General features: G+C 43.9%; 2 protein-coding genes across 2 annotated transcripts; both read right to left on the bottom strand.

Moving 5' to 3' along the window:
* Nucleotides 1-6,490: 6,490 nt before the first annotated feature.
* Nucleotides 6,491-20,875, bottom strand: FOXD2 (forkhead box D2). The gene is made up of 2 exons (XM_089518654.1): nt 19,134-20,875; nt 6,491-6,519 (listed from the first exon to the last, which is right to left on the bottom strand). Exon 1 carries the CDS (start codon nt 20,633-20,635, stop codon nt 19,262-19,264), a length of 1,374 nt encoding a protein of 457 aa, XP_089374780.1. The 5' UTR covers nt 20,636-20,875; the 3' UTR covers nt 6,491-6,519; nt 19,134-19,261.
* A 44,407-nt stretch (nt 20,876-65,282) lies between these two features.
* On the bottom strand, nt 65,283-66,542 carry FOXE3 (forkhead box E3). The gene has a single exon (XM_089518653.1). It carries the CDS (start codon nt 66,540-66,542, stop codon nt 65,283-65,285), a length of 1,260 nt encoding a protein of 419 aa, XP_089374779.1.
* Between the last annotated feature and the right edge of the window lie 5,547 nt (nt 66,543-72,089).

Genomic DNA, 72,089 nt, shown 5'->3' with positions numbered 1-72,089 from the left:
GTGAAGACCAGCCACAAACATCTATCAGAAAACATTTAAACCTGAGCCCTGGGAAAAACAAAGAAACTGTACCAGAAAAGAGCTGGAATTTAGAGAAGAAATGCAAGAGAACTGCAACCCAATCTCTATTCCTGCTTCTATTAGTGAGGGGAAAAAAGAAGCACCTCTTTCATTCTACTCTCATGGAATGAATGGAGGAGGGGCTGGTTCCCAGAATCTCACATACAAGAATCCTTGCATATGGACCTCAAGTTTTGTATACATAGCTGACCACTGAGGTGGAGGTAAGGCATGCCTGAACCACGGTTCCATTTATCCTCCACCAGGCCCCATGGAAAAGGCAAGCCAGAATGTTCCCCTTCCTCTCATCTCTGTCATATATTAGCTGAACACACAGAACTTACTTAAAAGAATCATGCCATTTGTCCAGAGAGTCCAGGATTGCTTAAGAGAGGACTGGCAATAGCTCTCCAGAATTATACTGGTACATGGGTTTTCTCCACCCCTGGAGCTTGAAGATGACGATATCAGAGATTATACTGGAGTGTAGCACCTGCTGTACCATGGAATAAGGGTCCCTTCCAAGGAAACCCAAGAGAAGTGGAAGGGAGGGTCAGCTGAGGCATAGTTCTAAGGTACAGTTTGACAAAGGTTGTCAACCTGACATTCATAAAACCCCTAAAATTCATAAAACCTAAAAACATAAAATGTTTTCTCCACTCCCTGTGTTTTATGCAAAAATTTCTTTGAATTTCTGAGAATAGAATGACAACCTGTTGCTGGCCTGAATTTATTTGGATAGTCCCAAGTAGGTAGACCTGGTGAATCAACCGTTGCATAGTAAAACAACATGGATGTAAATTCCTTTGAGTTACTAGGTCTATTCTATTGGAAACTACAATAGGATTCACACCTGTGTGTCCCTACTCTTATCAAGGTCTGACTTCAATATATTCTATGCAGGAGGTAAGCAGTTCTTCCTTTTCTTCACATCTCGGATGGTAGTCCATAGAGACGATGGTGTGTCTCGTGCCCCCCCCCCCCCCAAATTCTTATTCCAAAACCACAATAACTTTTCCCTACAGAGTTATGCGGGGGGTCTCTCCCGACCTAACAGCAATTCTGCAAAGATTCCTGAGAATTGTAGTTAGGTGAGAGCAAGTTCAACAGAGAACTGTGCTAAGGAACTTTGGTTGCATCAGCACTGCAGAAATAATCCAGTTCGACGCCACTTTGTCATGGCTCAATCCTATGGAATTCTGGGGACTGTAGTCTTGTGAGACATTTAGCCTTCTCTGTCAAACTTCTGGGGCCACAACAAACTACAATTCCCACGATCCCATAGCATTGAGTCTAAAAACTGGGAGGATGGCTTTAGAGAGGAGCGGAGATGGAAGAGTCGCGTTGGATTCTGTGCCTTCGCCTTCGGGACTTTTACACTACCAGCGTTTCTTCAAGGGTTCATCTGCGCTCTGAAAATAGTGCAGTTTAATACCGCTTTCAGGGTTGTATGGAATCCTGGGGTGTGTAGTTTTGCAAGGTATTTAGCCTTCTCTGCCAAATAGTGTTGGTGCAAAACTACAACTCCCTGGACGCTGTAAGATGGAGCCGTGGCAGCTAAAGTGGTATCAAACGGCATTATTCTACGGTGCAGATGCATCCTTCCTTGGCCCGTTTTTTTCCCCAAGATTCCACCTCATTTTCCAGATTCCGTTTGGTCCCCATTTCTAAAGTTGGGAGCAGTTTAGCACCTGGAGGGAGAAGGGGAAATGAGTACATTTTCTCCCCAAGAAGAACTCAGTGCCCCCATGGACTTTTTCTTTGGCTCCTCAGATTTCAAGCTTTTTTAGTGAGCAAGACATTGAAGAGCGTTCACAACCAGAACTCTTATATTTGCTATGTTTTCTTTCCTTAGGTCACTTTGCCGGTTCCTTTCCTCAGGATGTCTTCATTCCACACACACCCAGCTAGGAGTAAGTTCCTGTGAACTCAGTTGGGTTATGTGCAAAACTGCACCACCTATAAATTTACTCGAAAGTAATGTAGACAATTGGAGATCTCTGAATAACGACTGCATCATAAGATCGCCTTAAACTGAATTTCTTTCAGGCTGCATCTTCAATCACTTTAACTGCCGTGTGAATCTATAAGACAGAGTCTCAGCGCACCTGAGCCATAGCACCTTGTAGGATCCCCCCCCCCTCAATTTGCCAAGGGATTTATTAAGACATGTACCAGCATATTGGGAAATGTCCCACTTTTTTCCTCCAGAAATAAAATGTCCAGGGATTTGCACTCTGACCTGCCTGGGAGACACTCAGAAGAAGAGATTTGAAGAAGGGAGGGAGGGAGGAAGGGGAGCTGCTTTCTCTCTCTCTCTCTGGGTCCATCATCTTTGGAAAGGAGGCTTTCCACTCGGATGGCTGCCTCTGATTTGGGTCCCACATCATATGACCAAGGCAAGGGAGGAGGGAAGGGTCACGCGACTGAGATTTACTTTTATATTCTCAGAGGGCAGTTCTGGCCCTTAAACCAGCCCATTGCCTAATCTGAGAGCGAAACCCCTTGATGTTTTAGGAGAGGTCGTCAAGGGGAGGGGAAAAAATCCCTTCAAAAGTCAGTCGTTGTTAAAGGATAAGGATGATATCACTCACAAGTCTATGGCCTATGCCAGAGCAATTAGCTGGATCTCAACTTGCTTGGAGGAAACCGTTGTAAGGGTCCTCCTTACATGCTACACAGTGACAGCTTTATGATTCCTCTGTAACCGCCTATGGGGTCCTAAACTGCAAATCCCATATACCCTAAAGAAACCAGATCCCATCTGATCTTGGAAGCTAAGTAGGGTCAGTTTTGGTTAGTATTTGGATGGGAGACCATCAATGAATACCAAGCGTTGTAGGCTATATTTCAGAGGAAGGAACTGGCAAAACCACCTCTGAGGATTCCTTCCCTAAGAAAAACCCTGTCAAACTCATGCGATGGCCATAAATCAACAAATGACTTGAAGGCACATGCTGCAGATCCAAGGATTCCATAGGATGCTGCCATGACTTTTAAAGTGGGATCATAACACTGTTACTTTGTAATGTGAAAGGACCCTAAGAGCAGCCCAATGGTTTGTAGGTTCAGCTTGCTCTACATGGATAGCCAAAGTGGGGAGTGCAGGTGAACACTTCTGCTATTATCCGTTCACCCCAAAGTCTGTTCATTCCTACCAAAAGAGATTCCCCATTTGCCTAAAATCGTTGGGACATCTTTGAGAGAGATGTGAGAGAAATCTGTTGGTTGGTCCCAACTGGAGTGGACCAGTTGACTCAGTTCATAGAATCATAGCATCATAGAATCGTAGAGATGGAAGAGACCACAAGAGCTATCCAGTCCAACTTCATGCCATGCAGGAACTCAAAATCAAAGCATACCTTACAGATGGCCATCCAGCCTCTGTTTAAAGACCTCCAAGGAAGGAGACTTACCTTTGTTGAAAGGTGAGTCAACATGTAGGTAAACCCAGCTGATTTAATGGATATGCTCTAGTCAAGACTAACCATGATTTAGGCCACAAAATGCTCAAGGGTAGTAGTTCTTTCCCAATTGGTGTGGAGAGAAATTCCCCATGGGTGCCTTTCAAAAGCAATGTGCAGCCTAGGCGTCTGAAGTTCAGTCAGAGGGTCAGTGGAAAAGTGTGGTCCAGCTCATGGCAAGGTGACATGGGCTAAAACCCCATCAAAGCATCTCACTTTCAGTGAAGTGAGTTGGCTACCAGATATAGAGTCGCGGGTATATGTCGCATAGTTATTCTAAAGATGGCTGCATCTGGAATCAAGGTGAGATGCCTATTCGAGCCCCACGACTTCTAAATGCTCATAAAGTAAAGAGAAGAAACAAGATGCTTCTGTTTCAGGGTCGGTTCCCAGAGACAAAGGAAGCCTCTGTGACTAACATCGCTGCAAGAATGAAGGACACCAGTGTGGTGGACTGGTCTGAGCACTGGATTAGGATGCTGGGGGACCAAGATTTGAATCCCTGACATGGAATATCACACTCTCTCAGTGTCTGAAGAAATGCTGACCCCCCCCCCCCAAAAAAAAAAAAAGCCTAAGGTAAGCTTAACATAAAGAGAAGTCACGCTACAGAACTGTCAAACTTGGATTCCACTTTTCCTGCCATGGTTCCATCCGATGGTGATGGTGGTGGGTCTTCAAATCAACGACAACGCCAACCTATAGGGATACAAATGGCTCCCGTTTGCAGTGTAGGGAGGAGCATTTGGAATTCTCTCATCCCTGGTAGCTAAAAGGGGAACCGTGGCGGGATAACTGTGAAGTGCGGAAGGGCCTTTGCCTCCATCTGCCTTCCCCAGCGAACAGTGAAGGGTGAGTCCGGCCGCTTTAACAACAGCCTGGTAGAAAGTCTGGTGCCACACCAGAAGTTTCTATGCTTAGGAAAGGCACTTAGTCTACCCTACAGACTGTTGCATGTTGGGAATTTTGGAAACATTATCTGGAGAAGCAGCTATAGATTGTAAGCACGACTGAGCCCCCAAGAAGGCACCCCTTAGATGAAGTGTGTGTATTTATTTATTTATTTATTTATTTATTTATTTCAAGGATTTTTCCCACAAAGAGAAAGACATTTTTCCCTCTTCTCCCACCCCAAAGTTTGGGCCAGGGGGCGCAGACATGGGGAGGAAAGCGTTCTCTGGAGTTGGGCTGGATTGGGTCTCTCCCCCCCCCCCCCGCCCTTTCAGTCCATGGATTTTGGAGTGCCAAGAACAATTTCTCCTATAGCAAGAATAATAATTTCTTGGTACAAACACCCAGAGTAATTTCTCTTATACTCCAGCCGGTGACTGTAAACTCATTTTTACCCCGGTCTGTGGGAGGTTTGCCCCCAGTAAGTAGGGGGGCTGGACCCCAGCCTTGTCTTCCCTTGCATTATCTTGGAGATGGATGAAACAAGTTAATAACAGTGGCCGCTCCCTGTGTCTGCCTCTTTCTTAGGGGTGGGTGGCCAAGGGCAGCCTCATTAGGCCATGGAGATTTAAAAGGGTCTCCTGGGAATCTGAGTCCCGGTTGTAACGGAGGAGTGTAGAAATGGACTGCTCTATAGATAGTTAAGTATATAGCTAAGTCCCGACCCGGTACAGCTAGTGCAGACTCTTGCTCTTTTTGAAACCAGTCTTCCTATTCTAAAACTGTTTCCAAGCTCCGATTGAAGCTGTTATTGTTGTTGTGTGCCTTCAAATCATATTTAATATAAATATCGGAGGGGCACAACAGGATAATTATTGGTCAGAGTCGTGTTTCGTTTTTTTAAAAAAATGAGATTATTTTGGTCTGAATCCGAGAGCTGGCAAAGATGAAGACGTCTTTTCTTTTTTCTTTTTTTAATGTATTAAATAAATCCACCCTGAACTCTACCAGGACCTATTAACCAGCTGAGTGGATCTTCTGTGTTTTGGAGCAGTATACCTGTTGGGAAATGTAGTTCTTTCTTGATACCTCTCAGATGCTGGGAGGAATAAAATAAAAGGGACATTATGGACTTGAAGCTCTACTCGCTGGTTTAGCAGAAAGTCGGGCTTCCCGGTTGGAAACATGATCCTGGGACGGAGGGTCCCTTATTGGGCTCCAGCAGGACTTTTCTCCTGTTGCTTGGATCAAGGTACGAAGCAGAATAATTTCCCCTAGTTCTTGCTTTAAAAGTTTGAGCTGTCTTAAATGGAGTGGGAGGGAGAAGAAAGGTGAAGGGTTCTTAAGACGGAGAAAATAATAATAATAATAATAATAATAATAATAATAATAATAATAATGGCTTGCAATTTAAAAAAGAGAAAACAGACAAAGAAAGGGGAGGGGTAGTTAAGACGGAGAAACAACAACAACAACAACAACAATAATAAGGGCTTACAATTAAAAAAAGAAAGAAAACAGGCAAAGGGGAGACGTGTAAAGAGCAGTGTCTTTCTCCGTTCTTTAACGACGCTTTCTCTCCTCCTTACTTTAGTTAAGAAAGAGTCTCGAGTTCCTCCTTAAATGCCTTTGTTTTCTGCGACTTTTACAGAGACAAGTGTGATTTTTGGGAACTATTTTATTATATTTTTTTCCGTACAACCATCTAGATTTAGTATCTTTGGCGTTAATAAGCGAACGGATGCTTTGCCAAAACAAACCCGGTACAATCAGAAAGTGGAACAAAGGAGTGGTAAACGGTGATATTTATTGGAGAGAGACGTGTATTTGGGGGGGGGGACTCTTATAAGATGGAGAGGCCAACATCAACTAACTCCTACTAACCCCATTCTGTTTTGAAGAAAGTTTTGGCCTTGCTATAGGAAAGGGAGGGAGGAAGCGCCTCCGTGGCTAAATCATTTGGTCGATATTTTTGGTCCCTTGAGGTCACCAAAGGCGATCACGAGCCATTAGATTCTGCATTTGAATTAAGCTGGGAGATCAAAGGCTCCATTACATACCAGGCTTCCTCTTGGCACCTGTTGCTACAGCGACACAAAAGCCCCTTAAAAAAAGCAAAACAAAAAAGAATGAACAGTAAAAGTGCACAGCGAGTCTAAGCCACCGGTGAAGGTGGCCGAAATCCAGCCGCTAAATCCCACTAGAGTAGACCCATAGGACTGGTGGGATTGGCACAATTTGAGGTTGACCAGTCAGCCTTTGATTCAATGGGTCTCCTCTAGGCTTCTATCTTCCAGGCCGAGAGGAGAGAGAGAGAGAGACTGCATCCACACTGCAGAAATAACCTGGTTTGGCACCGCTTTCACTCTTTTCTGGCTCAAGACTACTCCAACTCCCAGAATTTCATAGCCTAGAGCCAGAGAAGACTTAAAGCGGTGCCAAACCGGGTTATTTCTCCAGTGTGGATGCAAGCCAGAGACAACCACTACAGGAGCTAGAGTATATAAATAAACAGCTAAACTGTCCATCTTTGAAGGGCTCTCTTCGGTGAACTTGTCAGTTTTTCACCCTTCTGGGCGCATGGAATTACCCAGACCCCCAATTAAAGAAAACAGAGACAACCTTTAAATATAATAATAAATACGAAGCATACTTGAATCTGGAGTAAAGGAATAAGGGCTCCTAGCCAAATAGCTTGTCGGAAGGGTGATTTTGTTTAGGGTGACCAGAGGTCCTCCTTTTCCAGGGCAGGTCTTACATTTTCTCCAGGAGGAATTCCAAAATACCCTCCATTTTAAGCGTGATTAAGAAGCATGAGTTTGCATTTCTATGAAGGTGTTTTGAGCTTTTCTTTGGGCATGGCCTCCATTTTTCTGGAAAGTCCTACATCTTGCCGCGCCTTGTCCTCCTTGCCGTGAGGACATCGGATCACCCAGGTTTAGATTTATCCCCAACAAGCCAAGCACAACCGCCCAGTGATGGCCTTGCAATCGAGGCGTTTGGGCTGCCTTCTCCCAAGTACGGAAGACCTGTGTGTTTAGACCCTACTACTCCATCTACCCATCTACTCCAGAAGGATTGCCACAAACTGAAAAGCCGGGTTTTTTAGGAGTAGAGGAGTTGACAAGCCTAACAGAGTACTTGGTACAGGCAAATCTGGGCTGTTCTTTGTTTTCTTTTGAAGGATCCAGATCCTGCGATCCAGTTGATCCCTGGCGTAGAATAGACAGCCGCTATTGATCCAAGATGTCTTGCGATTTTTGCCTAAGACAAGCCTTCTGGAGTTTGGTGTGACCTTCCAGAGAAATCCATCTCCAAGTGAAGCCCTGATCCAGAGGACTCTCGAAATAAGGGTTCCGAGTCGGCGACCTTCGTCAACCTAATGGCCACCATCCTCACCCCATATCCGATGGTCCAGGGCGGCTAAGCCCAAGGGAAAGTTGGCGCCATTTTAATACGACCTAACTTCGAAAATGAACGTCGGTAATCAAATCTGCAAGTCCCCAATCCAGCTCAAGCTTAACCCAGGAGAGAAGCATTGCTATTGAAGCGTCTTTTGTTCCAAGCTAGGTTTTGTGGAACCCAACAGAGTGACCTCTCGGGCGCTTTGGTCCTTCCAGGGCAGGCCAGCCAGAGGAGAAAGCCAAGAAAGGTGGATCAGTTTGACAACAACGATTCAGGAAAGGGAGATGAGGAGTTATCTCCCTCCATCCTTCCAGATGACAGAGCCTTATATTTCTTTTCTTTTCAAAAAATTCTGCCTTAATGGCAGAATATTACTTGTTTAATAGAATTTTCAATATTTAACAAACTATTTAACAAACTATGAAACAGAATGTTTAATATATACTAGTGAAAGCCAACCTGGTATAGTGATTTCAGAGTCGGACTACGATGAAGGTTTAACTCACCACTCGACCATAAAAAAAACCACTGGGTGATTTTGGGTGAGTCACATACTCTCAGCCCCAGAAAACCCCGTGATAGCTTAGCCTTAGTCGTAGTTGCCAGTCCCAACTAGAGTGGACCCATTTTATTCAGTTGCCAAATCAACATTCTTGTCTACAGCAGGATTCCCCTCTATGAGGAATTAGCAATTCGACTCGACCCTTATTGAAAGTCACCTTTATCTACCGAGGTTCCAAGCCAAAGGGATATATATTCTTTAATTTAAACCTGACTGGGACCTTACTGGGAAGTATGTCTCGTAGGTTAGAGTTATTGCTAAATTTCCCAGGAAGAAGGCCATATAGTTCACTCATTTTCCATTTGTCTTAGTATGGTGGGGAGGGGGATGAGAAGGTCCTGGGATAAATAAATATTAGCACATCCCCTCTAGATCCAATCGGGCTCCACTTGTCCTGGGTGGCTTGCAACCTGTCCTGGGTGGCTTGCAATTTGATCGCCATTTGATTTAACACAGGATTCAATCCACTGAAGCCATTGGCCCCATTGAGGGCCTTCCTGCTGTTATAACCAGCCTATAGATTACTCTCCCCAAAGAGGGGAAAGGAGACTTTTTGGCCTAAACAAGATTTTAGGACACCCAGAAGAAGCTAGAGTAGAAAGGGATCTGCAACTATCAAATACATCACATTTGGAGATGCCTTCTTAGTCTCTTCCTACTAATTTCTTAGCTTAGTCATGCTTTCCTCCGAAGATATGCCAACCACAAATCATCGCTTGGACCCAAACGTATGGGAAATCACTACTTTTTAGACCCCCCCCCCCTCCAGTAAAGAGGACGGATTTAGAGTTGCACACGTTCAGAGTTGCCAGACATGTCAAGTCATAAAAACATTTTTCCGGAGCAAAGTCCTCACGTGAATCAAAAACTGACCAAACCGAAGTGCTGCTGCTTTCAAGTCGACTCAGACCTATGGCGACTCTAATAAACTCGGCAAGAATTATTTAGAGGTTCGCTATGGCTTCCCTTTGAGGCTGAGAGAGTGTGGCTTGCCCAGGAACAGCCAATGAGTTTCCAGGGCTGACCAGGGATTCGAACCTGCGACCCCTCGAGTCTCAGTCCAGCACTGAGACCACTACACCAGGCCTTCGCCTCTGTGTTGCTGTTATCCCCCATTGAACGCATAAGAGGACAAAAACTCTACCAAACTCCAATCCAGAGAACCAACGTTGAATGTATCTTCTTCTAACACCGTGCTGACTATTTAATGCACAAACACAATATATGCTGCTATCACGACATGGGGCATATTTCTGCTCTCTTGGACCTGTTGGATGAAATCCCAGGGGTCTCACCCTGCAAACCAGCCTAAACAACCCAACCCTGGCTCAAAGAATCCTTTCCCACCAGCCTTGGAGGACCTTGGAGGACCCAAAGGGTTCGGGAGGCGATGATACCCAGGCTTCCTGCCATTTTACCTCCCCTCTCTTCAAAATGAATGAATGAATGAATGAATAAACCGGGGTCCCGATCCCTAGAGCTCTCAGCCTCCAGCTTCTCTCTTCTTTCCTCCCGCGGGGCCAGCACAACATTGGCACCCGTTTTCCTCCGGCTTCAAGAAGAAGAAGAAGCCCTGGGAAAAGTTCCACTGGGAAAACTTCCCAGCCAAGCCCTCCCCAGCCAAGCTCTCCTTTGTGTTGCCCTAATTCAACCAATTTCCCCTCCTCTCCCTGCTCAGCCTCCCAGATCGAGCTAAAACGGGCCCTCTATTATTATCCTCCTGGAGGGACCAGCTCCCCGCAACCACCAATTCATTCATCACGCAGCTTCGCAAACTTCTTTTTCTCTTTTGGGACAACAGCCCAGGTTTTTATAAAGTACTCTAATTGGGCCGCAATCTCTCTCTCTCTCTCTGTCACACACACACACACACAAGCTCCTACTTGAGCCTTCAGGTACCTGCAGAGCAAAAGGAAGGGAGAAATTAGATTTTTTTATACATATATTTCAATTTTTTTGTTTTTAAAAAGAAACCATCTGGGACCATATCCGGAATTTTAGTATTTACTGTAGTTGTCGTTGTGTGCCTTCAAGTCGTTTCCGACTCGAAGGAAGTAGAGTGTCTTTCTGTCAGTAAAGTCTCAACGGTGCTACAAGATCTCTCTAAATCCTTTGAGGTTGAGAGAGTGTTGCTTTCTCAAGGCGAGTTACTATGGCAGAGCAGGACCACCCCCCTGGCTCTCTGGTTTTACTAGAGGAACGGAGAAAGTGGGTGGTCGCTCCCTTCCTCAAACCTTGGGACTTTTCTGAACTAAGATCTTTCCTTATCAGCCCATAAGTGAAACTGAAGTAAGTTTGAACCGGATCATTCCTCCTTGCACTTAACAAAACTGCTGTTGAAGATGAAATGACACTCCAGTTTGCTGAAGCCGAGTTTCGGTATGGCCTTGGCCACTTTAGGAGAGACTATTGATCTTGTCCCACTGATCCATCCTCACTACTCCTCCCTGCAACACCACATAAGCTTTCTCCTCCCGCTTGTACACTCCGTGGAGCCTATCCATAGCATTTCATTATTTAAAAAAGAAGACACCATCATCCCCAAAGGCTCTCTATGAACTAATCGAAATGAAAGAAAAGTCAAAAGTGTGAAGAGAGTGGCAAAATATTTGTGGCAGCATGCACCTACACGCTGTAGTAAACATACACTGGGACCTTGTCGCACCTTTGAGACTAACTGTGCAAAAGAGCACATACTACAAGATCCCTTTGCATGCTGATATTCCAGACTAACACGGCTATGTCTTTGAATATAGTAAACATATTTATTGTACGTATGTGCGGGTACAATAAATTACTGAATACAATTATAAAAATTATAAGCTATATAATTGAAGTTAGATAACTGTGCGTGTGACTTTTATTTAAGAATTTTTTATATGAGGAAATTAAACCCACCACAAATTTCACGATATAAGGGCATGTATCTGTCTATAGACACACACACCCACGCTAGACACAGACATACACACTCTGTGTGTGTGTGTGTGTGTGTGTGTGTGTGTGTCCCCAACAACCGAGTCTTCAGACAAGTCAGAAGAAAGAGCCCCTCTTTGCAAAGTTTGCTGTTGTTCGGATCAACATAACGTTTAAAGCAAAACGTGTGTGTGTGTGTGGGGGGGGGGGTCGTTTGCTCACTAATAAGGAGCCCTCCCCTTCCCTATTAAAAATGTTTTTAAATTGCCATTGTTTCCAAGCATCTCTTCAAGGGAAAGGGAGTTACTGATAAGAAGGGAAACAAATCTCTCTTTCAGGCCCCGATCGTGGAGGAGTCTCGAGGCAGTGACTTTTTCCGGCGAGGCGAAAATCGCTCCTCTAATTAAGGCCTTAAATCTCCCGTGAAGAGGTCGGAGCATCGAGGCGGAACAAGGGCTTGCCACGACTGGCCCGCACCGCATTTAAAGCCCCTACACCAAAGTCATGCTCCAAATATCTTCTTTTTTCCCCTTTCCCCTCCTCTCTCTCTCCCTCTCTCTTTTCGCGGTTCTGGTTAGAAAACAACAACTGCCACAGTCCAAGGCAGAAGCGGCTGCGATCCTGACCCTGCCTAATTCCCAAATCACTTTCAAAGGCGCCCTCGGGGCTTCTGGGGGGGGGGCAGCCCTAATGGGAACCAGAAGAGGCCCGAAGATGAGCCGCTTCGGGAAGAGAAGGGCTCGATTGTGAAGGAGAGGGAAGGCCGGGCCAAAAGAAAGCATCCCTTCCTTGCAAATCTTGCTCACACTCTCACGCCTTTATTTTCCTCTCCCCATGCCGGGATTAAAGGAAAAGATACAAGCTGCATCCACACTGGAGAAATAACCCGGTTTGACACCGTTTTAACTCTTTCTTGTCAAAGTCCCATTGAACGTAGTGGGGCTCGCTTCCGAGGCAACAGGCACAAGCGCTCCTCTAGACTGAGTGACAGCGGTGCAAAGAAAGTGATCCCAATCAGGATCCACTTCCATTTGGCTTCTTTCTGGGGCAGGGAAACCAAAATCGGACTAATTTTGGTTGAAGGGGATCAGTGCTTCCCAACAGATAAAAGAGATAGCAACTAGATTTATTTGGTCGGAACTCTAGCGCATCCTTCGTCAACCCGGCATCCTCCGGATCTTTAGACTACAGCCTTTATCAAAAGTAGGTCTAATGGGGACTGTAGCAGAAAACACCCGGAGGGCCCCGGGTTAGGGAAAGTTACTCCATCGAATGGAGAAACTGTAAAGGTTTTTTTTTCTTCGTTCACTTTCTCCCACGAGGGTTGGAAGAAGGAAAAAGCTCAACACAAAAGGGCGCAGGAAAAATACCATTTCCCAACCCCCCCCCATCAGTTCTCACAAGACCCTGTCTTCCTACAACACCTTCTCATTAGACACAATTTTACACCCACCCCCCCCCCCCCACGCACACTTTTCCGGGAGATTACATTATCATGCATCTCCTCCTTTAATCCAGCCCTTGGGAAAGAAAGAAAGAGTTTTGCGGGGGGGGGGGGGCAGTCTGAAAAGAAATTGTTCCTTTCTGTCTGCCTGTCCCAAAGGAAGACTAGGCTCAGAGACCTGAGCTGTCTTCTTTGTGAAGAGACAACGATGCAGATACAGGGGGGTAAAATGAGGGCATTGCCCCTCCATGAAATTTTCCTTCACCTTTCAAATTTTTAGCACTGCAGAGACACTAAAAATTGTTCACATCTTGATCTCTTCCGTTTGGTCTGTCTGCATTCCCTTGGTAACCTTTTTGCCTGGCCCTTTCCTTTGGAGGCCTAAATTGTACCTCTCAAGATGCTCAAGTGACGTTGTAAAGTACAATAACATCCCAAATCCACAAAACAATGATACCTTTACCCTTGGGCAACCAAAATGCACAAAATAGATGTGGACGCTTTCGAAGCTTCACTGGCTTCTTCATCAGACCAAAGGTGTTTAAAAATCATACAGGGGAAAGGGAGGGAAAAGGTGATGATGTTAGTCATAGGCCTGCATTTTTAAAGTTTTTAAGTTACTGCGAGGCTAGAAATGTGGGACTGAAAGAAAATATAATGGGGGTTATCTGGGGGGCGGGAGGAAACTTATTCTCTGGAGGAGGGGAAGATGACCTACCCAGTGACATTAAACTGGCGACAATTAAAGGGGCGGGGGGGGGGAGAGAAAATAAAACTCGTTACATGAAAGTCCAGAAAACCTCCCCCCCCCTTAGAAATGCCTCTTTACCCCCAGTCAAAATGGTTAATGACCTCCCCCCTCGGGAAAAGGGCAAGTTCCAGATGTCCTTCCACTTTAAATCAGAAATGCAGGAGAAAAGAAGAAACAAACAAGGCCGGAAAGTTTCCCCACACGATCCTTTTCTCTGGAGGCTAAAGTTGCATTCCCAAGGCGGAAATATATCCGTTTTGACACCGCTTTAACTGCCATGGGTCAAGGCTAAGGAATTCAGGGAATGGTAGTTTGTTGTGGTACCTTGGTTACACAACAAACTACCATTCCTTGAATTCCATAGCCTTGACCCATGGCAGTTAAAGCGGTGTCAAAACGGATATATTTCTGCAGTCGGGATGCGGCCCTGAGCTAGCACCTCAAAAAGTGAAAGAAGGCTCTTGGGGTGCGCTAAGAACCCACTAAAATCTGTTCGGTGACAGATCGATCTTCTTCTGCCTGAGGACAACTAAACGAAAGACCACGATATGCACGCAACCAAAACTAGCTCACAAACCTGGGTTACCTAGCTCACCAAACCATTCACTTCTAGGAAATACGAATTCAGGACTTGAGAAAAACCGAGGAACCAACTGAAAAGCCTCTCCACCTTGAAGCCACATTCCTCAGGAGGGTCACCAAGGAAAGCCCAGCCCCCTTGGCATTGCCTCCAAAAGAATAGGAAGGGAGAGGTGGGCTCTCCTCGGCGTGTAGGCCACCCTGGGAGGGCCCTGGGCAGTCCTCAGCCACCTTCCTCTGCCATTCTGCTTTGCCACTGAGGCTCCCATCTGGAATAAGCTCCCTATGCCCCATAACCTTTCAACCCCCCCCCCCGAAGTCCTAGTCTTGGCCCTGTCTCCCATTTTGAGCTAGCCACCTATTTCAGTTTCATTCCCCCCCCCCCAAAAAAAAAAACCCTGCCCCTTACAGCACTTCTTACTCAGATCCCCGCAGAAATCAGCAGACCTGCTTTACAGCCCCGTCGAACAAAGATGAAACAGAGGGAACGCTTCTATTCCAGAGGACAGAATAATATATACTAGAATAGTAGTTTCCCAAGTAATCGGTACTCCTGAACCTAGTGGGACTGTGGACGCAAGGAGCATCCAAATAACCCCCCAGTTGTGGCTTAAAGTTGAAATCCTGATTTCCCACCGATACTCAGCCTAGCATCGTGGTTTGAGGGTTGAGACCAGGATTCCAATCCTCAAGGGCTGACCTTAGGCAAGTCACACTCTCTCAGCTTAGAGAAGAGCAAGGGAAAAAATGTCTGAAATCTGCCAAGTAAACCTGGTGATAGGGTCGCCATATGTCTGAAACGACTTGAAGGCACATCACAACAACCACCCAGTGGAAACAGGGAGGGCATTCAGCTGCTACTCCCGTGGATTTCTGGGAAATCCTTGCTCCCCGCTACAAAGATCTTCTTCAGTTTCGATGGGTTTTCCCTTCCTATTTAATCTTTTCAGATCGTAGTGTACACTAAGGATGCATTTAGAAATAATCCAGTTCGACACCACTTTGAGTGCTGTAGCTCCGTCCTCTGGGAACCTGGGATTTGTAAATTTACAAGGGACTTTAGCCTTCTCTGCCAAACAGTGCTGGTGCCTCACCAAACTACAAATCCCTGGCTTCTGTAAAATAGAGCCGTGGTAGATTAAAGTGGTGTCAAAAAAGGCATTATTTCTACAAACTGCAGGTGCATCCCAACATTCAGCCGGGAGCTTCCAGTTTACCCTTTACGTCTAAAACACACTGCGGAACTAATCCACTATGAGATCGCTTTGACTCCCCCTGGCTCAATGCAATAGAAATCTGAGAGCTGTAGTGTTTGTGAGACATTCAGCCTTCTCTGCCAGAGAGCTCTGGCGCCACGGCAAACTACAATTCCCAGGATTCCCTAGCACTGAGCCAGGGTAGTTCAAGCGATTATTTCTGCAGGGTCTTTCGGACCTGTCAGCCGCTTTTACATTCTTGACCTAATCCACAAGAGTTGAGGGGGGAGGGGGTTCCTATCTGTTGCTCCTCCTCAGATTGAATCTATGAATCCAACAGCTCTGCTCCGCTCTGGGCCCCACAACAAACTCCAACTCCCAGAATTCCATAGCCTTGAGCCAGACAAATTAAAGCGGTGCCAAACCGGGTTGGGCCCAACGTCATCAAAGGCAGCCGCTTGCCAAAGGATGGAGGAAGATTTTCTCTTCCTTTTTCCTTCCTTCTCCGGAGGGGCTTGCATGGGAAGCCTTGGGTTTAGCGGTGGCCAGAAAAGGAGTGGGAAGAGCGACAAAAGCGCCTTCCATTTATAAGCATGTGCTCAGCAATCTGGAAAATAGATTCCTTGGTTCTCGCCTTGTCTTTTTTTCTTCCTTTCTCTCTCTCTCTCTCTCTTTTTTGCAGCCCTCCCACCCCGATCCCTTCACTTCCCATGTCTTGCCTTGTAGGCTCTTTTGTGGGGGACTGGACATGAAAGAGGACCAGGGAAGCTCTGACAGCGGATCGCTTTTCAAAAGCAAATGGGGACCGAGGTGGGCAGGCAGGGAGGACAAACACACACACACACACACACACACTTTTCTCTCTTTTAATTCAGGGGAAAACATCAACAAACTAGGTTGAAAGCTGGTGGGAAGCGGGGAGGGGGGAGAGGAAGAGAGGGGGGTGCAAAGCCTGGGTTGAAAGACAGATGGGAAAGGCTGCAAGAAGCCGCCTCTCTCATCTTCTCCCCCCCCCCCCCCGCCTTCATCCCCACCTTTCTCTATAGGCCCCTCTCTATGGGAGAGTCTATTAAGAGACGTGCGAAAAGTAAATGAGTATTTTAGGACAGGGCTCGAGGTCGGCTCATTTACCGATTCCTCTTTTCAGGACCATTCAGGTTTGGGGTTGTCTTTTAAAGAAAAGGGAAATCTGTGCCAAGACAGGCTGAGAGACGAGGCTGAGACATTTGGGGAGGTTTTTAGGTCCCAGGAAAGCAGCGCGTTTTCAGATTTGGCCCCAAACATCAAGACATTTTGAAGGCAAAGCTTCGACGGGACGTCTGTTTACTTGATGCGGCCTCTTTTTTCTTTTTTCAGCGCTCACAAATTTAGGCAGAGGTCTCGAGTTTCCGACAGTCAATCCATCCCTTCAGGCTCTGGAGGAGAAACCTGCTACCCCCCCTCTCTCTCTAAACCGCCCTCCATTGCTCGCTCCTTCTTCTTCCATGTGTCAACATTTCCAACCAAAACAAAAGAGTAGTGGGAGTATGCGTTTTCCGCCTTTAGGAACGGCCTGGCAACTTCCAGCGATTTTTTCCAAAAACAAGAACTTAATTGGTGGCCAAGCGTAACGCCAGAGTTTTAAAAGTATGATGCAAAGAAGCAAAAAAGTATCTATCTATCTATCTATCTATCTAGAAGCAATTTTCTGCCAATGTTTTTACACTTGAAATTACTGGGTTTAAAGAGGCAACGGGAACACAAGCTAAGTTTATCCAAACGCTGACCATGATGAGTTTCGTTAGTAGGTAAAGAAGGAAAGGCTGGATCCAGTTAATTTGTAATTTACCTGCTCTGTAGTGTTTTTGTGGGTTTTTCGGGCTATGTGGCCATGTTCTAGAAGAGTTTATTCCTGACGTTTCGCCAGCATCTGTGGCTGGCATCTTCGGAGAATAAACTCTTCCAGAACATGGTCACATAGCCCGAAAAACCCACCAAAAAAACCCGATGGGTGCCGGCCATGAAAGCCTTCGAGTTCACATTAGAAAGTGCACTGGCTTAACGTTTTAGACGCGTGTCTATGGATACACACACACACACACACTTGCTATATAACTACAACCAAATGTGTCCTATATTTTGCAGAAAATTAAAAGTATCCTGGTTTTGACCAGGTTATGGACTGGACCCTGAACCATTGTTTGCAAATAAATTTCTTTGTCGATGCAAACTGGGTTGATAACTCAGCTTCTCAAAGTACGCTTTAAGGGTGGTTTGACCTCTCGGTTGTAAACTTAAAGCGGCTTCATTTCCCCGCAGTTTGGAAATAAAATCAATCATTCCCGCCTCCCTTTGATGGCTCCTTTCCCGTCCTTTAGAGCTAGCCTTAGCGTTAGCGACTTGGTATTGTTTTAAGAAAGCGACTGGCCAAACCGTCTGGGTTATCTTTTTTAAAGAATTCACAAACATTTATTAATTTACACCAAAGGTGGACAAAAAAAAATCACGTTGCCTTTTCCACATCAAAGTATTCACAATTCTTTCAATAAAATAGGAAGGGTGCACAGTTAGTTAGTAGAAAGAGTCAAGCAGGCTCTGGTGGACAATATATACAAACACAAATAAATCCAGATACACAAGAAAACACACACGCTGAAGGGGCGGAGGGGAGGCGGGGGACTCCCTGGTCTCTCACAACCTTTGGAGAAGTAAACTTAAAAGTCTCGCTTTGATTTATATTTTTAAAAAATCTCTCAGTTTAGGAAAATGGTGTCTCCTAATGTGACAGATATTCAAGATAAAGTCTCCTTAGGGATGTATTAATTTTTTTGAAAGAGACAGAAGAGGAAAATGAAGGGCGTCAGGAACTCTCTAGGGATGCAAAAGAGAAGCAATATTCTGATCTGCCACCCACATAAAGGCTGCAGTCCGAGGCATACAGACATGGGAATAACTCTCTCCGAATTCAGAGGGACTTGCTTCCAGGAAACAAGCATGAGCATCCCTTCGTTAGGGACGCATCTGCACTGCAGATGTAAACCGGTTTGACACTGCTTTAGCTGCCACGACTCAGTACTACGGAAATTCGGGTAGTTTTGCCGGACATTTAGCTTTCTCTGTCGGGGGGAGCTACGTTGCCACAACAAACTACAAATCCCAGCATTCGATACCCTTGAGCCATGGCAGCTAAAGGAATGTCAACCCGCATTGTTTCTGCAGTGTGGATGCATCCACGGTTAGGCTTGAAGTGGATAGCGGAGGGAGGGGATCTTTCGAAAACCTCTAAGGGTTGGACAGAAAAGGCACCGCTCTCAAACCACTTAACTCCGCTACAGTTTTGCAGAATATTAAGGGACCACTCTTGAACCGTAGTAATAAAAAGGTTGGTACAATGATTAAATGTTGCCATTCCTCTACACACCTTGGATCCCCGACCGCTGAAACTGCTGCTGGCTTAGGACTGCAACCTTAATTAAACTATCCCCGGCAATTCATTTATTTATTCAAGCCACCAGAAGATTGATTTGAAATGGATCGTTTCAGGTCCAAAACACACTGCAGAAATAATCCAGTTTGAGCCCGCGCTCAGTGCTAGCTGCAGTTTATTGTGGCACCAGAGCTGTCTGACAGAGAAAACTATAATGTCACCCGGAATTCCCTAGCAGTGACCCAGGGCAGTTAAAGCGGTCTCAAACCGGATTATTTCTGCAGTGTGTTTTGTACCTGAGATTCCTCCCCAGCCCCCATCCGCTCCTAAAAACACCAATCTTGAACAGGCAGGGAGACAGACACACGCACACACATACACACCCAAATATCGATCCAGACGTCAAACAGGTTATTTTTCTTTCTTTCTTTTCTTTTTTAAAAAAGGAAGAGTTCCTACCTTTTTAAAACACAATAGGAAGGCAATTGTGAGAGTGGAGAGGGGCGAGGGGGTGGTGATGGTGAAAGGAGGGATAAAGACAGATGGAGAGGGGAGGAGGGGGGGTTCCTGGTGTCTGGAGGCTTTCTCTAAAAGGGGCAACTGCTGAGGTTTGTGAGTTTGCTGGCAAAGTTCTGCCCTGACTGGAGGAGGGATTCGTGGGTCAGGTTCAAATGGCTCGGCAAGGGAGCCAGGGCCGGGGAAAGCATGGCCAGGACCTGGGCTTGACCCCCGGCGGTGCTGCTGCTGCTGGTGGTGATGGTGGTGGTGGAGTTACTGGAGGGCGGAGGGCCGAATCCACCAGCCCCGCCGATGAGATTGTCTATGGAAAAGGAGGAGGGCCTGTTGCCGGGCCCCGTCTGGTCCGTCTTGAGGCTCTGCAGGAGGGAGGCGGTGGGGCTGAGCTGCCCGGCGGGGTAGAAGGCTTTCCGACAACTCAGCTCGCCCCCTAAGAAGGAGGAGAAGACCGACGGGGCAGCCACCGACGAAGCCACCGGCGGGGCAGGCAGGGCGCACGGCGGGGGCTGGAAAGGGAAAGTCCCCGTGGCCCCACCGCCAGCATTCCCTCCTCCTCCTCCCGCTACTCCTGGCCCTGCTCCGGGGTGGTGGTGATGGTGGTGGTGGTGGTGGAAACTCTGCAGCTGGAGCCCGTAGTTGTAGCCGTAGGGTCCGTAAGCGAAGCCCGGGAGGAAGGCGGCCGCAGCGGCAGCGGAGTCGGCTACAGCGGCGCGCAGGAGGAGCTCCGGGGGCTGCGGGTGGAGCTGCTGCTGCTGCCGCTTGAAGCGCTTCCTCCGCCGGAGGAAGGAGCCGTTGTCGAACATGTCGGCCGACTCCGGGTCCAAGGTCCAGTAGTTGCCTTTGCCCGGGTTGCCGGGCTCCCGGGGGATCTTGACGAAGCAGTCGTTGAGCGAGAGGTTGTGTCGGATGGAGTTCTGCCAGGCGGGGAACTTCTCCCGGTAGTACGGGAAGCGCCCGCTGATGAACTCGCAGATCTCGCTCAGCGTCAGCCGCTTCTTGGGGCTCTGCAGGATGGCCATGGTGATCAGGGCGATGTAGGAGTAAGGCGGCTTCACCAGGGGGTTCTTCCCACCGCCTCCTCCTCCAGAGGACGACGAGGAGGACGAGGAGGACGCTGGCACAACCGGAGCAGCAGAGGCAGACGTCGGGGCGGCCTCGGGCGGCAGCAAAGCGGAGGCGGCCGGGGTGGGTCGGCTGTCCCCCAGCGCCGTGGCCTCAGGCAGCTTCCGAAGCAGACGCAGTTCCTCCTCGTCTTCTTCCTCTTCCTCCTCCTCCTCGCTGAACTTGACCTGGCCATGTTCGTTGGGGGGGCCCACCACGTCGATGTCGGCGTCCTCCACGTCCTCCGAGAGCCCCTCCTCCTCGTCCGAGGCAGTCACCACCGGAGAGGTGGCCGCCAGCAAGCCGCAGGCGCGGCTGCTCCCGTTGCTGCAACCCAGGGTCATGGCGGCGGTGCTAGGAGTAGGAGTAGTAGGAGTAGTAGCAGCGGCCCTCTTTTCTCCGGCCGCCTCTTCCTCTCGCCCCCCCCCCTTAGTGGCCGAGCGGGGGAGGAGTCCCCGGAGGAGGAAGAGGAGGAGGAGGAGGCCTCTTCTTCCTCCCCCCTTCTGCCTCTTGGGAGGGCTTAGAGTTTGGCACTGCCCCCAATCTCCAACGGAGGGGGCTTTGGGGGCTGGAGGGGGGGCTGGGGAAGGGGGAGCTGGGGGTGGGTGGGGTGGGGGAAGAGAGAGGGGGTGGGGGGAGAAAAGAAGGCCACCCCTCCCTTCTCGCGGTGCAGCTCCCACAGCCTCCAGGAGGATCTTGCAGGCACTGAGGCGCCTTGGAGCGCGGCACCCGCTTTTATAGGGCGGGAGGAGGGCGGCCCGCGTCACAGCCGTGGGTGGGGGCAAGCAGGGGAAGAGAGACCCCTCCCCCCTCCCCTCCCTGAGCCTCCAGACCCCCCCCCCTCAGCCCCTTTCTCCAGGCTCCTGCTCTTACTGCCCCCTCAACCCCACTTTCTTCTTTTCCTAACCCCCTTTCCATTATTAGAGGGGTGGTTGCACCTTCCAGGGTGTGCCCGCTGCTCCAGGCGGGAGGGTTGTTATTGTTGTTGTTTATTTTCCTTTTCCTTTTCCAATGTTCCTGCCGCCTGCCCGCCTTCCACCCCCCACCCCCCGCATGCGCCATCTTGCCTTCTCCCGCTCAATTTATTTTTTTCTCGGGCTCTGGCGAAGGCCTGGAGAAACAGGAATGTTTGGGGTGTATACTATACTATACACATACTATACACACACACACACACACACACACACACACACACACATATATATATATATACATACACACACACACACATACGCACACGCACACACACACACTCAAACTATTGGGCCACGCTGGCTCTCATATATATATATATATATATATATACGGTAAAGGTAAAGGTATTCCCCTTTGACAAGGTGCGCACACACACACACACACACACACACACAGAGTGTGTGTGTATAGTATGTGTGTGCATGCATATATATGTGTATGTATGTATATATATACACACAGACATATATAGTGTATGTATAGTGTGTGTTTGTGTGTGTGTGCACATGCATATATATATATGTGTGTGTATAGTGTGTGTGCTTGCATACATACATACATGCAAATATATATTTATTATTATTAAACTTTATTTATATAGCACTGTAGATTTACACTTGGATGCACACACACACACACACACACACACACACACACACACACCTTGTCAAAGGGGAATACCTTTACCTTTATCCTTATATATATATATATATATATGAGAGCCAGTGTGGCCTAGTGATGGACTGCAACTCTGGAGACCAGGGTTTGAATCCCTCCTCAGCCATGGAAACCCATTGGGTGACCTTGGGCAATAAGTCACACTCTCTCAGCCTCAGGGGAAGGCCATGGTAAACCTCCTCCGAACAAATCTTGCCAAGAAAGCCCCAGGATAGGTTCGCCTTGTTAGGGTCGCCATAAGTCGCAAAGAACTTGAAGGTACGCCGCAGCAAATATATATGTGTGTGAGTGTGTGTGTGTGTGTGTGTGTGTGTACATATATGGATAGGTGTTGCTGTTCCTTTCTTTAGAAGGAAGGCACTCTGGGGTAAAAGCAATCTTAGAGGGGTTTTTAAAAAGTAAGTTTTAAAAAGAATTATTTGCAGCTCCGGAAGACTGGTTTGAAACACCATTGCTATTCCTTTCCTTTAAGGCCGAGCTCCTTATTTATAATCTTCAGAAACCCATCAAACCTTGGCATCAACGCGTTTTCTGCGGTGTCCCTCTTGCAAGAAAGTGTGTTTGGGGCCCATAGAGAATGTGTGTGCCTTGTGTAGTTTTGGAACAGTTATGATCAGGCTATAGGAGGCAACCTAGCCGCTGATCCAGAGGCAACTTTAGAACAGTCCCTAAACATCAAAGGTGTGTGTGTGTGTGTGTGTGTGTGTGTGTGTGTGTGTGTGTGTGTGTGTGTGTGTTTAAGGAAGGGGCACTGGACTGGTTTGTGATGCTGATCCGAGCCTCAGCCACCTTTTTCTCAGGCAGGCTGCAATCCAGAATGACTATTAAGATCACTCCATTGTTCCGCTGACTTGGATGTTTGTTGCTGTCCTCTCTGAGGCCACAACAAACTCCAGTTCCCAGAATTGCGGTGTCAAACTGGGTTATTTATGCAGTGTGGATGGGACCTCATTTTCCAAAACGCTTTAAGATCTGATCGTGTCCAATTTGGAGGGGAAAAAACAACAACAACCCAGGGCTTTACAATTCCACGCATGTGTGTTTTAGGGTCCAGATGTTAAGAGAAGAAGCATCCGTGTCTTTTCATACATCACACGGGGAGGCCGGATCTTAAAGCACTTTCCTACAGTAAGAACCGCTGCTTTCCGCCAACTTCTTTGCAAGGAGTAAGGAAATCCTATTTGGAAAATCATGCTGTTTGTCAAAGGCCTGTTACTGAGCATTGTGATCGATTTGAGCTACCCTAACCTCTTGGGGACAGTAGCTTACAAACGGGAAGGATAGACACTTGTCCAGTTATGGAGAGGAAAAAGGCTTAAGGACATTGAAAACAGACACACACACCAGTCCTTGCAGACGTCCCTCCCGAAAACTCTCAGGGGAGCGCTAAGGGGGCCTTTGAAAAGAGGGGAGAAGAGAGGGTGGTGTGGATCTCTTTTACCCTCCTGTCCCAAGGATGAGCTTTTAAGCAGTTGCTGAACAGGCTGCATCTATTGTGGTAGAGTGGTTAAAATCCAGAATTTTACTTATGTTCAGGAGTTGAAAATTATGGTACTGAAATGAATTAAGGGCAAAGTTTGTCAGGATGAAGGATTCAGGTCATGTCAAATTCTCTGCTATAGACTTCCCAAGGCACTGGGGCCTGGACCATCCTCACCTGCCCAGTCGCTGACCCAGTCGCAAGCACGACTGCCCTCCATGAACATTTCCAAAGAGGAAATTTGGAAAGTACAACTTTCCCAAAATTCAGAAGCCTTGCTGAGACAAGAAGTCAACCCAGCGCACGGATTGCTAGAACGAGCGCCTCCGATATTTATTGATGTATTATTCTGAAGATAACAATTTTCAAAACAATAAGCAGCAATATGTGTCTCCCCCCCCCCCCTTAGTACTGTAATTAATGTCAGTCTACAAGCTTTCATCTTGTCGTCTTTAAGGCCTCTTTGATCCTTTCCTTGGGGTTTCTTGGCAAGATTTGTTCAAGAAGGGCTTTGCAGTCGCCTTCCGCTGAGGTCCAGAGAGTGTGACTTACTCAATTTTTGTGGCTCACAGGCTATTCAAATCCGGGTCTGCCAGAGTCTGTCAGACACCCATCTCTAGTGTAATCATACTTGTCAACGAGACAGAAAGAATTTGCAGGGCTTCAAACTGTTCCAGAAATTGTCTGAATGGTGTGTGTGTGTGTGTGTGTGTGTTGTGTGTGTGTTTTTAAAAGGACAGGCAGATCGCAGAGTCTGGCTCTCCAGGCCTTCAGCCGCCTTCCTAGTTTTGCAGATCTGGGCCCTTGGCAGCCGACCACACACATCGGCCACGTGTCTGCTTTGTTTCCCGGGACGTCTTTTCCAAAACAGCAAGGGAATCAGGAATATTGGAAGAGAGGCCGGCGTTTCGGCTTAAACAAATCCAGGCGAATTTCCTGCCAAGGAAAAACACACACGCGGATCCTGATGAAGTCAATGCATGGAGCTGTCGGGTTTTACTTGAAGGCAGAAACACGCGGGACTCGGAAGCACGTCAGGACGGGGCCGAGTTCACCATTTGCGATTTGCATTTGCGATCCCGCCACCCAATGGTTCTACAATGTGGCCCTCCAGGCCTGCCTCCTTCTTGGTCCGACTAAATAACTTGGGAGGAAAAGGTAACGTGGCCTCCTGTGTCTGAAGTGGCGATGGTTAAGAGGAGCTCAACAATAAAAGCAGAGACAACTTCGCCCCCTAAAGAAACTGCCTTCGCCCCCCATCTGGCTAAGCGTGGCCACAAAGCTTCATGTAGAATCATTTCAGCCGCCCTGTTTCTTTAGCCTGACATAGGTCCAAAGCACACTGCAGAAATAATCCAGTTTGAGACTGCTTTAACTGTCCAGGCTCAGCGCTAGGAAATTCTGGGAACTGTAGTGTTTGTGAGACATTTAGAGTTCTCTGTCAGAGAGCTCTAGGGCTACAATAAACTACATTTCCCAGAATTCCCTGGCACTGAGCCAGGGCAGTTAAAGTGGTCTCAAACTGGATTATTCCTGCAGTGTGTTTTGGACCATAGTCCTAAGGATAGGACTGCCTTGGAAGCGCCTTTGGTGGAAACCAGTTGGCTCTACTGCCGACCCAAGCAGCGAAGACTGCTCTCCAGGTCTAGGGAGCAGCAAGTATTATAACTTTTTGGAAGGTTAGGCAAACCTTTAAAATCCCTGACTATTAGACAGGCTGGCCTAGGATGATGGGAGATTGTGGGAGTTCTTCGATGGTGTCTTCCTGCATGGCAGGGGGTTTCATTGGCTCGCCCTTGGGGTCTCTTCCGACTCCAGGATGCTATGAGTTGTAGTCCAAAGCGGCCAGCGTTTGAAAGAGAGAAAGAGAGAGTCGGGGCGGTGTAGTGGTTTGAGTATTGGACTAGGGTTCTGGGAGATCAGGGTTCAAATCCCCACTCGGCCACGGAAACTTAATGGGCGTCTTTGGGCAAGTCACACTCTCTCAGCCTCAGAGGAAGACAAAGGCAAACCCGTTCCGAACAAATCCTGCCAAGAAAATCCCGCGATGAGGTCGTCATGAATCAGTAATGGCTTGAAGGCACACAACAACCAAGTCCAAAGCATCTGAAGGGCACCAGATTGAACGGCAATCCTTGTAGTTGTTGTTTTTTTGTGGGTTTTTCGGGCTATGTGGCCATGTTCTAGAAGAGTTTATTCCTGATGTTTCGCCAGCATCTGTGGCTGCCATCTTCAGAGAATACTTCAGAGGATATCTTCTCTGAAGATGGCAGCCACAGATGCTGGCGAAACGTCAGGAAGAAACTCTTCTAGACCATGGCCACATAGCCCGAAAAACCCACAAAAAAACTATGGATGCCGGCCATGAAAGCCTTTGACTTCACTAATCCTTGTAGTATTTAGGGACCTTGTGGGGTGTGTGTGTGTGTGTGTGTGTGTGTGTGTGTGTGTGTTGGGAAGGTGTCGACACAGAGAAATGGAAATTTCCTCATGCACTGGTACTTTCTGAAAGGCTCAAAAGTGTCCATTAGTCTTGATTCCCCGTCTAAGGCACCTTCCCTTCTTTCCGTTCATTCATAAGAAAGCAGTGCCCCAGGACCTTCCGAGTTGAAGGAAGGAGGGAAGACCCAGCCTTTCAAACATTGCGCAGAAGGCAGGGGACGATCCGTATCGGAGTAGACCTTTTGCCAGGCTAACCTGCAATAGAAAACTGAATGGATGTCAATGGAAAACGCGAAAGCAGTGGACTTTCCAACCCTAAATCACACTGATGGAACTGAAGTTGTGCCTTTCAGATCGGAAAGGGAGCTCATTATCTTCCCAAAGTATTTCATGTCAAAAAGTGCGTGTTGGGCGGTGTGCAGAAAAGAAAGAAAGTAACAAAAAATTATGGTGCTTACAAATCAAAGGACAAAATTGTGGCTGGGGCCAGATGGACTGGGAGCTCTTGATAAGTGAGAAGACGGGCTAAGGGGAAGGTTTTGGGGGAAAGGCAACTCCTGGAGTATCTCCCCGGCAGTTCAAAACACAGCTTCGAGCAATCTGATGCTTTCCAGATGGGTTATGAGTGGTGAGGTTGCTGGGAGTTGTAGTCCAACAGATCTTAGCCTATGGATGGACAGAGGCAACAGTTGTCCTAATATTATTATTTTTTGTGGGTTTTTCGGGCTATGTGATCATGTTCTAGAAGAATTTCTTCCTGACATTTCGCCAGCATCTGTAACTGGCATCTTCAGAGAAGATTGTCCTCATCTGTTAGTAGAACCCAGGGCTTGTTTCATAATGCTGTCCAGACAATCATTAATCGTGACAGAGGTCTTAGATGAGGATGGTGGGGCCAAACCACTTGGGGTCGGCTTTGTCCCATTTCGCTTCTCTCCTTGGATAGAATGCAGATCCATTAGGGCTTGATAAAATGACAATATTTGTGCCTCACTTTTTCACCCCTTGGTTTTTCAAACCAAATCCTAAAGAGGTTCACTAGTCACACTGGAGCCCGCCTGATGTGGTGGTTTGAGTGTTGGACTCTGGAGGCCAGGGTTCAAATCCCGGCTCGGCCATGGAAACCCACTGGGTGGCCTTGGGCAAATCCCATGCTCTCAGCCTCAGAGGATGGCATTGGCAAACCTCCTCTGAACAAATCTTGCCAAGAAAAACCCAAAATAGGTTTGCTTTGGGATTGCCATACCTCTTGAAAACACAACAACAACGACAACAACAATTATCATTACAGGACACAATAGGCTCCACAGGGCACGACTGGTCTGGAAAAATAATTTCCCCAGTGAGGTCTGCCTTCGATTCAGAGGATGCAAAACAAACGGAAGTTGCGTGAGACACAGAGGTTATGATTTAACTGTAGAAACACCTGGATTTGATGGCTTTGAATGAAATAAAAGGTCAGCAAGGAATGAGTCTCGTTTTTCAAGGTGGGGACAATCACCCATGAAAGTGCAGTACCAAAGGTCTGGACACAAAATAAGCAGGGAGTGATTTCCAACCGGTCTTGTCCTCTCCATTGTAATCCTGTTTACTAGGTAGGCAGTCAGCCCTGTGCTACGGTATAAAATAATAAACTGGCTGCAAGGTTTGTCTATATGGTGCTGGCCACTTTCAAACCTGTGTGTGTGAGAGAGAGAAGGGGGGGAGTGAGTCTTGGGAGAATGCAGATGTTTTTCACGATTGTAGATAATCCATTTTTCAAGTGTAGTGGTTTTGAAGTCATTTCCCTCCGTCTTGTGAATGACTTCAAACCAGAACTTGAGCGTCAGGTGAGCAAAAACAAAAGTCTGTACCTACAATGTGTCCTTTTTCGCTCCCTCCAGCTTGATCTTGACAAAAGCAAGGCGTGAGTGAATCAGGTAGAAATCTGATGCACTTCCAGGTGGAAAGGAGACAGATGTTTCCAAAAAACCTGGCCTGGGCAGGTAAGAAAGGATCTGATCATGGAGCCACCTCAGCCACCTTAACCACCCGACTCTCTCAAGCCAAGGTGCTGCCATGGCCAACAAGTCTTTCAGTTTTTGAATCTCCTCAGAAACCTTCGAGAGCGACCGACTTTTGCCGCCCGAAACCGTCCTGCTTTTGAGAACTAACTCGTCGCTCCTTTCATTTTTTCCCCCCAAAGAAAATCCTTTCGAGAGGTATTTATTGGGGACAGATGAGCTTCTCCAGATCGCTCTCAGGGAGGGAGGAAGAGGTTTATAGTTCTCTGGAAGGGCGCACAGAGGATGGGTTCGAGCTGCAAAAGCTTTTCAAAGAGCTTCTTAAAAGACCGCAGGTGACACTTCCGATGGTGGATGTTTAACAAAATTAATAAGGAAAAAATCCCATTAAGTTCTATCGTTCACTTTCAAGCAGCGATGCAGAGAGAGAGAGAGAGAGAGAGAGAGAGAGAGAGAGAAAGCCCGATCAATTTTATTTCCCCGCTGCCGCTGCTGCTCCAGAACAGGTGCTTCGGACATTTGTTGAACAGATCTCCAGCCCTTATTTGCTGGCAACTTGGGCTAAGGCAGCTGCAGAAGCTGCCTCCCAAAACGCAGGTCTCCAAAGCCTTCCCCCTACCTGGTGTTCTCCAGATGTGTTGGACTACAAGTTCCATCATCCCCGTCCGGCGTGGTGGGAGGAGGAGGAGGAGAAGGAGGTCAACCACATCTAAAATAACCCCTGTCTACAACTATCCAGTTCGTAATTCATTTTAAGAAGGGGCAGGAGCAAGAGTTGCTTCCATACAATAAATAAATAACCCTCGGAATAAATTCCCAGCGAACATTTCCTTAAAGCTAAAACTGGCTCCTTGTCCCCAGCTCCCACTATACGCGAAATTTCCAAACAGACTACATCTCCACTACAGAATTAATCCGGTTTGACACCACTTTGACTGCCATGGCTTAATGCTATGGAATTCTCCGAACTGCAGTTTGTAGAGTTCTGGTGCCCCAACAAACCGCAGTTCCCAGAATTCCATAGCACTGAGCAATGGCAAGTGAGGTCAAACCGGTTTATTTTTGCAGCATGGATGCGTCTTTAGATTCCACTATAACTTCCATGGCTCCATCCAGTGGAACTTTGGGATCTGTAGTCTGGTGGAAGACACAGACTTCTGCTCCGGACTTCTTTGACCTATAGAGCACCAGAGCTCTCTAGCTGAGACTCCCAAGGACCTCGCTAAACCACAAATCCCACAGGACTGATCCATGCTAGTCAGAGTGGTATGAGATTATTGTAATTGTGGCAGAGTGGAGACAACACACACTCGAAACCCTTTCAGTTACTTCCTCCTTTCCCTCCCAAAAAGCATCCATTAAAACCACTGGCCAATGGTATTTACCCTGTTACAGAATAAATTCAGCGCTCTCATCCTTAAACACATCTAAATGGGATTTGGTTTCACTGATTCCGTGGAAACCTGGATGCATTTGAATTACCGTCGAGACCCAAGGGATCCCAAGAGAGGAGATAGAGAGATCTTGTAGCACCTGAGACTAACTGAAATAAAGATGTTGGCAGCAGGAGCTTTCCTAGGCTTCAGTCTACTTCCTCAGATGCATTTGGAAATGTGGAATATAGCTGACTCCTATGCATGCAAGCAAAAGGATTTGGAAATGCATCGGAGGAAGTAAACTTTCTACCAAAGCTCATGCTGCCAACTTCTTTCTTTCAGTTAGTCTCAAAGATGCTACAAGATCTCTCTGCTCAAGGTTAAGGAGAGTTGTAGGGCTTTTTGTTCTACTCCTCCCCCCTTCCTGCCTTGGTCTGAGTGCAGCCACAAGGCTGTCCCTCTACGGATGTTTTTCTTCTTACTTAAACGCATAGGAGTCAGCTAGAGGGACGCCTCTACCTCAGTATAGTTTCCCCCCCCATACTGTTTCCTAACTTTCCTAGATGCTAGATACATTCCTTGTAACAGTCAAGTAAGGTCCAAAACACGCTGCAGAAACAATCCACTCTGAGACCGCTTTAAATGCCCTGGCTCAGTGTTAGGGTATCCTGGGAATTGTAGTTTATTGTGGCACCAGAGCTCTCTGACAGAAAAGGCTAAATGTCTCCCAAAATTACAGTTCCCAAAATCCCCTAGCATTGGGCAAGTTAAAGCAGTCTCAAACTGGATTATTTATGCAACGTGTTGTGGACCATAGTCTATGGCTGCATCCACACTGGAGAAATAACCTGGTTTGGCCCGCTTTAACTCTTTTCTGGCTCAAAGCTATGGAATTCTGGGAGTTGGAGTCTGTTGTGGACCCAGAGCGGAGCTCCAGCTCCCAGAATTCCATAGCTTTGAACCAGAAAGAGTTAAAGCGGGGCCAAACCGGGTTATTTCTCCAGTGTGGATTAAGCCTAAGTACGTTAGAAGGAGAAGAAGCCGGTGATGCTGGAAGCGAATGGCGAAGGAAAAGCCCCTCTCCCTTTCTGTAGTTTTACGAAGTAAAATAATCATTTGGCGTCTCGGCATCAACGCAAGTGTCATATTGTTTTTAAAGGAAAAAATATGTCCAAAACAGCTGCTGGAGTCCGCGATTCCTTCGACCACACGCAGAAAGAGGCAAGATCGGATTTCCCCCTTGAAAATACACACACACACACACACACACACACACATTCAGGACTCCAGAGCTGGACTGCCTCTTGGACACTTGCAAGACCGGGTGGGTGGCTGGGGTTTTATGGGGGAATCGGTAAGCAAAGGTAAAAGAGCTTGCTGTTTCGTTTACAGAGAATCTCCATTTCATTCACCTGATCCGAAAATGGGCGGAGGAAAAGGTTATAATAGACTATTCAGTCCAAAACACGCTGCAGAAACAATCCAGTTTCAGACCGCTTGAACTGCCCAGGCTCAATGCTAGGGACTTCGGGAAAGTGTAGTTTTGTGCGACTTCTCTGTTAGATAGCTCTGGTGCCACAAGAAACTACAAACCCCAGAATCCCCTAGCACTGAGCCAGGGCAGTGGGTTATTTCTGCAGTGTGTTTTGGACCGATAACAATCAGCTAGGCACTCCCCCACCTTTTTAAATTTAATTTTTCTTTCAAAAAAGACTGACCAGAGGCCTAACTCCATTGCTTAATCCCGACCAGAGAAGACCCATGGAATCAATGGCATTTATACAAGGATGTTATGCTGGGGAGGATATCTTTTGCAGGCAGGTTCCTCCTTCTTCTGGCCATGCGGCAATAGGGAGATTTTCACAGTCCAGGAAATTTAAAGTCCATTTGCACCAAGTTTTCTTTGATTCCATGGGTGTACAGTGGCTGATACTTAAAAGCTGGATTTTAGACCCACACCCAGCCCTTGTTTTACCTTCCTCCTTCTCTCTGTATGTGAGAGGGGTTTCCTGTCAACACCGATCCTCTAGGATGTTCTCCCTGTCATCTGAGCTGAAATGAATAGGAGAGGCCTCAGACGAAGGCAAGAGCAAAACCTCCTCTGAACAAATCTGGCCAAGAAAACCTCAGGATAGGGTTGCCTTGGGGGAGATGGCATCAGTCAGAAAAGACTTGAAGGTGCACCAGGACGATGACGCCAACATAAGGAGCCTTCCCAAGGGGACCTAAAACCAGATCTCCCTGGTGCAGTGGTTCTCAACCTCCGGTCCTCCAGATATTCTTTTTTTTTTTTTTACTTCATCTCTCAGATTCCCTCATCATTGGTCATGCTGGCAAAAGCTTCTGGGTGCTGAAGTCCAAAACAGCTGGAGGTCTGCAGTGGTGGATTGGGCCCCTTTAACCTCCTTCTTGCACCAAAGGACAGGGAAGAAAGCGCTAAAGCTGACCATCCCCTGCTTGCATGCAGGGTGTGTTGTGTTGTGTATGCAGAGGAAAGGAGAGGGGTCAGGTTGTGTAAATCCTCATCAGTTGGGCAAATACTGCTCTGCCCTTGCTTGGCTTTGCCTGCCCTCCTCTAGAGACAGCTCCCCCCTCGAAAAAACAAAAAACCAAGAGAAATGTCATTGATCTCAACCTCCCTTAAAATATGCTCCATCAGGGCACTGAGATCAAACCCCAGCCCTGAAATCCCCAGTGGGCTCCAGAAGAAGGGATGCAACAGATTTTCTATACCTTAGTCTGTAGGCCCAATGGGAAGGGATGTTGCATCCATCCTATAGGACTACAGCCCTGGGAGACAACATTCTACAGTAGTCTATTATTGTTTTTAAATCACATTTGAGGTTCACCAGCCATATTGATCGCTTCACTCATATGAATAGTGCACAGCACACTTTAGCTTCTCTCTTCAAATGTGATAATCCCTTTTCAGATGGGTTGATGCCCCAGGCTTTTATATCAAGGCCTGCAGAGACAAACTGCTAAAAATCACCCCGTTTCCTAGTCAAAATGGTAGACTAAAACTGACCGGTCTCATTGTGGTCCGGGTTCAGAACCCAGCTCTTATGTCTGTTTCAGTCCAGTTTATCTGCACTAAACAGTTAGGGCACTTTGATACCATTTTAACTGTCATGGTTCTAGCCCTTGGAATTCTGGGATTGGTTTTGAATGGTCTGAACATAACAGACTGTAAAATCTTGTTTTTTATTTCTGTATTTTTTTTAAAAAAAAAACTGCATATGGTTTTATTTGTATTTCATTTTATCTTTATGGCACTTTGAGTTTGGGAAAGAGTGGGCTATAAAGTTGATGACTGTTCAATTGATCAAGATTTGGGGAATTAGTTTTTGTGGGTTTTTCGGTCTATGTGGCCATGTTCTAGAAGAGTTTATTCCTGACGTTTTCCTAGCATCCGTGGCTGGCCACATAGACCAAAAAACCCACAAAAAACTATGGATGCCGGCCATGAAAGCCTTTGACTTCACATTTGGAGAATTCTCTGAAAGAGTGGTCCAGTGTAATGGTTCAGTCTTTGGTCCTACACAGTTGGAGGTACGTTTCCAGAATTCCTGCCCAACAGTCAAACTGGTTAGGTTTTTTTTGGGAACTGAAGTTCAAAATATCTGGAGTAGCAAAGTCTGAGAAACACTGTCCTAATATTGTCCCAAATTACAGTTTTACAGTACCGCAGCAGAGAATCTCAAGTGCCTTACTATTAATTGTCATCAAGTCAGTTTCCACCAATGATAAACCTATAAATGAGAGACTTTCAAGACATCTTGTTATTACTACCTCTGCTAGGACCTTACAGACTCAGGGCCATGGTTTCCTTGATTGAGTCTATCCACCTGTAATGGGGTCTTCCCCTTTTATATGTATGTTTTTATGTAATGTAGAGCAAATGTTTTTCTGTTAGCTCCCGGCAGGATCAGAGATATTTTATACTGGCTCTTGTGTGGGGTAGATATACTCGCCCTTTATAATGTTGGGCTTGGATCCTGAGCACAAAAAATTGAACCTGAATGGGGATTACTGAGAAACATGGAATACTAGGCAACATCATTGGGGGAACCCCTAGGTTTGCAAAAATATAATACATTACTTAAAATGCACACAAATGTACATATATAAATTCCAAACCAAAATGAGTGGTAAGTGTAAGAAGGAATGTTGAAGCATCAGCTGAAATGGGTGGTTGGCAGAGAGTTGGAATGTCCATTTGGAGCAACAGGTTGCAGCAGTGTCCACTGTGTAGTACAGCAGGGGATGTGGGGGGGGGGGTTAGAAGTGTTCTGCCCTACACCTTTCTCTCCTGTTGTCCCACTTGCCTGCCACCTCTGGGCAGCTTGGCAGGTGCAGCAGCAGGAGGGGCAGGAAGGGACATGCACTGTCCTTCCTTCTTTGGTGCCTTGGGGCACTGGAGAAGGCAGGAAGGGCACTACTCTGAGAGAGCCATGGCATTGGAGAAAGCAGGAAGAGGGCCCAACCCAATGTCACCTCTCCTTGGAGATGTTACCTGGTGCAATGTGCAACCCTCACACCTCCCTAGTTAAGACACTGACTTATTTTACTCCAGAAAAGGATGTAGCTATCTGTGTGAACTAAGCAGGGGTTCTCCAGCTAGGAGTGAAGCTTACATACTGAAACCATTTGTTGCAGGCTTCATTTGTCTAAAATGGGCCAACACCTGGGAAATAGTGCCTACAGAGTTTATGTTCTACAATAAAAATGATTTTTTAAAAATAAACACCAGCAATGAGAAATAAGTTCTCTTTTCCATCAGGCTGAGCCTAAAAGTAAGTAATTTTCCTGGGGCATAAGGTTCCAAAGTCTACAGAGGGAACAGAACACCTTGCCTTCCTGTTGCAACCACAAACTTATTTTTACAAGAAAGATTGCAATGCAATAGCACAGGTGGCTAATGTTTCCTGTTTACATTTTTGAAGAGAAGAGAAAAAAGAGCTTAGGTGTTGGCCTTCTGAAGGATAACAACCAATAGCCAAAGAATGATAGGAGTGCGTAGTAGATGTTTTGATTGACTTCCCTGTAAAAGGTCAAGGAAGAAAGCTTGTTGAAACTGTCAGCATTTTAAAACAGAATTTTGATGAAATATTTTTAACCAGGCAAATGGGCTAAATACACTGAATTTCTTTTTAAAGGGAAAAGATCAGTTCAGCTGTTGTTTCAACGTTACATGCTTCAGAAGCAGTTCTGAGTGTTTTTGGAAACCTTATATGTTGGCCTTCCTTTCAGGGATCCTGTGATGTTTTGCAATAAAAGTTATAGAGGACAGATTAAGAAGTCTTGAGTATGTGCACCTGCCTCAGATCCTCAGAAACGTGACTTCTGAGGACTACAACTCCCAGAATCCTTCAGACAGGTATGTATAGGCCATCATGGGTGGCTGATTCTGAAAGCTATAATCCAAAAAAGTAACTTTTCTAAGGCCTGTCTTTTCTTAACTATAAAATTAAAATCTAGTAGTAGGCCTCAATTGCTTTCTTGAAGTCTGATCAGGCTAATATAGACCTGAAAGGCTTTCTCCACACCTTGTCGATATTTTAAAATTCTCCCAGGTTAGTTCAAGCAGTGCGGGGGGGGGGGGGTGTGTGTGTCATAAGGATATGAAAATGCCAATACAATGATCATCAGCTGTAAAGGTGCAATTAAATGTACTGGCAGTTTGGCAGCCAACACATTGTTTTTCTTGCCCAAAACATGCAGGACGAGGGTAGGCAGGATTTGTTCCCATGCCTGCAGGTCGGTAGACTTCATGTTAGTGGAACAGTGAGCTTGCTGTGGGCTTCAGTGTGGTTAGGGATCAGATCCTGGGATAATTCCTTCACAGTTCAGGCTAAAGTATAGAGCAAATCCACTCCTTCAGTGACATGGAGGCTATCACCTGTTGGGTGATTGGCTTTCCAATAGTACCACATCATTATAGAGTTCTATAATGAAGTTCATCAGAATGAAGACAAAGCTGCTTGTCATTACTCTGTTACCTATTGAAAGGAAGCAGGGATGCTAGGATTTTAAGTAATAAAAGAACTATCAAAGGAGTTGTGGGGGGGGGGGGTAGATATGTAGCACATTGAAGAGTGCCACACCTGTTCTGCATAAGAATTTCAGCATGATGAAAGCCATTAGCCACAGCAGCTGCAATGGCAGTGATACAGATTCCCAAATGATAGTTAGGGCCAGAGCTACCTTTAGGGAGAATGAGGTAGCAGATGTGAGGTGCCAAGAAATGACAGCAAACTATTACATGTGACTATGTGTTTACTGCTGGAAGCACAGATGGGATTTTCTGCCTCAGGTGCAAAAATTAACATCCCTGGCCTTGGATAACACAAATGGAATCCTATAGGTTAGTCCCAACTGGTGTTGGTCCATTGAGTCAGTTGTTGCAATACAAGTCAACAACTGGAGACACACAAGTCAACAGTTAGGAAAGTCCGGTTGATTCAATGTGCTTACTCTAGTCAGGATTAACAATAGGATTTAGGCATGTATATCTTTATTCCTTCAAGCTAAATGACGTCTGGCCCCAGTGATATCCTAGCAGCTCATCTTGGGATTAAATAGGAAAAATTTTAATCTCCTCTAATTCTGGTTTTAAGATTGTTGACATTCATTTCTGAGAAACACCTCTTCTTGTTGGTTTAGTGAGTTACGCAGTCTGTTCAGTAGTCTCTCTGTGTAAGACTGTAGTCATTTGGCTTTATTATTTCTTTGCTTCAGAATCCAATAAAACAAAAGTCATAATTATGTAATACTTGCCACATTTGTCTGTACTCACCATGTGACCCATAAAGGCTTCCTTGGAAATTTGACGTGGTTGTTTTAGAGATAAAATGTATAGGTTATGCCAAGACATTTGGCTGTACTAGGCAATATCTTTATCTTGTTCTGAAGAGTAGCACAGGGAGATGGCCTTTCAACCCCCACCCACCCAAATTCTCACTATCAAAAACACAAATAATCTACTAAACACTGGTCTTCCTTCCCATTCTTGCTACTATGTTTTCTTAGCAGCAGCAAGGTTCTTACAGTCTGGTGGCAGCCATCTTGCTTGGTGGATGATATTTACCCAGAAAAACAAACAGATGGACAAAAAAACCTCAAACAAACTCAATGTTGCTAGACCTCTTTTACTTAGAGATTTCAGAATCATGTAACATGGAATACACAGATGATCTTCACAAAAATGGAAAGGGCAATTCCTCTACTATTACTAACTCCTTGAATTTTTTCATGCATTTTAAAGATATGGTGCGCATGTGTGTGTTTGACTCCAGTGGGACCAACAGGCTGGAAACAGACAAGGCTTTTGAAAAAACTGTTGTATCTCAGTAACAGAAGTGTCTAACATTTCTCACAATTATTTACCACAATGCGGAAATACCCAGTGTCCAATTTAATATGATTTGGACAAAGAATCTGGATTAGCATTTACAACAGTCATTATAGACAGTAATTTGAACGTTGGGTAAAACCCCATCATTAATTGCTGGGGAAATTGAAAGTCAGACTTAGAATCTCAAAATACATAAAATCCAGAATAAATTTTGTTGGCTTTAAGTATGGCTGATGCTTCCACTAGCAATCTCAGAATATGAAAAATGACATTGAGGTATCTAGTTTAAGTCAATTTAAAAATAGCTCATTGGACATATTGATCAGGTAGTGTGAAGTCAGATGTTTCAGTGTTAAAGTCCAAACCCTAGGAGGCTTCATAGGAGATGAGATAAACCTGCTATTTATTACCATTAGCACAGGATTCACTTCATCTGGACAGTTGCTTTTAAATAAAATTTCAAAATGGGTGCTCTAATACTCTTTTTGGAATAGAGACAGACCATTTCATAGACAAACAGTCATAGTAGCCTGGCAGAAACAGCCTACAAAAAGAAAAAATATGACTGAGCATGTGTTTGCTTAACAGTGGATCTCCTCCCATTTTCCAAGCATGACCTACCTTCCTCAGTCCTCTGTCCAGAGCAGAACCAAAAGATAGATCTGACCTGGAAAACAGACAGAAGAGGATGGGATGACACCCAAGATAGTATCACTAATCATCTTGCTGTACAATTTATGAAGCATTGTAACATCACCATTTTCTGTAAAAGTGATAGTAACATGCATAATTGTTATTCCCCTTCCTTATCAAATAACATGATGACCCGTATGCATTTATTAATTCAAGGAAGGGAAGAGATTTGTTTATATTTTGAATGACAGAGCATTTCAGTGTTTGAAACAATTTCTTCTCTAATTTCCTCACTCTCCTCTTTCTCTCATGACTCAAACAAGCAAGAACTCTACAGATGAGTAACACCTTTAGAACAGACTTCACAAGAAGAGAAAGGAGGAGTCTTGAAGACAACCATCTATTAATCAAAAGCCATAGATCACACAGAGAAGGCACATAGGTGACCTGGCACCTTATCACACTGAACTGTTATAACACTATGATTCCACTTTAACTACATTGGCAACAACCTATGGAATCCTGGGACTTGAAAAGAGAAGACCTGGGACTTCTCAGCCAGAAAGCTCTAGTGTCTCACCAAAATATAGCTCTGGGGATTCCATGGGCAGCAGCCTGGGCTATCAAAGTAGAATCAGACTATGTAGTGTGAAAGGGCATCTTATCACAGACTTAATATTCCTGTTTGAAATTATAGTAATTTTGTCTACAGTGGAATCTATGCAAATAAACCAGCATATGCATGTTATGCAAGCATGTCCCCTTTTTAATCTTATTTTCAATGGCATTTTTTCTTTTTTGGTGATCCTATAAGTGACTATCCTATATCTGGACTGGAAAAAGGATGCAACATTTTGTCCTTAGCTCAGGGAGCAAAATGTCTTGGGCCAGCCCAGCTAAAGTCAATGCTAATCAAATCCTTCATGATAATTTCTTCTTGTCCTGTTCTTTTTCTTGTTGTTGTAACAGAATATTGTTGCTACCCCCCATGTGCCTTTCTCTGCTTCAAAAAGGTGTTATTAAATCCAATTCCAAATTTACTGGCAAAAATTCTACATTTTTTTTGGCTGTAATCCATCAACCAATTAAAGTAGAGCTTGCAATTCACATGGCACTTAAATGGGCACACTTGTACTTAAATTGGCTTTGGTCCATTGACTTCATCACTTTAAATTAAAAGCACTCCAGCTTAAATAACCTGCTAAACCCCAGTGTCAAATTTTGCAGGTGGACAAACTAGAAGTTATCTTTTCCTTTTTTGCATGTTATAAAACCTTTTCTACAATCTCTTTGCACACTCCCTCAAATATCTGTGAAGAACTGTTTGTTCACCTAGGTGGTACAGTGGAACTTAGTGATCTCAACTCATAAATGGCTATATATGACCATATAAATATGGCCATTCTGATTTATATATTTGAATGAGACCAAGCTGGCTCACTCTTTGCCACTAAAAACATGTTATCCAAATTGCACAAGGCCAATTATGACTTGGACCTACACCTTAATACAGGCATACTGAAGCCTGTAGTGTGGGAACTTCACCTACCACAAAAGAAAAACAGTCTTGTGAACATAAATTAGTTAAAATTATTATTCTATATCCCAAAATAAAATTAGAAAATCAAGCAATATTTTCCAAATCTAGGCAATTACATTTGGGTGGTTAAGTCAACGGTCTGGACGTATTTTTATTTTTGCCCCAAATATATGGCACTCTGTAACTCACTCAAAATGTTGGCAAAGCCTATCTAACAATTTATGATCAGGTTTTGTGCAAGTGTATTATATGCAGATATCCCAGATATTTGTCCATTTGTTTAGCCAAACAGTCAATTGCATGATCCTTACTGCTTACCCTGTTCAAGTCAATAGCAAATCTTCTATTGCTTTTAACAGCTTTCTTTTTTCCCATGTTTAATAAAATTTATTCATTTAAAAAAACACAGAAATTAACATGAGAAATATAGATCAACAGCACAAAAAACATTGACAAATGCTTACATAGAACATAGAGCATGAATTATTTTATCCTGGTCTTGAAATGCAAAGTAAATCTCCCTGCAGTTAATTGTTCTATTGGATTAATCCTTTCTAAATGGAACAATAGGTTGATAGAATATGATTTCTTTTCTCATTAATTTGATTTATATAGGAAATAAATGGGAACCATGTTACCTCAAATTTATTTAGAGGTGTGAATAAGGAAACAATACATAAAGATTTGCTTTCTTTTCTGTTATTAGTAGCCAGACAGGTTACTGGCAGAAACTGAAAGAACCCTCTAGCACCCACCTTAGATGTATGGTATAAAGCAGTTTGGAATTTAGCACTGTCTGAAAGACAGGGCAAGTAAGATGAGCAAAAGAACAGAAAGATAACAACTTTCCATTTTAACCCATGTTGATCACTTGTGTAATTTTCATTCTGCCCTTCTAAAGCTCATGTTGCCTAAAAGAACAAAGAAATTGAGAATATTAAATTATCCTTTAAAAGAATTAAACTCTAAATGTGAACTTGCTCATTCAAGTTGCACATGAATAGCAGGAATTTTTCATAGCTGAGGAGCCAAGCCCTGGTCAATTTAGACATTACTGTATGGCAGTGAATTTTCATGGAGGAGGGGGGAGGTCCAGATTTCTGTGATCAGATCGCTCTGATTCTGCAACTGGAATTCTTTTGAGCAAACTAGCCACTCAGCACACATTTAATTATCATATTCTATTCAAGTATGGCAAATCAAGGATCTGAGGACAGAAGATCACATACCTGATGATAAAATTGAGCCACATCCAACTCTAACTTGACATACATTTTGAATACATACACATACATTTTGAATAGTTTGGGCTTCATACAATGAAGACACAACATTCTTCATTAAAAATAGGAGAGTTTGGAGATTATTTGGTACAGAAGAAATATTAGAGACTATCACATCAATTGCTTCACTGACACTAAACACAAATTTTAATTTTTCAATTAATATGTTTCAAACATAACTCACATTTTCAGTAACTTATAGAAGACTGCCAGGGCAATCCTGTGCACAGATATTTACTCAGAAGACAGTCCCACTGAGTAATGTGTTATTTACTTCTAGGTAAATGTTTAAAGGAAGGCTGATTTAATATCCCAGAATGCATGTGAAGTTTTCATTTCTCAAGTTGCATGAAAATAAGTCCCTGGTTAATGTTCTGAAGAGGTCAGAAAATGATCCATTCTGAAATCACATTATTTTTATTATTATATAGCTTAAAACAGAAACACAATAAATTGGATCAACTGTCTTGGATCTTCAAGTTTCTGCTAAATGCCACACTGAAAATTAGGCATTTTCCTCCCATTTACTGATATAACTACTTTATTAAAATTTGAAAGTCTCACCAGTTCATTCAGATTTATGATCTAGAAGAAGCTTCTTCCAACTCAATGCCCTTCAAATGTCCTCTATTGCAAACCCCATCATCATGAATACCCTTTAGAATAAGTGAGAGTATATCCAACCCTGACACATCTAATCAGCAAATGTGAATGGAATAGTAACATTACATGACAAAATAAGATTGAGTTTTCCTCTCTGGCCAAAACTCTTTGGCCCAGTCCTCTGGAATGCTTCCATCCTTCCACTGTTCAACTCTTTCCCTCAAAATAACTTCCACCAATATAGTATACAGATATTTGCATCCCCCTCACACACATTATGTTGTCAGCTCAGTTATAAGTATGCCATCTAGAGGATGAAAGGCCCTCAAAAATTACATCTGAAACACTAGCATCTACATTTGAAAAACGGGGAAAGAACTGGAGTAAATAATGTGTTAACTGTGAGTGGTGTGCAGTAATTAAAATACTGAAAGATGGATTTCACCTTCAACAGGTTGGATATCCAAGGGACAGGTGAAAAAGAAATGCTTACCATAATCAGTCACCTTCTTTGTTCTACCACATAGTTAAATCTTAGTCCTGTCCACTACATCTTTTTGGTGCTGAAGATGCTCAGAACCATTTTGAACAAAGATGCTTCTCCCATGCTTGCGTGTGTAAAAGAGTATTTATATTACACATCCTGCTCTTGCATATATCAAGCACACCCACATCTATTTGTGAAATAAGCATGATTGTAAAAATAGTGGTCAGACAGGTCCCTCTGTCTTGTACATGTAGAAAAAGAGGCATGCATATGTTCATCATGTACTGTGCATACCATTGTTGATATGGAAGTGAAGCAGATATCAGCCTAATGAGGGATGTAATGTGGAGTTTTCAAGGATGCACTGATCCTTCTGAGACACATTGAATACATTGAATGCTAATATTTAGATGTTCTCTTCAGAAATTTTATTCCGACTCAAACACACACACCCATCTTTCAGTATATAAAATAAGACGTTTCTAAAATGATTGCTTGTGCAATGTGCAACTGATGGTTGCTGCTGCCAATTTTTTGTCTGTAGAATTCTTCAGGGATTGCACAGACCAATTCTAATTCTGGGAAATATGGGGAGAGGGACACAATGATAACCAAACATTTACTTCCAGATTAAACAGGTCTTTCATATTAAACAGTGCAGAGGAGAGGATTGCTACCTACTGAAAAGGTGAGTTATCATTCACCTTTCAAATGGGAGAAAGAATGCCTTTTCATTTTAAACAGAAATATTGTGATCTGGGGAATTTGGGGGGGGGGTAGGGTGTGATTATAAAAACTAGGTTATAGACAGATTTTAGTTTTTAAAAACTCAGTCTATCCTAAAAACAATATACCTAACCCCCAATAAGTACACCCATAAGATATTCTTCTTATTTATTCCCTATTTCAAGATTCTAGGTTCCATGGTCCTGAAGCAATGGCAGAAAAAAATACACACACATTTATTTATTTTATTTATATCCATTTATTTATTTATGTCCATTTATGGGACACATGTTGGCTTTTACTATTCTTGGTTCTCTTGTGGAACCAAAAGGGATGTGTGTGTGCATGCATGTGTTCCCAAAGATCATAAAAGGAAGTGCATTTAATACACAGATGTAGACAATGGTTTCAATCTAGAAACAAGATAAAGCAATTAATAAAACAGAAAGATTAATAAGGAACTCCCAATATAAAAGAAAATAATGTGTAACCCTAACTAAAAGAAGGCATTCGGTCCCCAATTGGACATAGCAATATTAATACTGTATCTATTTTAATTATTATCTTTTAAAAATAATCTCCAGTACAGGAGAAAAGGTCATAGTCTCTGTTGACTTCACATACCTGTGTTCAGTCCAAAGAGAAAAGGAAAAGCATGAACTCTTCTTAGAAGCCAAGGTGACTAAACTGAGACTGTCGTTTTTCAGACGAATCATGAGAAGACACGACTCACTAGAAAAGACAACAATGCAAAGTAGAAAGCAGTAGGAAAAGAGGAAGATGTAATTCTATATGGATAGACTCATTCCAAGAAGCCACAGCTCCGAGTCTGCAAGACCTGAGCAGGGCTGTTGTTGACAGGGTGACTTGAAAGTTTCTCATTCATAGGATTGCCATATGTCAGAGTTTACTTGATGTCATTTAACAACAACAACAATTGGATTCAGGCCCCAAGCTGCTGATATAAGTTAGAAATTGACTTCTGCCAACATGCAGTTTTGATGATGAACAAAATCATCTACAGTAGTGCATTATTTCTACCATTAGTATTTAATAGTTCTTTCTAAATGACAAAAAGTAAGCAAGAAATAGAAAAACAGCTATACATCATGAAACGGAGGAACTGAAAGTGTTCAACAAGTGTCAGCTGATGGCTTCCAGGTCAGTAGGGTGGTGAATCCAGTCTGCGTTCAAACTTTGGTTCAAACTTTAAAGGAGTTACGCAAGGAGCCAAACCTTATTCTCCAAATTGGTTCTGAACTTTGGACCTTAGAGGAGTTGAGCAAAGTGAGTCTATCTCGGAAGCTTCACTGTTATCTGTGTAACCATGATTCTCTTTTGTTACCTTGGTGCCATTCAGTATTGCATTTTTAGTTTTTGTCTTCCAAAGTATAGGATATAATACATTTTTAAAAAGAAATAAAGTTGTTTGAAGATGGTGGGCTCACAACCTTGTTTTTAGAGACTAAAAATTATTAACACTTCTGACTTGCTCCCTGAAAATGGAAAATAAGTGGATGACTGCTTTGTCTCTAGCTGGAAATCCGCTCAAGTTATAAACCAACTCACTACAAAAGAGTCACAAAGCCATTGGCTAGTATTCCACTGACATCATGCATTTGTTCAAGAGGTGCTTGAATCTGGTGGCAATCAAACTGGTTTGTTTTTTGTGGGTTTTTTGGGCTATGTGGCCATGTTCTAGAAGATTTTCTTCCTGATGTTTTGCCAGCATCTGTGGCTGGCATCTTCGATAGCCCAAAAAACCCACAAAAAAACATGGATGTCAGCCATGAAAGCCTTCGACTTCACATCAAACTGGTTTGTCAACAAAGAGGTTTCCAACCACACAAGAAATCTTGGCCCAGAAAAAACTCCTCACATCTTTAGAATCAGTGAGACTAGTTCATGACTATGTTTGTGACATCATTCTGTTGTTACTACTTGGAATGTACCCCAAGATGTTTACCTAATCTCCATTTTTGCCAGAAGGGCTGCTTGTAGGAAGGCTGATCCATTCTGTGGATGCAGAGAATACTTTACCAGTGATTATAACACGCTACAAAAGAGTGTGCAACCAAGATATATAGAACATCATCCAAGTGGTGACAACAGGACGGTGTTATGCACATATCATGTTTTTCCTGTTATGTTTCTCAGCAACAGCTCTATGTAATAAATGAGATGGTAGAAATAATTCTACCTAGCTAGCTGGGATTTCTCTGTGTGAGATACTCACTTTCATAAGTCAGATAGCAAAACTGAGTCCACCTCATCTGTCTGTTACAAAACTCTGATTTACATCCTGTATTCTCAGAACCATGTTGGTTCAAAACCAGCTCTGCAGCTGGGATGGACAATGACATGAGACAGCAGACTGTGGTTCAGGATCACCTGCGAGATCTCTGCCTGTTTCTACATCACAGAATTAATGCAGTTTGATTCCACTTTAACTGCCATGGTTCAATGCTATGAAATTCTGGGATTTGTAATTTTGTAAATCATTTAGCCTTCTCTGCCAGAGAGCTTTGGTGTCACAGCAAACTGCAAATCCCAGGATTCCATAGCATTGAGACCCAGCTGTCAAAATCGTGTTCAACTGCATTCATTTTGCAGAGTGCCAGCAGCCTAAATAATTTGTAGTAAGGTGGAAAACATATGTAGCTGAAGTGGTTAGACTGTTGGGCTGAAACTTGGGAAAATGAAGTTCTAGTCTCAACTGAGCCACAACAGTATTGGGTCATCTTGGGCCAACCATTTGTTTTACTTGACTTTCTTCAGAGTTCTTGTGAGGATAACATGGTAAGCAGTAGAGCGATGTACATCATCTTCTTATGTTTATTGGAGAAGATATAAGTCAGCATGCAATTAGTAAATAAATACTAAAATAATCATTCAGCAATAGCACCAGCAAAAATAACCCACACTCCTGATTAGGTTGGAAAATACCCAAACTAGATTTGGGCTGCTACCACACTGCAAAATTAATGCAGTTTGACACTGCATCAACTGTCATGGTTCTATCCTATGGAACAGGATCCTATAGAATTTGTCATTTGTTGTGGCACCAGAGCTCTCTGACAGAGATGGCTAAATATCTCACAAAATACAATTTGTCAGAATTGAGGAAACATTAAGCCAAAAACAAGTAAAGCAGTGTCAAACTGCATTAATTCTGCAATGTTGATGCAGCCTTCATTAACTGCTAGCAATTCTGGGAGGTTTTTAGGTATTAAAAATTACTCTTCCAAGCTGTAATTTTAGTGTATCATTCATTGTAAGCACCTGGCAACTGGCTTTGACCTTGAGCCACCATATTGCATCTGGTCCTGCATCTGTCCAGTTGGCTTCACTTGGTGATCCTTGGAGAACCGGGGGGGGGGGGGGAGTACTGTACACCAACAAGCCTGAAGTCTGTCCACACCTGCTGTAGGTGCTGCCTTGAATGAAACAAATCAAGACACCACAAGGTACTATGAAGACAAGGTGCTAAGATGGAGCAGGGCCAGAAGGTAAATCCCAGCTGGACCATTTCCACAAGCAATAAATATAGTCAAACCAGAGGTTAAAGCCAGCTAATTGCATCGAAGGTGGAACATCGATCAAAGCAAAAAAAGCAGATGCTAGCAGAACAAGATTCAATTTATAATCCATTCAAAATTCTAGGAAGAAAAATAGCCAGAAATAATGCTTTGCCATGGAAGTATGCATTGTTAGGCTGCCATCTTGTGGCAACATGCATTAGGTATTGACTAAATATGACTAACCTGCTTGGTTCCATTAATGCTAATGAAAGAAACAAATGGTCCTTTGATGTACATATGTTTTAATAATCTCTTGAAAAGCATCATACATTTTGTGTGTGAAAGTTCAAATCTTAAATGCTAAACTCAGTTGTCTAGCACATTTCTTGGACAGATGAACACCCCCTTAAATTTAAGGACTGACAACCTCCACATTTGGGGACAAAAGGTTAGGTAATTGTTTTCCCAATTTTGCTCCTGTAACAAAAGGCTGACATGTTGAAATGAAGCAGACAAACATTTCATGATACAGAAACCAGGTAATGGGAAAGGCATTGCCTGGGTGCTGTTAAAGACATCCATATATAGCCAATACAGATTTGGTATAATGTTTCCAAATCACATCCAGCTAGTTGATATTATTCCAGTTCATAGGTAATCAGCAGCGTGTGGGGTTGGGGAGGGGGAGAGAAACAGCATTGCCATCACAGCCACCATGGCTTAAGACTTCATGTCCCTCATGTCAACCATGGGTCTGTCTCAAGTAGTATCTGGTGCTATGCATGTGACAGGACACATTCTGATCCCTATGGAATCCTGGGATGTGCAGTTTGTTGTGACACCAGGACTCTTTGACAGAGAAGGCTAAATATTTCACAAAACTGCAAATTCCAGAATTCCATAGCATTAAGCCATGATAGTTAAAGTGGTGTCAAATTGCATTAATCCTACCGTGTAGATACAGCCAAAATGACCAGACAACTTGCCAGGTGTGACTGCAACCATATAAAAGATTCTGCGCCTCCTCCCTTGAGATGATGAATGACAGTTCTGGTGAGCTGGCCCTTTACATGAAATTCTCCTGTACAAAGCTGGGACCTAGGTAATGTGTGTATATATGCTTTGCATGTACTTTTCAATGTAACTAGTAAAGTTTTCTTTGGTTGAGTAATTTGCATACTTCCTGACTGCTTTATTTTGCCAAAGCTAGTAATCTGAGAGATATTACATACTTTCACCTGGGAACTCTTCTAAAGGAGACTGAGCTCTAACCTGCATTGCAGAAATAATGCAGTTTGACACTGTCTTATTTGCTATGGCTCAATGCTATGGGTTTCTGGGATTTGTAATTTTGTGAGAGATTTAGTCTTTTCTCTCAGAGAGTTCTTGTGCCACAACAAAGTACATTTTTTTTTGTAGCATTGAACTACAGGATTCCATAACATTAAGCCGTTGTAGTTAAAGTGGTGTCAAACTGCATTATTTCTGCAGATGGAACCTGAATAATTGAACCAGTTTTCATCTTTCCTAAGGAGCTAACGTCTCAGGAGTTTACCCCATCTTACAATTATAAAGTAGCAGGACAACACAGCTAATAGGGGGGAAACTCTGTTCACTCATTTAGGAGCAAGTAGAAAATGGAGATGAGCAGTGTAAAAGAAGATGGGCATAACTCATGTATTCAGGTAAATGCTTACTTTCTACTGTACCAGCTAATAATTAAAATGGTGTAGTGAGCATGGAGAGGCCTTGTTACCAGTGACTTAATAAACACTGACTTGATAAGCTTGGTAACATCTCTCATGAGGCTCTTGAATACTGTGTTATAGGAGCTACGTTATAAGCCCACATCCTAAAATATAACATTTTAAAACCTATTTTCCTGATTACATTGTACAGTAATCTCCTTTAAAAACTTCCTTTAAAATATTACTTCTCTGAACTTTAAGAGGAAGTATTTATGTGTTAGGAACTCTTGCTTAGGGGGACTTCTGTACAGGGTCAGCTGGGAATAGGACATATTGAACTCAGTGAGTGGGATCCAGAATTTGTCATGCTTAGATTAGCCTTGAAAGCATGGAAGTACAGTCTGCCCCAAAAGGGCGGGCTGGACTTGCCCATTTTACCTGTGGAAGGACGCTGCCGCCGCCAAACCTTGTGGCATCCCTGCACAGTAAAAAGAACCCGGTTCTTCCAGGTTCTTTTTTTGGTGCCCGGCTTATGTCATGATTGTGCCATTGGCACACTCATGATGTAAGCGACACACAGCAATGTGCAGATGCTGCGCGGTGGGGACATCATCATGGCAGCACCCATGTGGATGGGACACTGCCATGAAGCCATTGTCATGATGTACTAGGGTTAGGGACCGTGCAGTTGGTGCATGGTCCCTGGCCCTAGAACCGCCACCGCCATGCCACAAAGCACCCATCTGTATCGGGCCTTACTTATGAAGTCTCACTGACTTTGATTGATCCATAGGTATCTTAGCCATGTTAGTGTTGTTAATAGTCCTCAGGTAAATGAGAGCAGTTAACCTGTGGATAAGACATTTCCAAGACCCCATATCCTCCACTGCTCTGCTTAGGTCCTGCAGATTCAGGCTCGTGACCTCCTTGATTAGTCCAGCCATCTGGCATGTGTCTTCCTTTCTTTCTACTATCTTTTACCTTTCCCAGCATTATTGTCCTTTCTAATGGTGGCTGAGTTGTTAAGACACTGACTCTGATGATTGCAAGGTCAGCAATTCAAGGCCCAGGCACCGCATGACAGAGTGAGTTCCGGTCACTACTCCCAGCTTCTGCCAACTGAGTAGTTTGAAACCATGTAAAAAATGCAAGTAGATAAATAGGTACCATTTCTGTGGGAAGGTAACAGCATTCTGTACAGTAATTCTGACCACAAGACCATGGAGTCATCTTTGACAATTCTGGCTTAGTAATGGAGATGACCACCACCCCCTACAATTGGAAACAACTTGACAGTCATGCCAAAGGGGAAACCTTTACCTTCAATGAGTCATGCCTTCTCATGTTGTGGCCAAAGTATGACAGCCTCAGTTTCATCATCTTGGCTTCCAGGGAGAGTTCAGGCTCAAAGTGTTCAAGGACCCATTTGTTTGTCTTTTCGGCTGTCCACAGTATTTTCAGCACTCAACACTTAGCCATTGCTAAATAAAACCCAGTCCATGCACTCATAGGACTGCATTTTTACAATGCATTCCTGTACATGTCTATTCTGAAGCAAGTCTCACCAAGTTCAATGGGACTTAGTCTCAGATAATTGGATACATAATTGCAATCTTGATCTCTTTTTTTCTTAAATATTAGTCAAGACATTGCTGTGTATGATTGAACTTATGGTATATCTCCTATGAATATCAGCTGCCTTTCATTGTCTAGGAAGTTTACTTTCTTTTCCTTAGCATGTAGGAAAGAGCTTTTCCTGATGCATGATTAAGTTCAACCCTAGGCATCTTTTACATTATTTTTTCATTTCCAGATATAATATACCACATAACTATACAAAGATGATACACAGTACATCAAAGCTGTTGGCTTGGAAGAATTGAAATGACCACATTAATAATGTTCAGCATATACCACCAGATAATTATTTTTTTTCGACTTATAAAGAGGGTCCATGATATGTCAGTGCCATCTGCTGGATGTCTGAAGCATCAGCAGGCTAACCAATCTCTTTTGGCAGTGAGCCATTTAGCTGCAGAAGGGCACCTTCAAAGCTTTGAAAGGAGAATAAAAGGCCCTTTGTCACATGAAGAGCTAGAGCACTTTTGTTAAGGAACAGAATTTCCCAAAGGATTGCTTGTTGCAATCAAAAAATCTAGTCATTTGCTTGTGGACAAATAGGAGCACAGTATAACTTAATTATCTCAGATCTATCTATCTATCTATCTATCTATCTATCTATCTATCTATCTATCTATCATCTATCTATCTATCTATCTATCTATCCATACATACATCCTTCAGTTAACAAAGCGAATGTGTTCCAGGCATTCTGGATGGCGTTGCACATCCTCAGAAAGACCAGGTTCAATGCTTGGGAGTGTCCTTGGACCCAATGCTGCCCATCATAGGTTCCACTTCTTTTCTCCCTGCACCACCTGCCACGTGACCAACTATTGAAAACAGTATCAACCAAATCAAACAGCCCATGTTCCTTACCAGGCTCAGTTCAGGGCGAGTGGGGAAAATCCCACTTTCCTATAAAGACAAAGAAATCAGAATTGCTACCTGTAAAGACCATGGTCAGCAATGATACTGAGGGCAGGTGGACTAACAAATGGCAGAGGGTACAAGGACAGCGCTGGTGACAAACTCACCAAGATCAGCCCCTCATGCCCCAATAGCAAGATCCAATTGTGCCTGACATGTTTTCATTCTGGTGTCCTTTCACATTATATAGTCATATCACTATGATTCCACTTTAACTGTCATGGCAACATCCTATGGAAACCAGGGACTTGGGTTTTTTTTCAGCCAGAGAGCTCTAGTATCTCACTAAACTACAAATTCCAGGATTTGATGCTGTCATGGCAGTTAAAATGAAACCTTAACATTATAATTGTGTAGCATGAAAGGGCCTCTGGTCTCTATTCTAGGATGGATGAAAAACCGAAGTCCACAAAACATAAAAATTAGTGTTTGCCATTTTGGTTGATCTTCCTTTGGTACTTGCCTGGCTGGAAATGTTGAGTGTGTTGAGAGTGTTGAAAACTTCAGTTGGTCCAAAGATCTGCAGCCAGACTGTAAGCTGGAGCGGGCTACAGAGACCACACAATGTCCCTGTTGAAACAGTTCAACTAGTTGCTAATTTGCTTCCAGGCACAAAGTGTTGGCTATGACCTATAAAGCCCTATATGGCTCAGGTCCAGGGTATTTGGCAGACAATATCTCCCTGAATGAACTGGCCCAGGCTTTGAGATCCACTGAAGAGGCCCTTCTCTCAGTCCCACTACCATCACAAGCATGGTTGGTGGGGACATGAGCGAGGGCCTTCTTGGTAACTGCCCCTAGACTCCCAGGGAGGTCAAAATGGTCCCCTCTTTGTTGTCCTTCCGTTGCAGGCCAAGACCTTTTTGTTCAAACAGAAAGTTTTTAAAGAATGTCCACAATAATGTTGTGCTCTTTGCATGGTTTTTAAGCTCTTTTATATTTTTAAATTGTATTCTAATTAAAAAAAATGTTTTGTTGTAATACTGTAATATTTTAATTCCATTTTAACTGTTACTTTTGTAAGTTTTTAATTGTACTGTGCTATTAGACTGTAAGCCACTTTGAGTCCCAATTTTGGCAAAAAAGCAGGATACAAATACTGATGATGGTGATGATGGTGATCATGATCATGATCATGATTTTCTAATGAAGCAGGATGGCTTCTTATGAAATTGACTCCAATACTAGCATAAGGATCTTGGGTTTGAAACTTTGAAAAACTCTTCAAATTCTATATTTCCAAGTCTCTGTAACTGGCAGAATGGTAAGTACTCTGTATCTTTTTACAGATCTGAAACTCTAAGTTTCTTTGTATTTAATAACCTCTTTAATTCTCATGCAACAGAACAAACAAAACTCACAATGAATGGATTTTCTGAGAATTAGCATTAGGATTAGGACTACAATTATGGTTAGGGTTTAATGGTATACCTCCTATAATTCCTGATACCAATGAGAATTTCAGTGTCCCTTCAAATGGGCTAACTCTGGCACAGCATTTCTGCTTTACTTCATCCTGGCTGGTGAAAGTTGCATGGGACAGTTGTCCTAATACATTACATTTTATGGGACAGAAAATTATCGAATAGCAAGCAAAATAGTTTTGTTTTGTTTTTCTTGGGTGCTTGTATACATGTGTGTGTGTGTGTGTGTGTGTGTGTGTGTTTAAATCCCATCTATGGCAAATGTTGATGCTTACACCAATTCAGGTGACAATGCCTTAGAATGCCTATATTGTGGGTCAAGTTCTGTGTGATTCTGCAAAAAAAACCGGACCCTGAAGCTGTAGTGTATCCCTTCTTGACACATGTGGATAAAGAACAATTCTGCATCTCCTGCAATGGACTGATAATTACTGAGCTCACAATGGATGGTTGGTGGAAGTACCTTTTCTACCCAGCTGCAATCCTGATAAAAATCATTCAACAGTTTTATGCACATTGGGAAGAACTTCTCACTGGTACCAATAAATGAAATAATAAAACTGATGAGAGGGTTATAGCCATTCTTCCAGCCTTGCCTCTCTTCTGCTCAGCTTCTCAAGATCCAGTACACATCCTGTTCAAAAGATGTTCACATAGTAGACTTCCTTCTGCTTCCCCAGGCTTAAGAGAATGCCTCGCACCAGCTCATGGGATCAGAATTAATTAGCTTGTGTCTTCCTCCAATGTATGCTGAAGTTGACTCCATGCTCAAATTGTGGGACAGACAAAGGTGTAATTTTCCATGTCTCTGGTGTAGTTTTGTCGCAAACAATGGATCAGTGTGTGAAACGAGGGGAATAATGGGGGTAATGGTGCGGAACATGTAGCTGGCTCCAGTGCTACACACTTCATTGAGTGCAGAGTCAGAGCCAACTTCTGTGTAACCCTTTATGACTTGGCCTCTGGGGGAGGAAATGGCATGCCCTTTTACCTCCACTTGTAAGCAGAGTTTGGAAATACACAAATATTGTTAATTTCCCAGAATCACCTTGCCTGCACAGCCATTTTGGAGTTGCAATCCAGAAAAGGTACCTTTCACGAGCCTTCTTTGTAAGAAAATCGCATTGACTTCCAAAGAACCTATTTACATCTATGACATGGTTTTAATGTGTATGAAAAAGTTCTTAGCAGTTGTGTTTACTCCTTCTTCCACAATTACACTATCAACTTAAGGGCAGAAAGTTTTGGTCCACAAATTCCAGGTGGTTCATATCTGTTAAATTCAAGGTCTATAGTCATGGGACCCTCAATATCAGACCTAGCCAGTTAGGTAGTAAAGAGGGATATCTGAAAGGCTGAACATATTCCCCATCCCTGCTTTATAGGGATTAATGCATGAAGGACTGGCAACCAAATGGAGGCAGATTTGGAACAGTGTTTGGGTGTCCAGATTCTTTTAAACCTGGGGTATGAATTGTGTGGGCCTTCAGATATTGCTGAATTGCACATCCCAGCATTTTTCATTATTGGCTGTGCTGCTGGGAGATGGAGACCAGCAACATGTGGAGGGTTGCATGATTTCCACTCCCTTTCTAAAACTAGTCCCATTTTAAATAGAAGGAAAGGAAATCTACATTACTCTTTTCTATTGATTTCAAGCAGCATTTCAGAACAAACCTCTTCACAGTGGGCAATTAAATCAGAACTGGAGAACTTTGCCTTTCCATATTTACATTTCTCTCCTCAAGCATGACGGACATAAACATGAATGTACAGGACAAAGCTCACCAATCTTTTTTGGGCTTGTAGGCCCACTGGGAATTTTGTGAAACTGTTGTGGGAGCTATCACACTATGACTGCCAGGAGAGAGCAACCATTCATAAAATGGCTGCTGTGATGGGCGCAGCCAGTCACAAGATTTTACAAAAAGGAAGACTTGAGAGATTAAAAAACAAATAACTTGCCATGAACCTAAATACAATGCAGAAGTGTATCTGAGCTTATCAGTCCAAAGTCACTTTAGTGAACTCATAGGTTTCTGCTACAAAGTGAACAACTATTTCATGACGAGACAACCCAGTAAATCTTCCCCTTTGCATTACCTTTAAACTTAATTGCACCAAAATAAAAGAAAGGCCAATGCCACATCACACACAAAGAACCACCCATCCTACTAAGCAACTACCCTTATCCTCTTTTTTCTCCACTGTTTATTCAAACACCACTTCAAAGGAAACCAGGCAGTGGAGTGGTCCAATTTACTTTCTGTCCTTTCTCTTGAGCTGCGGAGAGCACTTCTTTCCACATCTCCCACACAGGTATCAGAGGCATTCTGGGAAAATGAAAATAGTGGTGATTGCAGTCCAGAAATTTATTTGAAAGTGAGCCTAGGGAATATCAAACAAACAAACAAAAATCACCAGGCCTTGGCAGCCACCAAGAAAGAGATATCTGTAGCTGTTGTGTTACCTGCAAGCACTATACTGGGGACCACAGGAAGGTGACATCACATCCTCTTGACTATCTTAGGGCAACTTGACTTCCCTTAATGACTACTACTGCCTGTAGTAGCCGTTTATTGACCTTATACCCTACCTTCTTCTCTCTGAAATGTGGCAGAAAGCAGTTCCCCAGATTAAACAAAAATAAAGTTAAAACACAAATTCAAATATTAAAATGAATGTGCTGGGGATCAATAGTCTCTTTTCACAGAAGAAATTTTAGTAATTAGCTTCCGATCCCTGCCCTTAACCATTGGCAGGCAAGAAGTCCTGCAGTCAGCCCAACTTGCTGAGGATAATCCTTTCACCAGTGAACAGGGTTTTCCTTTAAGAGCAAGCTAGCAGTCTAGCAATGACCCACAGGCGAAGTTGTGTATCACTGCCACATATACTATTTCAAAGGGCAAGTCTGGCTCCTTTTTTAAGATACAACCTTAACAAAAGATTAAACCTGACATTTTATTATTGGTATTAATAGAGGGGCAAATGAAAAGATAGCAAGAAAAATATTACATTATATGATAACAGTGACAAGGCTTCAAAATGGAAGATTAGGGAAATACCTTCAGTAGAAGACTGGATACTGAAAATGTTCAAACGAGATGGATAAATTAACCATGCTAATGAGAGAGAAGCTGATAGACAACTTTGTGAAAAACTGGGAGCTTTTTTTACAATTTATTCAGAAGATAAATCACAATATGATATTTGCACCTCTGGAAATATTTTTTTAAAGAAAAACATTAATATTTGAGAGATGTCTGTGAGGGGAAAGAAGGAAATAAAAGTTATTTTACAAATGTAATAGAATGCTACCTGATAGCTAATTACATTATAGTCTACATGTTCAGCATATTCCTATATTTGTTTGTGAACATGTTATTTTCCTGCTTATACACAAAATTTCTCAACTCATGACATTTAGTTGTCTTTCTAAAGTAAGCAGCCAGTGTATTTAGAAAGGCCAAAAGAACCCACTTCAGTGTCTCCATTGTCTTGCTGCTTCTAGCAAGTTGTTAGAGCTGCAGAACCAGGCAGAACATCAACATCTAATAAGAGGATGTCTGCCCACAAAGGACACTAACTGGAGTAGTTTCCTGCTCACCTGGCTGGCACTGATCTGGATGCTCTGGCAGAACTTTAGAAATCAGAGATGATGAACTATGCAATTGACTCAATCACTTCTAAGCATCCTCTTCCATCTAGCAGAGCCCACCAAACTGCAAAGGTTATTACAGTATCAAGGATGATAAAATGCACAAAATAATTGTTGGAACAAGAAGGAAGAATGTAGTAGGTCCCTCTTCTCCACAGATTCTTTATCCACAAATCCAACTATCTATGGCTTGAAAATGCTAAAAAAAACCAAACAAACATAAATTCCAAAAAAGCAAACCTTGATCTTGCCATTTTATATAAAGGACACCATTTTACTACACTACTATATGTAATGAGACTTGAGCATCCACAGATTTTGGTATCCACAAAGGGTCCTGAAACCAAAACCCAGCAGATACCAAAGGTCCACTGTATTAGTCCAACTAAACATGTGTTAGAACTCTTGGAATTTATTCCATGGTGGTGGTGGTAGCACAGAAATGTAGAAGAAAAAATAGGATTTAAATATCATACTAAACTGAAATTTAAAAGGAGGTGAAAACTGTGGTGGAGGAGAGAAGGAAGGGGAAAGGATGCAAGTCTGAGACTTGTTGTGGCTTACTACCATAACAGTGAAAACCACTGTGGAATTCTGGATTAAGACTAAGGAATTTCAGGTTCAAGTCACCATTGGAGATCCAGGAAAACTCATTGAGTTATCCTGGATCAGTCACTCTTTCTCAGCCTAATGTGTCTCACAGGGCATTTGGGGAGGATACAAGCTAGGTATGTTGACCTAACCTCATAGGAAGAAAGGATATACATGTAACAGATGAAAACAACAAATAAAGAATAAAATCATTATGTGCAAATTCAGGGTATAATTAAATTATTTTGTGGGGGAACCCTTCAGAATTAGCCTTTAGCCAAAAATGTTATGAAGCCACAAGGATTTCTCTTCCAAAAAGCAGAATTAAAGCAAAGCTGCATCCTAAATTACTATTCTAGTATGCAACAGCAGGGGCTGCTCTTGAGCTAAGCTGTCCCAATGACTTTCTAAGCAATTAAAACACACTGCTCTCAAATTTTCACATTTAGAACAGGAAATGTGGAAAAAAAACCTCTAAACAAATATGGCTAAGAAAACCCCATGATAGGGTCTCCCTAAGTCAGAAGGTACACAGTAACAAAATTCTCTCTGTAGCACTCTATTAAGCTTTGCTAATGCTATTCTGCTACTATTCCTTCAACAGATTCTTAAGGCCATCAGCTCTTATCTAATGTTATAGAGATTTTAACTACTAGAAGAATAAAACATAAATCCAACCATGTGCTGTTGCAGGAGTGGGAATCATGTGGTCCTCCAGATGTTACTGAACTGCAACTCCCATCAATTCTAGCCAGTACAATCAATAATGGAGGATGCTAGCAGATGCAATCTAATAACTTCTGGAAGGCTGCAGGATTCCCATCATATGCTAATGCTTGTCCATTTCTGCAACAGGACAGATTTTGATGGCACAATGCTATGGGGGAGAAGAAGGAAGCATCACAATTGAAGATGCAAAGTTGGGGAAGAAGGGAAGGGAAGATCATTGGAATCTTTCTTCACTTAAGATGATGTTATTATTATAGCTGCTATTATTATTATGGTTTTTATTGTTATTTTTATTTCATTTATATCCTGCCTTTTTTGCAATACTGGGACCCAAATCAACTTACAAAACATAAAAGAATTACAATTATAAACAGTTAAAAAAAGAAAGGAAAATGCATATAAGAAGTTATTATTAAAGCACAATTAGACTAGATGTCTTAACAAAATTATAACAAATACAGTTAAAACAAATTACAAAAAGAGAGATGAAAACATATAAAAATTTATTATTAAAATACAGTTAAAGAATACATACAATTAAACCATCAAAACAAATTATACAGACAAAATATACAAATTATCACAACAACACATCGTAAAACAGAAGACCATTCAAAGCCTTTGCAATCCATTGTTCAGGTCGACTGCCATGTGTATGTAGCAGCTGGATTTCACTAAGGCACTACAGATTTTTGTTTCTTAAAATATTATCCATACTTATAGTGCTACATCGTTAAACAGTAATAGTGTGATTCCTAGGTTTGTTTCCTTACAGCAAGATCACATGCCCTTCACATTCATGTACTCACTCCCTGAGGCATAGAAGAAGTGTATGCATGTATATGTGTGGTGATACCACTCCAAAGAAAGAAAAACAACAGTAGCACCATTATAGATGACCAACTATAAATCTAGATAATTTTTAAAAAATAAGGTACAGGGAGGAAGCACTGCGGAGAAACAGGACACCATGTGAGGACTGAAACACACCTCGGAGAAGTCACGGGTCTGGATGCACATCTAAGATCACAAGCAAGACAAATGAACCAAAATGTGTAATCTTCTGATGAAGGGTGTTTGGTTTTTTTTAAGTCTGGCAAGTATTTGGATGAGAAAATGACAAGACGCATCAAGAAGCAACCTGAAATGGTGCAATATAAATTGGCACAAAACTCTAGAAGAGGCCCCAGAATGCTTCTTCAGGCCTAAATATACTAAACCTGATGAAGAGTTCTGGTAAACTCAAATGTTTTCCTTTTGGGGAACCTTAAACTGTCCTTGCATAGGTAAAATTATAGCACAGAAGTAGCTGTTCATAGCACATGTCTGAGCAAGAGAGCTACATTATACAAACATAAAAATTCTCACTAAGCCCAAAAACTTTGTATTGGTTTCTGTTCTTATTCCTAAAATGAGGAGAGACAAAACTTCCAGCATAATCTAAAGAGAGTATCTGTACTGAAAAGCTGGGATGGACAGAGAAATGATCTTCCATTCAATAAGAATATCTGCTATGCATTTCACTCTAAAGATCACTTTCCTCCACGACAAAGAGCTTCTTTGGATGGTGGAGGGGATCCATCTGATATTACAGCTGAATAACAAACCATTTATGTTTTGTTCTAGGCTTCCCTCACCCCATGCCCATGCCTAATATATATGTATCGTTCACCGTATAATAGATATGTATTGTGCACAGACAGGAACTGAAAGCTTTCAGAGAATTTACTATTGCCCATCTACTGGCATACAAAAGAATCTGCCTTGCCTACCTGTGGCTAAGCAAGGGTGGGCTAAGTATTTATAATTTACTTTGCCTTTGCAAATAATTACTTCTGTTGATGCTTCGTCTACCCAAAGCAGCTGAGCCTTGTGCTACTAGCAAGGTGCACACAAACTCTCTCTTTAGTCTAAATCCACCCTGGCCTCCTAGGCTTATGCCTTGCATGACACTTTAATCCAACTCATTTGCTTGATTCATCCTAGCTATAAACAAGCTTTTGAAATGAAAGCTTAAGGGTTAGTTGCGATACATTAAGATAATCAAGAAGGCACTCCCCACATTAGCCTAAAAGCCACCCAAAACATGTATTTCTATCCAGCTCATCTTCTGAGTAGGCAAAAATGACAGCTTTACCCACTATGGCTTTCTTCCTGGACCTTTTCCAGCTGAAAAGTCAACAATACATCTCTCTGTTCATTTCTATGGCTTTGAATCAGCTGCAGTTCAGGTGGATACACTAGAAGCTTTTTCTGAATGTTCTCAGATGGTGAACAGAATGAAGTATGAGGCACACAGTTTACTGAATGACCTGAATCCAACTGTTAGTCCCAACTAGAGTAGACCCACTGTATTAACAGAACATACACACGTGTTGACTTAGATTCCCACTGATTGGTGGGCTTACTCTATTTGGGACTAAGCATTAAGCTGTTGCTGAATTATCCAAGAGCCTGTTTCAGGCTCTGATGTTTATCAGAGAGAATGTCAAAGCTGACAATCTCCAAATTACCTAAAGAAAAAAGTTTACTCTTAAACCAGAATAATTCTGTTGATTAAGTACAAATACAATGGTTTCAGTGTTTACAGACATTTATCATAGCCAATTCATCTCATGTGAAACACTGAAGGTAACTGGTAGTTTAATAAAAACATGAATCTGACCAAGGAAAAACTGCACCATAATGGCCTCCAAGATATGTTAGGAAAGAAATGCTGCAACATTCCACAAAGGACTAACCCAGAAAAGTTAAGAGCCATCAAAGACAACTTCAAGTACACAAAGGAGAAGTCAGCAAAAGAAACATGAGAGCCATAATGCAGCTCTTCAGACAATCTGAGCCTTTCTGGCTCCAGTTCTACTTCAGCAGAAACTAAAGACAGCAAAAACCTTCAACAGGTTTCTGAGAAGTTTTCCAGACAGAGTCAACTTTCTAGATATTTTTTTCTGGTTTACGGAGAACTGGGAAGAGCTTCAATACCCCAATTTCCATTTTCCAAAGAGACGAATATCCGGGGTCAGTCAGTCCTACCATTAGTCAGAGAAAGGCTGCTACGTCAGGCAGCAGATGTTGGAAAGTGGGGAAAGGTGGTTAGTTCTTGCCAGACTAAGCCACATCTGCCATGTGGCCTGGTGTTGGAGGATGCTGTCCCTTTGCCGGTGTTGGAATAAGAGTCAACTGTGAATCCAGTCAGCCTCTGTATATGCAGGTGCACAAGGGGAGGCGGTCACCTGAGGCAACAGAATACCTTGGGCTGAAGAGAATTTCCCAGAACTATAATTGAACTTGTCAGTAACACCTCTGTCTGTCTGTAAAGTGGCCAGCTAAAAACTTTTGAGTTCATCTTTGCTGCTAGATACAACAACCTTCTGCCTATTTTCTTCTTGTGGAACATTAATCCTGCCTAACTACAGTTCAAAAGCAAAATAAACTACAGATACTACACTGTCCTGTCTCCAACCCATATCCTTAAATGAACACAGTAAGAGTACATTTTGCTAGAGTACATGATTTTAGTAGAGAATTGTGTGCCTGTTTCCTTCTTAGACTTTCCCATTGCCTTGAGGAGTAAACTACTACCTAAATATACTATTGTTAGTCCTGAATGGAATAGACTCATTGAATCAACTACTAGATATACTATGTGTTGACACAGCATTTAATAAATGATTCAATGGATTTACTTTATTTGGGGCTAACCAACAGGACTTTAGCAAGTGTCTGCCAAAATACTGAAGCTGCATCCACACTACAGAAATAATCCAGTTTGACACTACTTTAACTTCCATCACTCAATGCTATGGAATTCTGGGAATTGTAATTTGTTCTGGCACCAGAGCTCTCTTACCTAGAAGGCTAAATGTCTCACAAGACTACATTTCCCAGAGTTCCACAGCACAGGGCCATGGTCATTAAAGTGGTGTCAAAATGAATTATTTCTGCAGTACAGATGCAGTCTGAGAGATACATGACTAAAGAGGAGCCATTACACAAGGACCTATGCTCATTTTAAAAACAACTACCATATATACTCAGTTATAAATTGACTTCATGTATAAATCGAGGGCAGATTTGGAGGCTAAAATTATGGATTATGATAAGACCTGTGGATAAATTGAGGATAAAATTTAGGAGAATGTAACAAAGGATGTGAAGGATGACACAAAGGATGCCAAAGAACTTGCAAAATTCTAGCAGGCATAAACTGCTCAGATATTGAAAGGGGTTTTGAACAGGCAGTACACTTGGCTATTCCCTTCACATTTTTACAAGTATTGGAAAGAAACATACCTGAGTTCCAGTCACATAAATGTCTGATGTCAGGTTGCCCAATCCACAGTCTAGAGAAAATCAGACTATTCTGTTATTCTGAAATTGATGAAGGTGAAAACCCTTGTATCCAGCAACTGAGGCAACAATCCTATATCCATTTACCCACCATCAAGCCCCACTGAACTCAAGAGCTCTTAAGTCCAACAGATATGTAGAAAAAAAGCTTTGCCAAAATTACTTCACCCAAATATGGATGCGTGTGTTAAGGAATAAAACCAGGTGAAACACAAACTGATAATCTCTTTCCTCATCTGAAAAAAAGTAGAATAAGACTTCACAATCCTATGCTGAGCATTTAATATCAGAAGTACATTCTGCTGAATCCAGTCTTATCCTCAGCATGTTACTGCATACTTAAAGGGAGTCCCATTGAATCCAGATTCATTTCCAGGGAAACAGATGATCAACCTCAGAGCCTTTTTTGCAACATTGTCAAAACCAGAATTCAAGAGTGGATATAAACAGGACAGATTGCTGTTCTGTATACACTACTGCAGTTTGAAATATACAATAACCATGGCTGGATTTACCATGCATTATCACTCAGAAACATGGTTGCTGCGTCTAAACTGTCTTTATCGCCATCATGATAACAACAGAACTATCTTCTAAATTGTCTTTATCATCATTATGATGTTTATTTGTATGCTGTCTGCCCATGGTAAATCATCTTCAAAGCAGCTTACAGCAACATCACAAAGACATCTCACTCACACCTCTGTTCTTCAATATAGTTTCTGGATTGTGGTCAGTCAAGAGTATGAAAACTACCATGAAGTGTACTGTGAAAATCAAGATCTAAACAGTAGGATAATCCCTGCATTCCTCAATCCATTCACTTCTTTTGGTGATGACAGTCAAATATTTTTCCTCAATTGTTCTGGGAATAAAAACTGAAAATAAACTAACACAGATGTAACTGACTTAAGAGCATGCAAATAACACACACTTTACACTCAACCCTGAAGGCACTATATAGATCTTAATTCAGAAACAACAAATGAAACACCGAATTACTTTGCAAACTTTCTCCTTTACTAGAATCACCCCCTTTTTGAAAGTGGAAGCTACTAAAAAGTATTTTAATGCATTATAAGTACAGTACGTTTAAGTCACACTGATATCAGTGAGAAAAAGCAAAGAACATGTTTAACTTTTTCCATTAAAATTAAGACTCAAGTTTCTGGATCATGCCAATAATATTGCAAAGAATTTTTCTTCCTTTGCTTAATAATAAAGCACGTATGTATACAGTATCATCATCATCCAAAAGTAAAAACAATACATTTAAGCAAAATGAAACTTTCAGTTTTTTCTAAGTTAAAAAAAATTAAGAAAAATTCCTAACACTAGCAAAAAAGTATTGCTTAATTTAATAAGTACAATTAGTTCTCACTGATGTGGAAGAACCTGCGTTTGGACTATACCACTGAAGATAGCAAGTGAAGACACACATGGCTGTATGCTCCCCCATATAAAAGGAAAATGAAGGGCCAGGAAAGAAAAACTCTAACCTACGCTTTACCACTAATCTGCTACCTTTGCACATGTAGTGATTTATTTATTGCCATTATTTTATTATAGGGCATCAGTCATTCACTTGACATCTGAGGTGGTATAGCTCAGGTGACAGGATTAAAAACTCAGTAGCAACTAGACTTTAAAAGTATTAAATATTAATACTGAAAATATTGATACTAATTTTGTAAGCATCACAGACTATTCCAATATAGTCCAATTCAGATGAAGCACTTGGATTTAACACAGTCAAGACTTTGTACGGCTTGATTTAAATCAATTGAATCCTGTTGATCTAAATGAAATCAACTTTCAAGCATATGTTTAGGCCTGAGCCCAAGTAGGCTTAATCGAACTACTTTGGTTAAACTAAACTGTGGACTGACGCGTTTGTTTGATCACAGACTGTCAGTCCAACAAGGAATCCCCCAACCTGGGATATTTACATGCATTATACATGCAAAGTACTACGGTGCACTATTCAGAAGGCACTATTGTTCATTATGCAATATGCACTACAGTCTATACTAATACTATATATGCAATATGCACTATGTACACTGTACATTTCATATGCAACATGATAACGTGTTGTTATATTATACAGTAACAAAAACTGCACAATAGATGCATTACTCATGCATTATTAAAACATTACCACTTTCACGCATAAAACATGCCCAAAATGAATATGGCACATTTGCAATGCATCATACACTGCCTATGCAGTGCTGAACTATGGGGAGATGTATGCCAAATAAAAATGGTGGGTTGTTGCCTAAGCAATCATGTAAACCTCCCAGCCTTAAAGAGTTAGGAAGGTCTTTCTGAAGCTCTCAGACTGAGAATCCAAATAAAGTAAAAGAAAAGGGGAGTAAAGTGTTATACACCAAGGGATTATTACCAGCCCTCTGGGTATCTTCAGCTTATTAGGATAAAGAAGATAAAGCACTGGATTTGAACATAAGAGGAGCCTTTCTAGATCAGATAATAGTCTTACCTAGTCCAGCTTTCTGTTTCCACAACAGCTCTCAAGTTCTGCCTTTCAAGACACATGGATATTCTGCAGTTCTCCAACACTGCACTTCTACTACAGAAACCATGGAAAGGAGTTAGAGTCAGTTTTAAATTAAACATATTTCACACTGCACAGCTACAACACTTTGATGCACTTTAAGAGCCATGGCTCTGGAATCCCAACATTTGTAGTTTTGCAAGGTATTTAAAATTCTCTGCCAGTGTACTCTAGCACTTCATCAAACTACAGACTTCAGGTTTCTGTATGAGGAAGCCATGGGATTAGAAAATGCATGAAACCGTTGCAATTGTGCAAGGTGAATGCAGCCTTTGGGGGAAATGCATCCTAAACTGCCTTCTTTCCTACCTTCTCTCCTTCCTTGATTTCTCCAAAGGTTCCCATCGCTAAACTGCTTCTTAATTTTGTGTGTGTGTGGTACCAAATATTTAGGCTGGCTTTCATTATAGTGGATCCTCTGTCAGAAGGGGTGTAAGAGGACAGTCCCTTGTTTGAATAGATGCCCAGTCCAATTCCAGATGAAGATGAAGATCCTGAAGAGAGGGCAGGCCCTGAAGTTGCCCACTAACAGTAAAAAAACTGGAGACAGATTGAACAAATAGTGACAGAAGACCAAAACACGCTGCAGAAAAAATCCAGATCGAGCCCACTTTAACTGCCCTGGCTCAATGCTAGGGAATTCTGGGAAATGTAGTTTTGTGAGACAGTTAGCCTTCTCTGGCAGAGACCTCTGGTGCCACAATAAACTATAGTTCCCAGGATCCCCCAACACTGAGCCAGGACAATTAAAGTGGTCTTGAACTGGATTATTTCTGCAGTGTGTTTTGGACCAGAGATTATCCCTGTGGTAAAATGTACTATACCACTATTTACATTACAGTGCATCATTCTACATTTGCTTCTCTCCCTATACATTTGCATGTGCAAGTTTGAAACAAGTGTTCTATGTCCCCTCCTTGGTGTCCGTGCATAAATGGCTGCCATACTCCTGATTTGGCTGCCCTTACAAAACCAGTTTTATCTATTCTGCATCCTGGAAACCGTTAACAAGCCAATTCTTTTTTTAAAAGTTGATAGAAGAAATAAAAGGAAAGAACTCTTCAGGCCAAATCAACACCAGTTTTGAAGCATGGCACTCTCTATCTCTCCCTCTGTTTAACCAGGCCTTATTACAAACCTCTTCCAGGACCCATGGCCAAACTTTTATAAGTTGTGGCATGTTCTCTGGCAGCCTGGCCAAAGGTGTTCCAGTGGAATTTCCATCGTGTTTATTTCTTGAAGGAAAAAAAGAAAAAAGAAATAAACATGGTGGAAATTTCTTGAGAAACCCAGTGCCCAGGAGGGGTTTGAGCATTGGACTAGGATTTGGTTGACCGGGATTTGATTTTCAGCTCAGCCATAGAAGCCACAGAGAAGGCCCCCTCTCCAGATATACTTCTGGGGGCATGGAGAGAGGGACCTCTTCAAAACAAGGACAGGCTCTTATATGGTCTTTCAGACAGCCTGCATCCAACCAATGAGGGCTGTGTATGTTATAAAACCACAACAGTATAGTGTAGTGGTTTAAGTGTTGGACTTGGACTCTGGAGACCAGTGTTTGACTCCCCACTCAGCCAAGCAAACCCACTGGGTGACTTTGGGCAAGTCACACTCTCTCAGCCTCACAGGAAGGCCACAGCACACCTCCTCTGAACCAATTTAGCCAAGAAAAACACACCCACGGTAGATTAGGGCAGCCATCATCGGAAAGGACTTGAAGGCACAAGAAAACAGGAGCAACAGCAACATATTTCTGGAAGGGGCTTCTCCTCTCTGGCTTCCCAGTGAATGGAGCAGAGTCTTATTGACCTACAGAAAGATAGGAAGCCTAAAACCACACATTCTGGTTACTACGATTGGGGAGGGGAAGAGTTACACAAGTCCAGTACATTCTCCCAGGACCGCCATCCGAGGACATTGGCTTCTCCCTTCCACCTGATGGCGGTGGTGATGATGATGATGATGAAGATCATAGAATGATAAATCATCAAGTTGGAAGAGGCCAGAAGGGCCCTCCAGTCTAACCTCCTGCCATGCATGATGGAGATGATGATGATCATGGAATCATAGAATGGTAAAGTCGGAAGAGACCACAAGGGCCACCCAGTCCAACCAAGCATGACGGTGATGATGATGGTGATGATGGTCATCATCATCGAGTCATAGAATCATCAAAATGGAAGAGAGCACAAGGGCCATCCAATCCATCCTCCTGCCATGCATGATGATGGGGATGACGATGGTGCAGACAGCCTTCCGTCCATTCCCGTGGCAGCGGGGCTTCCGTCTCCTCCTCCTCCTCCTCGGGGCCCCTTGCCTTCACAAGTACCTTTCGAGGCCGGAGGGGAAGCTGGGGGGCGGCCTGAGGTAGGCGTTGTTGCCGGAGGCGGCTGCGGCGAACTGCCCGAGGCCGTTGAGCTGGGAGGCGGCCAGCCCCAGGAGCTGCTCGGCGTGTTCGGCGCAGGAGGGGGCGGCCGCCGCCGTCGAGGGCCTGGCGGCGGGGAGAGCCATGCGGTTGGGGGCGGCGTAGAGCTGGGCGCTGGGGGGCGAGTAGGGGGGGCCTTGCTGGGGCAGCCCCAGGGGGGGCCCCGGAGGGGAGGCCGAGTAGGGGTAGCTCATCCCGGGGGGCTGCCGGCCCAACAAGCCGGGGCTGAGGGGCTGGCCTTGGAAGCAGGGCTCTGGGCCGCCCAGCTCGCCCCCGCCGAGGCCCAGAGAGGCTGGCTGCCCGAGAGCCTCGGCTTGCTGCTGCTGCTGCTGCTGCTGGGAGCTGATGAGGCTGTCGATGCTGAACATGCGGGGGGGCGGCATCGGGGGGTAGTGGGCCAGGGAGGGCAGCTGGGGGCTGTAGGGGCCCCCGGGGGAGTAGAGGGGCGTCCCCCCGTTGCCGCCTCCCGCCGCCGGGTACCCTCCTGCCCCGTGGCAGGGCGCCGTCCGGGCTCCTCCGGGGTTGGGGCTGAAGGCGCTGGCGGGGTGTCCGTAGCCCGGGTAAGTGGTGAGGTCGGTGCGCTTGAAGCGCTTCCTCCGGCGGAGGAAGGAGCCGTTGTCGAACATGTCCTCGGCGGCCGGGTCGAGGGTCCAGTAGTTGCCCTTGCCCGGGTGTCCGGGCTCCCGGGGGATCTTGACGAAGCAGTCGTTGAGGGTGAGGTTGTGGCGGATGGAGTTCTGCCACTTCTTGGGGTTCTCCCGGTAGAAGGGGAAGCGCTCGGTGATGAACTTGTAGATGCCGCCCAGCGTCAGGCGCCGCTCGGGGGCGTTGGCGATGGCCATGGCGATCAGGGCGATGTAGGAGTAGGGAGGCTTCCCCCGCTGCACCGGCCGCTTCCTCCGACGCCCGCCGCCCCCGGGGCAAGAGGAGGCGGGCGGCGGGGCGGGCGGCGGCGGGCCTTCCTCCTCCAGGCTGGTCTGGGCGCCCCTCTCCTCCGCGGGGCTCCCTCGGGGCTCGGCCTTGATCAGCAGGGCCTCCCCTTTGGGCCCCGACGGCGGCGAGGCTCCCCGGGGCGAGGCCGGGCTGCAGGGAGGGAGGGAGTCCGCCGTCATGGTGCACAGCCCCGGGAAGAAGGCGAAGCCGGACAGGTTCATACGCCCCGAGACTAGCAGGGCCCCGCGGCAGCTGCCGTCGGGGATCTCGGCCGAAGGAGGAAGGAGAGGAGGAGCAGAAAGAAGCCGCCTTTATAGGACTCAGGGCTGGCCCCTCCCGGAATGTCCCCCCCGAGGGAAAGGAGGACAGGCCCCGCCACGTGGAGGACCCCCGAGGGAGGACCCCGGGAAAGAAAGCCCTCCTCCGAGGGGAGGACAATCTGGCATTCCTCCTCCGGCACAGAAGGGGGAAATGGAGAGGATGTCCGGGGAAAGGAGGACCAGGGGGAGCAGATGGCGTCTGCGAGGCGGATGGGTGGGTTTGCACCGGGGTCCGCACAACCTGACCCTCGGTGAACAGTCCCAACAGAATGGCCTTCCCCCTTCGGCGCCCAGGGAGGGCAGGATGTGGATACCAAGAATACATTTATGGCTGGCTGCTGGGGGATTGGTTTTTCATCTTCAAACTGAAGCATCTGTCAGGCTAGTCCTCATTCCGGATCCTAAACGCATTGAATTTATAAGCAGAGGCTGTTTCGAAAGTGCGGGAAAGGAATCCCTCTTTTGTTGGGGGTTATTCATTGTGGCCCCCCGTCCCTCCAGCCTAGTCAAGGGGGGCCCACCCGAGGTCCATCTTTGCAAGGAAAGATCGGGATTTGGCAAGGGATTTAAACCTTGGAGGAAGAATATTTGAGGATCGTACTCCCAAGAGGTGTGGGATTGGAGGAAAGACTGGCAAAACCCTGTGGGAACTCCGCTGCAACAGCCTCGGTGGGAGGAAGGGGACTTGCGCAAAAACAGTCGTAGGTTTTGCGCAGGAGAACTTCCTCTCTAGTAGATAAAGCAAATCTCCAGGAATATTTAGCTTTGATTCAGAACAGTAAAAGCGGCTGAAAGCCAGAGGTGTTCAGCGTAAGCCGCTTGCATACGTCTCTGGTCCAGAACACACTGCAGCAATGCTCCAGTTTGAGACCTCTTTAACTGCCCAGGCTCAGTGCTAGGGAATCCTGGGAACTGTAGCTTGTTGTGGCCCCAGAGCTCTCTGACAGAGAAGGCTAAATGTCTCACAAAACTACAGTTCCCAGAATTGCCTAGCATTGAGCCAGGGCAGTTAAAGCAGTCTCAAACCGGATTATTTCTGCAGTGCGTTTTGGATCTCAGCCCCCAAATGTCAGGTGGATCTGATCTCTCTAGCGACTTCTTCAAGAGTAACGCCTTTGTAGTGAAGTCTATGCGTGCCTACTCAGAAGTAAACACCTCCGCGTTCAATAGCAATGGCGCCAAGGCGTCGGCTCCCCTCTCATCGTGGCAGCTAAGCAGGGTCAGCCTTTATTAGTACTTGGATGGGAGACCGCCATTGAATATCAGGTGGTTCTGTGGGTTATTTTTCCGGGGAAGGAGCTGGCAAAACCACCTCTGAGTATTTCTTGCCTTTAAAAAAAACACCTATGAAGTGCATGCGGTTCCCATAAGTTGACAGGAGACATGAAGGCCCATACTCGCAAAAGTAGCAATCCTTCCCAGTATTAGCTAGCATTGATCACAACGGGGCTTACTTCGGAGTAAGCCGGCACAAGAATGCCCTTTCAGTGCCAAAGAAACCTTCATCGAGGCTGGATGGATTAAAAAGTGTGGAAGAGCATGTTTTGGAGTGGAGAAAATCCGAGTTCATACGCCTTCTTTCGTTACAAAGATGTATTTGTGTTTTCACAATATTTGTGTTTTCACACCACCAAAATGGTCAGAGAGGATAGAGCTGCAGCATGGGGAGCCAAAGCCATCCTTGTGATCAAAGGGGATCAAAAGAACTGCATTATTTTAGTTTATTTGTAAGTCATGGTATTCTATTTCTTTCCGGGGTAGACTTTTAAAAAAAATTACCCAGCATCTGATAACCAATTAACCAGATAATTAATTAAACTTCCACAAGATTGCCATGATGGCTCCTGACTTGGATGACTTTAGAAGGAGAAAAGGACAGATTTGAGTGGGATAAGGCTTAGGCAAGCAGTGCCTACTGTGGTTCTCATGCTGGCAAGAAAATAGCTCCAGTGCGGCATCAGATTGAGTCTGATTTTGGAAGCTAAGCAAGGTCGGCCCCGGTTAGTACTTGGATGGGAAACGCCAACGAATACCAAGTGCTAGAGGAACTATTTCAGAAGCGACCAATGGCAAACTACCTCTGAACAAAAATCCATCAGTCATACCCTTATTGGCCAATGTACTTGTTGCAAGCTTTCGAAGCTCCATGGGCTTCTTCATCAGGAAAGACATAACAAACCAAACAGGAGGGGAAAAAACCAACTGGAGATGTTAGTCAGATGCCTGCATGTTGTTTCCGCAAAAAGGACCACCAGATGTGAAAGTCGGTTTGACAAAAGCACCTAATAGTTGCCTGATAATGAGAGAATAAAATGTGAGAATAAAACTCAGATCTAATTAATCCGACGCTCAAATGGACTGTTCTAACGAGGAAGTAAGCTCTGTTTATGGGGCTTTCTTGCAGGTAACCATTGTTGGGATCGCAATCCTAAAACCACTGTACAACAGGGCCAGAGTCAGATATCTCTTTACCTGGGAATAAACTCTGTTGAACTCAATTGGACTTCTGCGTCCACAGGAATTAGTTTGCATGAAATAGCCGTGCGTGGCTCCCATTCATTGCTCAGGAAAATTTGCTGGTTGCTTGCACTCGCAGGCGGCCATTCAACCACCTTTACTTAAGAGTAACAAGGACCACTCTGAAAGCAGACATCTAGAAAAGTCACAATTGGCACCCAAAGTCCTACATATTTAACGAAGAATAACAGACTGGGAGTGTATCCAGTTTATGACACCACTTTCAATGTCATAGTATTACGGAATCGTGGGATTTGTAGTTCGAGGGAGTGGTTACAATGGTGTGCTAGAATGCTCCTATCCACACCTCGAACTACAGTATTACACCACAGCTCTCTCTAGAAGACAATTTTAAGTACCTCACCAAAGGACAACCTAAGACCGAGACCTGGCAGTTAAGGTGGGATCCAACTGGTATAGCTGTCTAGTGCAGACACACTCTTGGCCTTGTTTCTTAATATATCTGCGAAGGATTGGACTTAGGTTGGTCGCGGGGGGGGATTTAACGCTAGATCTATAGCTTCTGGGAACATGGGACTCTTGGGTCTGATCTGCACTGCAGCAACGATGCAGTTTGACAACGCTTTAACCTTTACGGATCCATCCTATGGAGTCCTGGGATTTGTAGTTTGTTGTGACACCAGAGCCCTCTGTCAAAGAAGACTGCGCAGCTCACAAAATCAGAACTCCCAGAATTCCACAGCACTGAGCCATGGCAGTTAAAGCGGTGTCAAACTGCATTATTTCTGCAGTGCAGACTAGACCTTTGTTACACTGAATTAAATGGCTGGGCAGGACTACATGGCTCCGAGGCCCGCATCATTGGGTTTCCAGGGTTTCCTGTAAAATTATCTCAACTGGAAATACCGAGATGAAACCGAAGACTTCTACACACAGCACCTGCTCTGCCACTGAACTGTGGCCGGAGGATGCACAGGGAATCAGCTCCTTTGCAAAGGAGTTTGCACTGAACTCAGGTGTTTTTGGTTTAGGAAATCTCCATGGATTCTACTTTTTTTGTTTTATTTTATTTAAGATCATTAGTACTGTAAGTACCCCAGACCGTGTACACAGTGAAATCATAGAACCATAGAATCAAAGATTTGGAAGAGACCTCAAGGGCCATCCAGTCCAACCCCATTCTGCCATGCAGGAACCCTCAATCAAAGCATCCCCAACAGATGGCCATCCAGCCTCTGTTTAAAGACCTCCAAGGAGGGAGACTCCACTACACTCTGTGAGATTAAGTATATATGAAAGAGGAAAAGAACTCCATGGGAGGCTGATCAGGTGATGTGTTTGCCACAATTCTGCCTCGCTTCCTGAAAGCAGATTCAGAGATGGTTTTTGTTGCTGCTTTGTAAGCTTCCCTTTTCAGCCGCTTCTGAATATCAGCATGAGTCAGTGGCACCTCAATGGCAGAAGATGGGCATGCAAAACGGAATCTTGGGATTTATCGTTTAGGGAGGGTTGTTCAGAATTCCCAGCCACAGAGCTCTCCTCCCTCAGGGAGATGCAAACCCCCAGGATTCCAGGGAATGCAGCTCTGGCATTGTGGAGTGGGAGTCAGTTCTTGGCAAAAGCCTGGCCTGGTCACCTGGGACCCTGCCACACTTTGTAGTTCGTTGGTAACCATCCTCATGTAGATCTCGATGAGACATCTCCAAGACCCCCTGCCCTCCACTGCTCTGCCAGCTCCTGCAAACTCATACGATCTCTTCATCTAGCATGCAGCCTTCCTCTCTTTCTCCTTCCCTCCACCTTTCTAAGCATTATTGTTTTCCCCCCCATTGATTCCTGTCTTCTCATGATGTATCCAAAGTATGCCAGCCTAAGTGTTGTCATCTTGGCTCTCAGGGAGATTTCTGGCTTGATCTGCTCTAGGACCGATTGGTTTGTCCTTTTGGCTGTCCATGGGATCCTCAGCACTCTTCTACAGCAGCACATCTCAAACGAATGGATTTTCTTCCTGTCTTCTTTCTTAACTGCCCAGCTCTCACATCCATACATATTGATGGGGAATCCTGTGGCTTGTATGATTCTAACTTTTGTGCTGAGTTGTATATCTTTGCATTTTAAGTTCTTTTCTAGTTCTTTCATAGCTGCCCTCCCTATTCTTAGTCCTCTTCTGATTTGTGGCTGCAGTCTCCCTCCTATCAATATTTGATCCCACATTTAAGAACTTGTTTACTATTTCTAATTCTTCATTGTCTAATTTGTAATTTGTGTAGATTTTCCATGGTCATTATTTTTGTTTTCTTTATGTTCACCAGTAAGCCTGCTTTTGCACTGTCTTCCTTGATCTTCCATAGTAGGTCCAAGTCTGGGAGGTTTTCTGCTGGTATTATGGTGCCATCTGTATACCTTGGACTGTTGATATTCCTTCCTCCTTCTTCTGTGCCCAATCCTGCTTTTTGTGTAAATGTGTTCTGCATACAAGTTGAACAGTTAGTGTGATAAGATGCAGCCTTTTCTGACTTCTTTGCCAACTGGGAACTAGTCTGTTTTCCGTGTTCTGAGAGTAGCCTCTTGTCCTGAGTACAGATTCCTCATCAGGACTATCAGATGTGTTGGCACTCCCATGTCTTTAAGGGTGTTCCATAGCCATTCATGATCTGTGCAGTCAAAGGTTTTGCTATAGTCTATAAATGCTGGTTTCCATTTGGAATTCCCTGGTGTGCTCCATTAGCCATCATATGGCCCCTTATGCCTCTTCCTTTCCTGAACCTTGCTTGGACCTCTGGGATTTCTCTCTCCATGTATGTCTGGAGTCTGTGTTGCAGAATTTTGAGCATACTTTTGCTTGTGTGGGAGATTAGTGCTATGGTCCTATAGTTGCTGCAGTCTCTTGTGTCTCCTTTTTGGTGGATGTGGATGTATATTGATCACTTCCAATCTGTAGGCCATCATTTTGTTTTCCATATCTGTTGA

Source organism: Sceloporus occidentalis, unplaced genomic scaffold (assembly GCF_023333645.1).
Source record: "Sceloporus occidentalis isolate IW3139 unplaced genomic scaffold, rSceOcc1.0.p SCAF_3, whole genome shotgun sequence".
Lineage (NCBI taxonomy): Eukaryota > Metazoa > Chordata > Lepidosauria > Squamata > Phrynosomatidae > Sceloporus > Sceloporus occidentalis.
This window is presented reverse-complemented; position numbering and strand designations above follow the sequence as displayed.

Excerpts from the sequence above, each read along its gene's own strand:
- FOXE3 (XM_089518653.1), bottom strand. The coding sequence starts at position 66,542 with ATGAACCTGTCCGGCTTCGCCTTCTTCCCGGGGCTGTGCACCATGACG.
- FOXD2 (XM_089518654.1), bottom strand. The coding sequence starts at position 20,635 with ATGACCCTGGGTTGCAGCAACGGGAGCAGCCGCGCCTGCGGCTTGCTG.